Source organism: Desmodus rotundus, chromosome 3 (genome assembly GCF_022682495.2).
Source record: "Desmodus rotundus isolate HL8 chromosome 3, HLdesRot8A.1, whole genome shotgun sequence".
Classification (NCBI taxonomy): Eukaryota; Metazoa; Chordata; class Mammalia; order Chiroptera; family Phyllostomidae; genus Desmodus; species Desmodus rotundus.
The window spans coordinates 7,176,545-7,246,432 of record NC_071389.1 but is presented as its reverse complement, the minus strand read 5'-3'; the positions used below and the strand labels follow the sequence as shown (position 1 = coordinate 7,246,432).

The window sequence follows — 69,888 nt, the reverse complement described above, 5'->3', positions numbered from 1 at the left end:
AACTTGTGTTTTCGTGGGACATGTAGACCTAAGAAACATTGAGTTTTATATGTGTCCTGGTCCAGAGATTCTAGCCAAGAGCTGGGAACTGTCCAAGGATAGGCTCCTCCCCACCCCTTACCCTCATCTTCCTCTTCCTGTAGCATCGGATCAGCCCAAGAACACCTGCTCTCCTCTTGGTCAACACTCTACTGCCATGGTTGTAAGTGCTGCCCACACTCACAGTACCCTCACCTCTAAGTCACTCTAGGGTTTCAGATTCAAATAACCAACTGCCCCCATGACCTGCCTTGTTCTGTCCCATTTTACTCCCCTCTCAGCATTGCACCACCATGCTTTCTGCCAGAATCCCTGCAGTTCTCCACCACTCTTCTCTTCCTGGCCCTCCCTAAGCTGTTGGGTCCTGGCTAGATCCCAATCACGTCCATATTCATCTTAGTAAGTATTCTCAGTCCTTCCCTTCCAATGAATATAGAATTTGCAACGGTGTTTGTGTGGTTTTCCTGCTTATTTCCTGTCTCCCCAAGGAAATCACCATTCCAGCAAGGAGCCATGTCTGCTTCCCTCACTGGGGCATCCCGGGTGTCCAGCGCACACTGTAGGTGTTCAACAAATAATCGTTGATGGAGGAACGAATGATGTCACGTGACCTGGGGAAATGGTACCAGGGAAAACACGTCCTCTCCCTGTTTGGTTGTTTCCTGTAGGGGCTGGTGGAAGTGAGAGAGGGTGAGATTACAAAAACCCTGAAGTCAGCACCCATGAAATCTGAGTGAAGTTTCTGTCTGGAAACCCTCTTTGACTCTAATCTCTTCAGATACTGCATTCTCTGCATTCTCCCTCTCCTCTGTTAACCCAGGTCCCAAAGGGGCCTTGACTGCTGGGTAGGGAGAGTTCCAGAACCCAAAACACCATCACTTCCATTTCTATGGATGAGGCAAAGAGACTGTTTTTCATGGAAGTGTTGTCCACAATGGGTGGCAGACAGAGCTGGGATTCAAACCGAAGAAAATTCAAATCTGACTTCAAAGCCAAGTTCATCTTTTCCCAACAATGCACCACAATCCACATACCACAAAGCTTGTGGCAACCACCAACGAGAGGGCCTTCCCTTCGACCCACTCACATTTTCATGACTTCCTGTCACACGGATACTGAAAATACCTGGAACATCCTTCCTGTGAGACACATTAGGTGAAAATTCTCACTCATTGTAAAGGTATAAACACAGAAGCTTCTTCTTTAAGAAATTCAATTCCTCTGAAAAAGAAAAGCAGGATGAATGAAACTCACAGTAAGTGTTGGGTGTGGGTGAAAGGAAGCTGGTCCCACGAGGCTCAGAGAAAACACACGGCACAGGGAGTGTTAAGCACACACTGTCAGTAAACGGGGCTTAGAGACACGGGAAGAAATGGCATCAAGTGTTCAAGACACACAGTGAGCAAGACAGTAACAGCAGAAGATATTGAAAATAGCGTGTATAAACAGAATGTTTGGAAAGGAGAGAAAGATCAAGTGGTAAGTCACGAGAATGCAATGTCTGCATTGACAGCCACATCATCCTAAAGTGGTCACCCATTGGTGACACCCAATGTGGCCCCACTCTGGTCACTCACGTCCTTCCCAAAGAATGCAGCTAAAACTCACATTTAGTCTGCAAACTGTACAAGGAGCTAGTGCCGGGCCCAAGTGTGCCTGCTCTTGGTTCTCACCAATGGAGGGTGTATGTTGGCTCCAGGCCCTGTCCAGCTGTTGGAACCCCTCCAGTCCCCTAGCTACTCCAGCAGAGGGGAAGGTGCATGTGGCAGAGAGAGGCGGCCTGTGAATATTGCACAATCCAGGGAGGAGCAGGTCTGATTCTTCCACCCACTGCCCTGGCACCTTACTCAGAGTGGGGTGACTTATAATATCATAGAGCTGGCCAGTGTGCCAAGATCAGCCTGGGTGAAAAAGAAAAAAATCCTAGGTGAGAGGCATTGCCCCCACCCCATTCTCTTCCCTCCTGTCTCTATTTGTTGGCCTGACCCTCTCAGGTTAAGAAATCTGCTTCATAAATACTCTTTGCATTAACCATGTTTTGTTTGTTGGTTGGTGTGTGTGTGTATTCTGATGCTTTGACATCTTTGGTCCTGCTGACCCAGAAGGCACTGTCACTGCCTGCGTTACTCAATGCCTGGACAGAGACAGCCAACAGTGCACCTGTAAGCGTGGTTTCCAAAGGCGAACCAGCTGACCCAGAGCCCACACCTCCAAACACCCCCTCTATCCATCTGTCCTGCTCTGGGCCACTACCCCCTGCCCTCATCACCCAGGGCCAGGTGCCAAGCCACTAGGGACAGCACCTGTGTCCCAAGCCATAAATTCACCCAGACTGTGCACCCTGCCTCGTCTGTCCCTTCCATGGAGACCGTCTCCCCTGACTGACCCTGGTGTCTCCCATGTGGACTGGTGGCCACACACCAGTCAGAGATCTGTGGCTTCTCTCCCAGGTTCCAAACCTAAATCGGCTCACAGATCTGGAGCCCCTGGACTGAAGAGGAGACCAGGCCTCCTGGAGGAAGGCATCTGCATTTTCTCTCCAAGTTATGCCACCCTTCCTACTGCAAGTCCTCCCTGAAGGGATCTGCCACCACTGCCCACAGGCACTCCCTGCACACCGGCCCTCATAACTAAAGTTTGCTGGGTATTTGTAATTTATTCGTGCATTTAAAAAGCTTTCTTAATTGCACTTGACAGCCAATATTCCATTAGTTTCAAGCATACAACACAGTGATGACACATTTATATGGCTTGCAAGTGATCGCCCTGAGAAGTCAGCCCCCGTCTGACAACATGCAGTTATGTCAATATTATTAACTATATTTCCTTGTTTTACTTTTTTAATATGTTTTATTAATTATGCTATTACAGTTGTCCCATTTTTTTCTCCCCTTTATTTCCCTCTGCCCTGTACCCTCCTCCCACCCTCATTCCCCCACCTTAGTTCATGTCCATGTGTCATTCATATAAGTGCTTTGGCTTCTCCATTTCCCACACTATTCTTAACAACCACCCCCCCTATCTTGTACCTACCATTTATGCTTCTTATTCCCTGTACCTTTTCCCCCTTCTCCCCCTCCTCCTCCCCACTGATAACCCTCCACGTGATCTCTATTTCTGTGCATCTGTTTCTGCTCTAGTTGTTTGCTTAGTTCTCTTGTGTTTTTGTTTTTTTAGCTTCCATCCTTGATAGCTGTGAATTCATTGTCATTTTACTGTTCATATTTTTGATCTTCTTCTTTTTCTTACATAATTCCCTTGAACTTCTCATATAAGGGCTGGGTGTTGATGAACTCCTTTAACTTTGCCTTATCTGGGAAGCACTTTTTCTGCCCTTCCATTCTAAATGATAGCTTTGCTGATAGAGTCATCTTGGATGTAGGTCCTTGCCTTTCATGACTTCGAATACTTCTTTCCAGCCCCTTCTTGCCTGCGAATTTGTTTTCAGAATTCAGCTGACAGTCTTCTGGGAACTCCTTTGTAGGTGATTGTCTCCTTTTCTCTAGCTGCCTTTAAGATTCTTCATTATCCTTAACCTTGGGTAGTGTAATTATGATGTGCCTTGGTGTGTGCTTCCTTGGGTCCAACTTCTTTGGGACTCTCTGAGCTTCCTAGACTTCCTGGAAGTCTATTTCCTTTGACAAATTGGGGAAGTTCTCCTTACTGTGTTTTCAAATAAGTTTTCCATTTCTTGCTCTTCCTGTTCACCTCTGGCACCCCTATGATTTGGATATTGGAGTGTTTAAAGTTCTCCAGGAGGTTCCTCATTTTTATGAATTCTTGTTTCTTCATTCTGTTCTGGTTGAATATTTATTTCTTCCTTCTGGTCCAAACTGTTGATCTGAGTCCCAGTATCCTTCCCGTCACTGTTGGTTCCCTGTACATTTTCCTCTATTTCACTTTTCATAGCCTTCACTTTTTCCTCTATTTTGTGACCACACTCAACCATTTCTGTGAGATTCCTGATTGCCAGTGTTTTGAACTGTGCATCTGATAGGTTGGCTATGCCTTCATGGCTTAGGTTTAGTTCTTCTGGAGGTATGACGTGTTTTTTCATTTGGGTGATATTTTTTGTGTCAGCATGCCTGTTAGCTTCTTACAGAGTAAGGGGCGGAGCCTTAGGTATTCACCAGGGTGTGGCAATTCATCTTGCTGCTCTGTGGCACTCTGGTGGGGGAGGGTTCAGAGAGGGAACAATGCCACTTGCTCAGCTCTCGGTGGGCTTTCAGTTACTTCCTCCACTATCCACAAGCAAATTGGGCCCTTCTGGTGCTAATATCTAGGTGGGTGGTTTTGTGTAAGTTCAAGCACCCTGTGGGTCTCTCCAAGGAACTCTCCTGTGAGGCTTGGAATTCCTCCCTCTGCTGCAACCCCCACAGGTGTTTCAGTCACGGGTTTTGAGGCTTTATTTCATCTCACTGGAACCCTGGGCTGCATGGCCTGTCTCGCTCCCCAGGTGTTCTTCCCAGTTTATCTGCATGCAAATGTGTGACTGCCCACTCCGCCAGCCACCACCTTGCCCATTCCCCCAGCCAGCACCTTGCCCCACTTCCTCTCCACCCCAGCTGCCCGTCTCTGCCCCTCCAACCAATCTGGATGAATGTTTCTTCTTAAACTCATTGGTTATTGGACTTTCATACAGTTTGATTTTTTGGCAGTTTTGGTTATTTTTAGGTTTCTTTTAATTTGTTTGTTGTCCTTCTTTTGTTTGAGCAAGGAGGCAAAGTATATCTACCTATGCCTCCATCTTGGCCAGAAGTCGAAAATAATTTATTGACTATATTTCCTATGCTATTCCTCACTTTCCGTGACTGTTTTTATAACTGAAAACTTGCAGATCTTAATTCCTTCCCCTTTTTCACTCAAACCCCTCCCATCTGGCAACCATCAGAATGTTCTCTGTATCTATGAGTTTCTTTCTGTTTTGTTTATTCATTTGTGTTTTTTTTAATTCCACATATAAGTGAAATCAAGTGATATTTGTCTTTCCCTGTCTGACTTGCTTCACTTAGCGTAATACCCTCTAGGTCTACCCATGTTGTTGCAAAAGGCGAGATTTCATTTTCCTTATATGGCTGAGTAATAACATTCTGTTGTATGCATGTACCATATCTTCTTCATCCATTTCTCTCTCAGTGAATACTTAGGTCTCTTCCACACCTCCCCTATTGTAAATAATGTTACTGTGAACATAGGGGTACCTATGTATTGCTGAATTAGTCTTGGATTTCCTCAGATAAATACCCAAACGTGGGTTTGCTGGGTCATATGGCAGATCTACGTTCAATTTTCTGAAGAACCTCCATAGTGTTCCCCACAGTGGCTGCCCCAACTAAAAATCCCAACAGTGCATGAGGGTTCCCTTTTCTCCACATCTTTGCTGATACTTGTTTGTTGATTTGTAGTCCGCCTGCTATGAATAGACCCCAAGTTACCCAGTGGATTACAGTCTATGCCAAGTTTCAGCACAACATTCAACTGAAAGCGGGTTAAAGACATTCAAGGAGTCTGTGTGCAGTAAACTTGGACCTTGGTGTAGAAAGGCCACTGGCCAACCAGGAACAGAGTCTCCTGAAGACCAGCTAGGGCCAGAATTGGAACCTGTGTCAGGCAAATAAAGGAATTTTTACTCCTAAGTGGCTGGTATTCAGCTTGCCCAGGGGTCCTTGACATCTCTTGCCACTTCCATGCACCTTCACTCAGGATGCAGTTTGGCTTCTGTAGCAGAGTGAGTGTTGGCACCCACCCAGTAGAGTAAGTGTTGATGTGAGGGAAGTAGTCCCACCCTTCCCCATCACCAGTTCAAGGGCCAGGGGGAGCTGACCCCACCTTCCACTCCAGGGATGGCATGGGACCTGCATCTGGTCAGTCGGATCATTCCATTCCCTTGGTGGTAGCACCTGGCTCCACCATTCAGAAAGCCCCTCAGAGAGCCACAGAGTTGTAATGCAATTTCTGCTGGGACCACTGAGAATGAGGCAAATCCATAGTAATGACCCTGGGACAATGTAAGTATGGAGTTGGTCAGGGCCGCCCTGTGCACAAGGGAAAGGAAACAGAGAGAAGCACAGAAGAGGAAAGACGACAAGGTAGCTGATGGCATTGTCTGAGTGCCTGCATCACACCAATTCTCATTGATCCCACTGGCCAAAACGTTCTCTCTCATTTAGGTCACTTTGAGTTGGTTCTGTGTCTGAGAACAGAAATAGTCCTTGCTACTCATCTTTGATTTCTCTTGGCCCTCCCTCAATTTCTCACTGTAGACATGGTGGAGTTGGGTCAGACTCTGTCTTCATGGGTCTCGGACTCAGGACACACACCTTTCCAACCCCCTCTTCTGACACTTTGACTCCAAGAGCCCCAGAGCTCCCCCAATCAGGTGGCTCTGGCTGTCTTCATCTGTTGCTAGTGGCCCACCACCAAGGAAACTTGTCTGTTCAGTGCTAAATCTCCCAGCTCATTCAGGTGAGACTCTGAACTGCAGAGGAACAGCAGGGAAAGTGTCACCCTGTACCGGGAATAGGAGAGTGGGGCCAGTTGCTCCACCTCCACCCAGCAGTCTAGAGCATCAGAGCCACACCCTCCTGGCCAGATTGGAGAGGGCTCATGAGACTGCACATGGTGCCCCTGGGTGTGTCCAAGGCCAGCCAAGTGGATGCTCCTGTTGCCCACAGCCTGGATCAGCCAGGGCTGTCTGAACTCCACCTCAGGGAGGCTGAGAAGAATCCTTACATGCTCACTCTTTTTTTTTAACTATATTTTATTGATATTTCAATTATATTTGTCTTGATTTTCCCCACTTTTCTCCCCTCCACCTAGTGTCCCCTACCCCTTCAGGAAATCCCCCCACTATTGTTCATGTCCATGGGTCATGCATATAACTTCTTTGGCTACTCTGTTTCCTATACTGTACTTTACATCCCCATGGCTATTCTGTAATTATCTATTTGTACTTCTTAATCCCTTCACCTCTTCACCCATTTGCCCCTCTCCCCTCCCCTCTTGCAATCTTCCACTAACTCACTTTTTTCTCTTGCTTTTAAGATTCTCTCTGTATCTTTAATCTTCGGCCTTTTAATAATGATGTGTCTTGGAGTGGGCCTCTTTGCATCCATCATAATTCGTTCTCTGTGCTTCCTGGATTTGCATGTCTTTCCTTCACTAAATTAGGGACGTTTTCCTTCACTGTTTTGTTCAGATAGATCTCCAATTTCTTGCTATTTCTCTTTTCCATCTAGCAACCACATGAGGCAAATGTTGGATCACTTAAAGTTGTCGCACAGGCTATTTATGCTATCCTCAGTGTTTTTATTCTGTTTTCTTCTTGTTCTGCCTAATTGCTTTTTGGTTCCTTATGTTTCAAATCATTGATTTGAATCTCAGCTTCATCCATTCTACTGTTGGTTCCCTGTAAAGTCTTCTTTATTTCAATTAGTGCATCTTTCATTTCTGACTGGGTCTGTACTATGCTGCTGAGGTCCTCACTAAGTACCTTGAGCATCCTTACAAACAGTGCTTTGAACTCTTCATTTGACAGATTGTTTATCTCCATTTTGTTTAGCTCTTTTTCTGGAGTTCTGATCTATTCTTTCATTTGGACTGTGTTCCTTTCTCTCCCCATTTTGGCACCTCTCTGTGTTTGTTTCTGTGTATTAGGTAGAGCTGCTTTGACTCTGTGTTGGTAGTGTGGTCTAATGTAGTAGGTGTCCTGCAGGGTCCAGTGGCACAGCCTCCCCTATCACCCAATCTAGGTACCTGAGATGTGCCCTTTGTGTGGGGTGAGTACAACCTGATCTTGTATTTGAACCTTGGTTGCTGTTGGCCTATCAATGAAAGATTTTCCCAGGCCAGCCAGCTGTAAGGATTGACTGGCTCCACTGACTACCAACCTCTGCCCTCATGCAGGATCAGCTATGCAGTGGTATGGTGGTGGTGCTCCAACATGGTCTGTAGCTGTCCACTGGGTGGGCTGGCCTTTGGTTTTCTCAGATGGTGTAAGCCAAAGTCAGCCCCTACCTGTGTTTTTGCCCAGAGCTGAACTTCCTGAGCTATAAAGCAATCTGAGAAGGCTGCTACTTGTGGGGAGCTTGGAGATTCCCAGGTGAAGCCAAGCTGTGAAACAAACCTGGCTGCTGCTAGTACCCAGCCTGGTGCTCACTGAGGTCACCTGTTGCTTGTTTGATAGGATTTACGAAGCTGTGAAGCAGGCAAAGCATCTTGGGTGGACCTCTAAGTTGGGTGGGGTGGAGTCTCTGGGGATCTCCAAGGCGGGTCAAACAGTGTTAGACAGGTTGATGGAGTCTCAGATTTAGCACCAGCCTGCCAGATCTGCAGGGGGAGGGCTCAGAAAAGGGACAGCAGCCTCTGCTTACCCTGTTGCCAGACACTTCAGCCACTCCCAGTATGCCACTCATTCCTTTCAAGCTGCTACCCCAGCACTGGACCTCAGAGAGAGTGAGTCTGAGTAGGTGAGTCTGTGTGTGGGTTTTTAAAGAGGAACTGCTTGGGGCTCCAGTAGTTTCTTTCACCAACTCAATATCCACTGGTTTTTGCAGCCAGAAGTTGAGAGGACTTATCTTCCTGGCACTGGAACCCTGGGCTGGGGGCCCTGGTGTGGGTCTGGGCCTGCTCTCTCCTGAGATAACCCTCCCAAATTTTCATCCACCACACATGGGTGAGAGATCAGCCCATTCCGTGTCTGCACCCCTCCTACCAGTCTCGATGGATGTGGTTTCTTTAACTCTGTAGTTGTCAGACTTCCATTCAACTCGATTTCTAACGGTTCTGAGTGATGGTTGTTCTCTATTTCAGTTGTAACTTTGATGTGGTTGTGTGAGGAGGCGAGCCGTGTGTGTCTGTGCTTCCATCTTGACCGGACCCACCCCTTCTTTATCTGTTTATCTCTTGGTGAACACTTAGGTAGCTTCCATGCCTCTCCTATTGTAAATGATGTTACAAGGAACCTGGGGGCGCATGTGTATTTTTGAATTAATGTTTTGGATTTCTTCAGATAAATATCCAAAAGTGGGACTGCTGGGTCATAAGGCACTTCTGTGTTTAATTTTTTGAGGAAACTGTAATTGTTTTCCACAGTGGCTGTCCCAATTTATAATCCAAACAATGCACCAGGGTTCCCTTTTCCCCACATCTTCACTAGCACTTGTTGTTTGTTGATTTATTGATGACAGCCACTCTGACAAGTGTGTACACACCAGTTGGGAATTGACACTGATTCTGGGATCAGTAACAATTCTGTGGCTTCCCCCAGCCACCGTGGGGACCAACGGAGCCTTGCCTCAAGTCCAGCTCACCCCGTTGGCCCATAGACTTGGACACTTGTTGTAGCCCTGGTCCCTGAATGTATAACTGGAACAGACATCCTTAGAAACCGGCAGAGTTCCCACACTGGCTCTCTGACCTCAGAGATGAAGGCCATGGGACAGGAAGGACTGGACAGAAGGCCCTGGGCCATTCCCTCCCTCCCAAGAGAGTAAACCAGAAGCAGAGCACGCATCCCCCAGGGAACAGCAGAGATTAATGCTACCATAAAAGACGTAAAAGAAGCACCCATTGCACCCCAATTTAACTCACCGGTTTGGAATGTGCGGAAGTTATCGATCTTGCAGAGTGACTGTGAACTCTCCTAAACGTATGCGGTGACTCCGACTGCAGCTGCTGCCCCAGCTGTAGCATCTCTGTCAGAGCACGTGAACACAGCCCCTGGCGCTGGGGACGCAGCCACCGAGCTGGCCGAGGTGCCTGCCTCCCCTCCGATGTGTCGGGAATTCCAGAGCTGTTTGCCTCTGGCTGGCAGGGCCCACGGTACACCTTTACAGTCTTGCCTCAGGCCTAGGCCCATCATGCTTTTGCAGGAAGTAGATAGTGTGCTACCTAACACACAAAGTTTGTGGAAGTCAATAGTGTACAGAGATCACGATCATGATATTCCACCAACCATCACACTGAGGACCAGTGTGACGCTGGGCTGATTGGGTCAGATAAGCAGAAAGCAGCAGATTCTGTGGAGGCTGTATCAGCCAAGGTCCAATCAGGGTACAGAAACAAGGGGTCAAAGATATAATGAACAGCCACTTCTCCCAGGGCAAGACCTTATCGTAGAGGGCCTGGCCATAGCTAACTGGAAGGGGCGCCAAGGGAGCCCTGCTGCAAAACTGCCTGAATGGTACCAAGGGAAGCGGCTGGCCACTGGGTGTGCAGGCCATAGTGTGCAGCCAGGGCCGGGCACTGGGGATGCCACTCCCTGCAGGACCCACAGGCTGGAGAAGTTTCATGCTGCAGGCACCTGGTCCTACTTCGGAGTTCGGCCAGAGGAGCACACCAGAGCCAGGAAGAGAACCCTGTCCTTTGTCACTGCCCCTCCGGCAGTCTTTATTGACGAACCTTATCACTGTTCCAGGTGGTGAAGGGGAGACGTGTAAAGAGTGTGTCAAGAACTATAAACTAGCCCTGGCTGATGTGGCTCAGTGGATTGAGGGCAAGTCTGCGAACCAAAGGGTCACCGGTTCAACTCCCAGTCAGGGCACATGCCTAGGTGGCAGGCCATGTCCCCAGTCAGGGCACGTGAGAGGCAAACACAGACTGATGTTCCTCTCCCTCTCTTTCTCCTTCCCTTCCCCTCTCTCTAAAAATAAGTAAGTGAAATCTTTAAAAGAAGAAGAAGAACTATGAACTAGGTCTGAGGTTATCCTGACTTGCAAACTAACACGTTACCCTGCCCCAGTTCCATGGGTACATGTCGGAAAGCATGAGCTACTTTGCCTAGAGTCAGAGATGAAGCAAATAGAATGAACCTCGTGTGAGCGTTGATTCCCCTTGCTTCTGACATCCCGTGGGAAGGGCACAGAAAATGGAGTGCACGCAGTAAGTTTGCATCTCAGCTGACGAACCTTGACATTGGAAAACTCAAATCTTTTAAAGGAAGCACACCTGCCTGGCCTTTCCTCTTACATTTTTTCTTTTTAATTAATAAACTTTATTTTTAGAGCAGTTTTAGGTTCACAGCGAAGTTGAGCGGAAAGTACAGAGCGTTCCCATGGACCCCTGCCCCCCACACATGCAGCGTTCCCCCACTCTCAACATCCTGCACCAGCTGGTACCTTTGTTACAATTAACCACCCTATACATCTTATCACCCAATGTTTGCACTAGTTTCTGCCCTTGCTGGTGAGCGTTCTCTGGGTTTTGACAAATGTATAATGACATATATCCACCTTTGTATTATCCTACAGAATAGTACCACTGCCTCAAGACTCCTGTGCTCTGCCTCCTCCTAAGCCCTCCCTCCTGCCTAAGCCCTGGCACCCACTAGTCCTTTACTGTCTCCATAGCACCACCCTTTCCAGAATGTCCTACAGTTGAAGTCGTATAGGATGCAGCATTTGTACACTGGCTTCTTTCACTAGCAATACGCCCTGAAGGTTCCTTTTCGTGGCTTGATAGTTCATTTATTTTTAACACTGAATAGTATTCCTTTGGCTGGCTGGACCACTGTTCATTTGATCTGTTCACTTACCAAGGAACACCTTGGTTGCTTCCAAGTTTGGCAATTATGAATAAAGCTGCTATAGACATCTGTGTGTTGGTGTTTGTGCGGACGTGTTTTCCATTTATTCAGGTAAATACTAAGGAGCACAATTACGGCATCATATGGTAAGGGTATATTTCATAAGAAACTGCCAAGCGGTCTTCCAAGGTGGCTGCATTCCCACGAGCAATGAATGAGACTCCTGCTGCCCCACGTCCCCGCCAGCATGGGGTGTTTCACTGGTTTGGATTGGGGCCATTCCAGCAGGTGTCTCATTGTTGTTTTAACGTGCTGCTCCCTGACGACATGCCGTGTCCAACGTCTCTTCACAGGCTCATCTACTAGTATTTATCTTCTTTGGTGAGGTGTATGTTCAGGCCTTTTAAAAAACAGATTGTTCTATTTTTGTTGTTGAGTTTTAAGACTTTGTATGTTTTGGACTCCTTTATCAGATGTGTCCATTGCCAATGTTTCTCCAAGTCCATGGCTCGTCTTCTCAGTGTTTGAACATTGTCTTTCAGAGAGCAGAAATGTTGACTTTTAATGAAGTCCAGCCCAGCTCGACAGTTCTCTCTCTCACGGATCCTGCCTTCGGTGTTGTACCTAAAAAGTCATCCCTGTACCCAAGGTCACCTAGGTTTTCTCCTACACTATCTCCTAGGAGGTTTGTAGTATTGCATTTTATATTTAGGTCTATGGTCCATTTTGAGTTAATTCTGGTGAAGAATATCAGGTCTCTGTGTAGATTTTTTTTTTTTTTGCATGTGTTCCGGCACCATTTGTTGAAGAGACTATCTTTTCTCCATTGTGTTGCCTTTGCTCCTTTGCCAAAGATCAGTTGGCCGTATGTATCTGGCTCTACCTCTCTATTCCATTCCTTGACCTATTTTCCCTTCTGTTACTCACACCACACCGTGTTGGCTACCGTAGCCCTCTCCCACTTAGGAACACTAGACAGCGCTTCTGCCCTACCCGTGGGGTTCATTTTAAACAGTGAAATCATCAAGAAAAAACACAAAACTGCAGAGACTGGGGCGCCAAAGAGACCTGTTTCCAGTAGGAGAGAGAAAACAAGAAGGCAGAGCACGGCCTAGTTCAGCCTCAGATGGGAACACGAGTGTCAGGCAACCCACGTATTTTGCCGACCCGTGCGTGTGCACACCTGCAAACGACTTCGAAAGCCCCAGGAATGTTAGCGCTGGGGTGACAAACCCAATTCAGCAAGTGAGCGCGTTCGCAAGTACTGGTTTTGCGAATGAGGAGGGTTGCCCATACCACTTTTGAGCAGGGAACTTCAACCTATCTGCAAAGCCAAGTCTAAGGCTTCCAGTCTCCTTTGTGGGCCGGAGCAAGAGAAGGTCCTGAAGCGCATCTGTTGCTCAGCTCCACGTTAGCTTCTGTTCGGCAATGCCTCACTTCTCTGCTGTCTTTCCCCTTGGCCTTCAATCTGTTCAGGCGGGCAGCTGGTGAATTCGCATTGTCGTTGGTGGACGTGGTTATGAGACAAAGGGAGATGGCTAGACAGCCGGCTTAGTCTTTTTATGGGAGACAGTGCGAGGCAGACAGGCTGCAGTTGGTTGCTCTGAAAACGCCGGACACTGACCTGGTGGCCCTTTAAATATGGATCCTGGGGCAAGTGCCTCCCCTGCCTCACCCTATTCCTGTCAGCTTAGAATGACCTATCCCGGCCTCTGTAGGGCCGGGGCCTTCTCATCTGTTGGATGGGCCTGGGCTCAGGTTTTACCTTCTTAGGGAGGTTTTCTCTGATTAGGAAAATGTAAGAAGCCCCCTGAGTCATTCCCTGGCCCTGTGCTCTGTCCCTGCGAAATCACCCTGTCTGTTTGGTTTCCTCTCATTTACCCTTGTTAGAGTCGGCTCCATGGAGACCCTTCTTATTCTCCCCTGGGTCCCTTGTACCTGGGGGACGATCTGACACAAAGTAGGTGCTCAGGAAATGTTTACCAAACAAGCCCTGGGTTTACTTTTAGAAATAACATCATCACTCTGCAGAGGAAAGGTACCAGTCCCAGCCAACTCTTGGGGTGCTCCTGGGAGCCTCGGAAAGGGAAGAGTGAGCTCAGACAAGGGTGAGACTAGTAGATGGGAGATAGTTAACTTCTAAAAAAGGGAGAGCATGGTGCCTCAAATTCAGATGTTATCTCCACCACCAGGTGGCAGTACATCCTAATCTCGTGGACATAGGTAATGGAAGAAGCCTTCCTCTTTACAATGGGTAAATTTTCCATCCATCCGTCATCCCTCTGTTTGTTTGTGAACACATCCTTTCATCCAATCATTCACCCATCCATCCGTCTACGTAGGGTCAGGCCTCCGGGATATGGCAGCAAACAGATCAGAGTCTCCAGGGGACTCCACGCCCAGCAGGTGGTTTGGTGACTTAGAATTCCACCCTGTTCTGGGGGGTGATATTTTGAACCCCGTTTTACTGTTGAGGACACTGGAGTTCAGGGAAGCTGAAACCCACACAGATCTCATGTAAGTGGGCAGCGGTCCAGGGACTCCCTGCCCCTCTGCAGGGCCCTGAGTCCCTCCCTCCCTCCCTGGGGCAGGTCCGGAGCTGCCTTCCTGGGGTGCACCGGGGCTGTGTGGTAGCACCTGCCCTCTCCACCACCACCCCACAGGGAGAAATTCTGGGGTACCAACTCCTGAGGAAAATGAAGTGGGGACTGAGCCCCACCAGGATGCTCTGGCCTCACAGGACGGTAGGAATCCTTGACCTGGCTTGCCCTCCCCACCCCATCCCACTCCCTGGGCTGCAGCGGGAGCCCCCTGTGGTGTAAGTCAGCCCTTGCAGCCTGCTGACCCAGCCCTGCAACAGACCCCTTGGGGACATTCCCTTTAGCCAAGAATTCCAAGAATTCAGGGGGCAGGGCCCTTGAGAAAACAGGCCTGTGGCTTACTGTTTGGGCCAAAGCAGTATTTCCATCCTGGCCTGGGAGGGCTCCCACCTTGAAGCCGGTTCAACCAGGCCCACAGGGGCAGGGCCAAGGCCCTCCTCTACCTCTCCCTGCCTTCCACTCTCTAGCCAGAAAACCCTGAGCAACAAGCTGCCCTTTGGAGGCAAGCAGTGAAGAGGCGGTCTTGCCTCAAGTGGAAACTTGGTTAGGTTTCAAACTCAAAGGAATGTCTTCCTTATTGAGTCTGACATTTACTGAGCAACTGCACAAGGCTTTTCTAGCACCCATCTAAGCGTTTACAGCCACTGAGGGGTAGTAGCATAATGGATATTGTGCCCATTTGACAGGTCAGAAAACTGAGGCACAGAGAGGTAAATTAACTTGCCCAAGGTCACACAGCAAGTGAACCACAGAGCAGGAATCTAAACCCAGGGAACCTGACCTCAGAGTCTGTGGTCTGACCATGGGGTGTTAAAGATGACATGGGGGAGGGTCATTACCTTCAATCTCTCTACTCTGCCCACAGTGAGATCCTGCCACCCCTTTTCACGGGGTTACAAAGGACATCACAAGGGGTCATTGGCACCATTTCCTACAGCACAGCGTTGATAGCCCCTGGAGAGCCAGGGCCCTGTCTCGGGTGTGACGAACCATAGAGGCTGGTGTGGGAGCACCTAAAGTTCCTCGGTGCCCCTGCAGGAAGACAGAACTGCTCAGGCCCCGGATTCTTTGGTAATGTAACCTCAAATGCTCCCTATCAGGTGAGGGGACCTGAGGGGGGCCGGGCCTTCCTCTGAGAGCTTCACCTGCGACATTTCATCAATACTCACGCAGCCCCTGAGTGTCCCCGGTTCACAGATGTGGAAGCCAAGGCTCAGGAGCCATAAGAAATGTGCTCCAGGTGAGGCAGCTGGCAAATGGAGAAGGAGGGTGTACTTACTTCCTGCGGCTACTGTAACCAATTACCACCAATTTGGCTTAGAGCAACAGAAATTTATTCTCTCACAATTCTAGAGGCCAGAAGTCCAAAGGTCAAGGTGCAGGCCCACCACACTCCCCCCTGAAGGCTCTAAAGGGGAGTCACTCCCCCAGCTTCTGGTGGCCCCAGGAGCTCTCGGCCTGGGATGGCGGCACTCCTACCTCTGACTCTGTCGTCACGTGGCTTTGGCTCCATCTCTGTCATCTCTGCAGGTCTGTCTCCTTTTATAAAGGCACATGTCCTTGGGTTGGAAGTCTACTGGGATAGCCTAAGATGATCCAGATTTTTAACTTAATCACACCTGCCAAATCCTCTTTCCACATTCGATCACATTCTAGAGATTAGGATACAGACATATCTTTTGGAGGAGGGGGCAGTGTGACTGCCACCCAGGCTTTTAAAAAGCATAGGGCTGGGAAGGGGTACCAGTGCCTAGGATGCCAGCCCCTAGGAGGGGCTCCTGCCCACCCCAGGTGGAGCTTAAGACACATAAGACCCATATCTTCAAGGTGCCTGGTCACATGGGGACAATATGCACATAGCTTGGGACTTGTGGGTGCTGGGGACAGGGAGCCTAGGTGGTCTTCTCGCCTCCTGTAGTTTCCTCAACCCCTCTTCCCTGCCCTGAGCAATGCCCCCGATTGCACGCTGCACCTGCCTTCGCCTTGGGGACCTCCCCACGGCAGGAATCTGCTTGTGTGACCAATGACTTGTCAGGGGGGCGGGCAGGATCTACACCAACATCCCATGGGGGCCCCTGTGGCTCTGCGTTGTGTTGTTTTGTTTTTGAATAACAGCTTTATCAGGATGTAACTCACAGGCCATGCAATTCACCTCCTTAGCGTGGGCAGTTCAGTGGTGTTCAGTGAATTCACAGTTTAACACTCATCGCCACAATCAGCCTGGGAACATTGGCATCACCCCAAAAGAGCCCGGTACCTATGAGCAGCCTCTCCCAACCTCCTCCGCCTCTCAGGCCGCTGACAGTCTACGTTCTGTCTGGTAGACGTGCCTGTTTTGGACATTTTATACGTATCATATGTGGTCCTTAGTGTCTAGCTTCTTCCATGTGGCACGATGTGTACCAGGTTCATCCATGTTGTAGGTCAGGCTCATTTCTCCTTACGGCTGACCGTTCCACCATATAGATGGGCCACTTTCGTCTTATCCACTCACCGGTTGCTGGAACATTTGGGTTGTTTGTGCTTTGGGGGGCTATAATGAGTAATACCGCTGTACACATTCACGTAAAAGGCATTGTGTGAACATGTTTTCACTTCTCTTGGGTAGATTCCTAGGAGTGGAATCGCTGGGCCAGATGGAAACTCCATGTTTAACCCTTTGAGGTCCTCACAGATGTTTCATGAAAGACTGCGCGCCCCTCGCCAGCCATGTGACTTTGGCCCCGGTGACTCGACCTTCCCAGGCCTTAGCTCCCTCACCTGTATAGTGGGAATGGACTCGGTAAGTATCTATGGAACATCTGCTATGGGCCAGCCCTGTTTTGGGTTCTGGAACACAACAGTGCCCTCGGCAGACAAGCTCCTGCCCTCAGGAGCTGACTGCCAATGGAGGGCCCCAAATAATGAATAGAGAACAATTTAAATACAGTAAGTCAGATGACAAGTGCTACCTACAAAAAAAAAAAAAAAAAAAAAAGGCAGAGAGGGAGAGGGTGTGGAGGTGCAGAAGGAGGGCCAGGTGGTGACACAGGGATAACAGGGCTGCCAGGAGGGTCTCACTGAGGAGGTGACATTGAGCAAAGAACCGATGGAGGGGAGGGAACAAGGCCTGTAGAGATGGTGGGTTACCATCATCCCTACTTGTGGGATCTTTTTGCCAGAATCAAATGCACATGTTGATTATCTATGTCCTCACCATCTTGGGAACCAATTCCAGTGACGGGAGCCCAAAACCATCATTTAAATTCATTAGGAACCCAGAGTCGTGAACACACACAGGAGGGGATGAACCACTCTGCCTTGGGGAAATCTGGGAGGATCCTAGGAGGAAGTGACATTCATCAGGGCCTTGAAGGATGAGTAGAAATGAGGAGGGACCAGCTGACTGCAGCCCATGACTATCAAGGGCCCTGTGGGTGGCTTCTGCACTTTCTCAAAGGCCTGGCTGCCTCTGGGGAGTGCCAGGCCTGGTGAGCGGAGGGCGGCTCCTGTGTTTCTTCCCTGCTCTGCACCCTCCCCAGTTCACAACAGCAGCCTTTGTTTCCTTCCCAGTGCAGCCTCCCTTTGCAGATCACTCCTGCCCTCCTCCCCAGGATGCCACACCCATGGACCAGGAGCTAACTTGAATCTGTGAATCCAGGGGCAGGAGAGAGACGGAAGGTGGCAGGTGGCTGCTTTGCTTCCCGGGCAAAACTGTCTTGGCGCCTGGCCCTTCTTGGTCTCGGGTGAATTCATAGTCATTTCATTCACTAGTTAATCCGTTCACCAGCGATTTCCTGCCCATCTCCTCCACGCCAGGCTCTGTGCTGGGTCCTGAGGACTCCAGGTGACTCAGACACCGCTGCAGCCCTCTCGCTGGGGAGGGAGGCCAACGTGGAAGTAAACGTGTACTAAAATGCTCCTAGCACTCCAATAGCGCCTTCCTCGGGGGCAGAGCCGAAATCGTGCTAGGCCTTGGGAGCCAGACGCAGGGCTGGGTGCTGCCCTGCAGCCCTGTGCAACGAAAAATGCATTCCCCTGGTTTGCAGGTCATGAAGAACTTCAAGTGGCAAGAGTAGAGCATTAACGCAGCGTGGAGACTTCGAAGGTGGGGCCCGTGTGTCCATGTGGGTCGCACACTCGTGAAGCCCGCCCAGCCCACGCCCTGTAGAAGCTCCCAGTCTGATGCAAGATTCAGACCGGCTGCTCCAGCTCTGTCTCCAGTTTCTTTATCTGTGAATTGGGTTTGTACCTGCCTCTTACATCGGGTTGTCGTGGGCATTAGGTGAACTATACTGATAAATCTGTCAGAACAGAAACTAGCATATAATGAATCCCCAATAAATAATAACTATAATTATTCCAACAGGTTTAAAAAGGGGGAGAAGGGCCAATGGGTGAGGGAGGGGAGCAGTTCCAAGAGTAGCTTCATTGGAAGTGGTAAGTCAGCTGAGCCTTGAAATGCAAGCGTGCGCTCACCACCACAGAGAAACTATCCAACGTGTCCTGATCTGTTGGACTGTTACGGTAACGGACCCCGCTCTGTGCTGTGCATTATGTATTTGTTCACGCTGATTTATCTTTCCTGGACGCACATGCTCTGGCCCACAGACTCTGGGGCCGAACCGCCTGGCTGCCCCTCCTCCTAGCTACGTGACCTTTGCCCCTCCGTGCTCAGTGTTCCCCATCTGTAAAATGGGTGTGATAACGGTATACACCTCAGTGTGTGGTTCTGAGGGTCATACAGAGAATGCCCTGAGCGCAGGCTGACCCATAGGCAGAGCTTTTTATTTTAGTTGGAGGAAGGAAGCATCTAGAAGTACCTGGGATGGCAAGAATGAGCTAAGATCAAGTGGAGGGAAGACCTACAAAATCTCCAACTGGTGTGTTATTCTACTCGGGCTGCCATAGCAACACTCCACAGCCCTGGCTGCTGAAACAACAGGTTTTGCTCTCGCAGTCTGGACGCTGGAAGTTCTAGATAATGGTTTGGCGTCTCCGGAGGCCTCCCTCCTTGGCCTGCAGATGGCCGCCTTCTCCCTGTGTCCTCGCTCGGGCCCTGCCCGGTGCACGCACATCCCTGGGGTGTCTTTGGGGCCAAATTTCCTCTTCTTGTAATGACACCAGTCAGGGTGCAGTAGAAGCACCCAAAGAGCCTCATTTTAACTTGATCACCTTTTCAAAGGTCCCGTCACCAAACAGAATCAGATTCCGAGGTACTCAGGATGAGGGTGCCAACATACAGATTTAAGGGAACACAACTGGACCTGTAATGACCGGTGCTCTTCGGAAATGTCAAGGTCGTGGAAGACGAAGAAAGGTAGAAGACCAGATGGAAGGAGTCAAAAGAGGCGTGACGACTAAGTCCCCATGTATTCCTCAGGACTGGAGCCCGGACCAGAAAAACATGGTTTGTCTTCTGTTGTAACGGATGTTAGTGGCCCAATCGGCAAAACCCGAACAGGCCTGTGGATGACGACGTCAACTTCCTGGTTTCGATAGTTGAAGAAGTGCCGCTGGTATGTAACCCTTCTTGTTTGTAAGACATACGCGCTGAAGTGTTGGGTCTGCAATGTTCTCTCAAGACAAAAAATAGATGATAGACGGTGGATGGATGGATGGAGAGAGAAAACAAACGTAACATGTTAACCGACACATGAGTGAAGAGTCCGTGGAAATTCTTGGTTCCGTTTTTGCAACTTCTCTGCAAATCTCTTCAGACCTGCAGTTTAAATACTTTTAAACACCGAGCTATGAACACCAAGGCTGCAGGTAACCAGCCAGGGACAGACCACATGGTGGGGACAGGGGAGGAAGAGAAAGACACCTGTGGAGTGTCAGGCGGCCTCCCTCTCAGGTCTTACAATAACCCTGCGAGGTCGTTAACAGACGCTGATTTTCAACCTTAGGAGAGGGAAGCCCAGAGGATGCCACTTCCCCAGAGTCGTCTCAGGTTTCATTGGGCAGCACCCACGCCCACTCCCCGGTGGGGCAGCCAACATGACAGTCACTCTGTCCCCCTTTTGCCACTACCCCCCAAAGCAGCCTCACAGAAGGTCCAGCCCCTAGGGGAGGGGCATAAAATCATTGCCGGATTTACAAACCTGTGGTTTCCTCTGGGTCCCCAAACTTCAGGGGCAGTCTCGGCCCCTTCCGGCCCCCCAGACAGGCAGTGCTCAAGGGAGATGAAATAAAGACCCAATATGATCCAAACAAAGTGTTTTTATAAACTCATGAAAAGAGTCCTTATTAGAAAGGCTTAGGCAGGAGGCAGGCGTGGGGGCTGTGACGTGTCTGATCACTTCTGCAGACTCCTGGCAAGCGGCGATCGTTAGCAGGTCTTGTTCTGGGCCGGCTCAGAGTCAGCTCCACAACATGGGATTTTATGGGATTTGCTCACAGAACTTTCCTACAAAGCAAGGTATTATAGGGCAGATTAAGCAGTTCCAAAAAGCAGAGGTTCTGGCTCCCCTGTCTGATTTTTTTAGAGGATTTTTTAAGAGGCCCGTAGTTGGGGGCCCTGTGGCCTCACACCAGAACTCCTGGCTCCTGCTGACTCGAAAGCAAGCGTGCTTGTGCAAACAGATCATTGAGCGGACTTTTCCTTGGGACTCCGCGGAAAGGCATTTAAAATGATGGAAATCACGTCTACTACCCTATCGCTACACCACAACCACCCAGAGACAGCCACTGTTAACATTCTGATGTGCTTTCTGCTGTCCTTCTGTGTGTGCACGTGTGTGTGTGTGTACCTGTGCGTGTGGCTCGGGTAGGGAGTGCCAGAGAGAGAGAGACCAAGCGCCAGAGCAGGGAGACAAAGCAGCAGAGAAAGGGGCGTTGAAGTGAAGCGTAGCTAACTTTGCATTCCACACCTGCCACTCACTGACTCCGTGACCTTGGCCAAGCTGCTTGACCTTCGATTCCACAGATCTAAACGGGGAATACAGACTCCCTCGAGGGAACCATGTGGATTAAATGAGATTAAATTAAACTAATCGAAGCATTTCGGGTACTGCCTGACACTCGGTAAATCTTGGCTAAACAGCAGCAAAGGAAATGCGAACCTGCCCCTTAGACTTGCCCCCTCCCAAAGCGGCATTGTGCCAGCCGCACAAATTCGTGGCCTAGCGCTTTCAGGGTCTCACTGCTGTGACCGTGGGAAAACAGACTTCTATTCCCAGGAGCTAAAATTAAAAAAAACCAAAAAACAAAAACCTACACCCTGCTCTTTAGACTAAATTTTTAACGATGTGTATAGTGTCGATATTGTGCGCGTGGCGGTGGGGGTGCGGGGGTTGTTTGTGGTCTTTTCTTCTGTAATCGACCACCGCAGTGTGAGCCCAGCAAGCACCTGACAGGCTCCGCCACACCGCCCAGAATGTGTCGCCCGGTTTCCCAGCACTGCCACTGCCAATGGCACCATTTGGACAGGCGACTCGGCCTCTCTGGACCTCCGTTTCCTTGCCCATTGAACTCGGGTGGCCCTGGTTCTCCCTCGGCCAGTGGCTGCAATGGCTCCCGAGCTCACCCGCGTGCAGCAGCATGTGCCGTGAATGCTCAGTAACAGATACGATGATAACTGTGATTGTTCAGCTCCCTACACTTATGAGACCTGATCTCCATGTGAGGAAGAGAGGCAGTTCCGTTTGTTTCCTACATGTTTTTATAAACGGATGAGTGCAGTATGCAACGAGATACTGCAATAGTTGCCCCGATGGGGTTTTTCGACAGTGGAGCCAGAGCTGGCAGGCTCCAGGAGACAGGAAGCCAGATGTGGCCAAGGAGACCGACTCTGGAGTATTGGGGGTGCATGCGTGAAGCTGAGGGCCTCATGTCTGTCTCCCCCCTGACCCTGAAGGCATGGACGGGGCCTTCTTGGGCAGCTCGGAGAGCCTTCTAGTAAATGGCAGAGATGTAACCGGTTTAGGAGTGTCCACTGCTGAGAGGCAACGGAGGAGAGACACCAGGGTCCCGAGTTGGACCCTGAGAGTTCTACCTCCTGCTTGAATGTGCACAAGCCCGTGTCCCCAGGAAAGTGACTCAACCCCCAGGGGTCTCAGCATCCCCACCTGTTAGGACTGACGAAGATACTACATCTGAGGAGCTGGAATTGCACCCGGGGTGCAGTGAGCTCTCAGTGAATGTTAGCTCATCCTAATGACCGAAACCCATGATCAGGCTCTCACATCTCATCGCGCTTCTTTGTCAGCTTCTTAGGGAAATCGGTCTCCCCAGCGACCGTCTGTTTCTCACCGTGGACATGAACTTGGTCAGTCCCCACAAACACATTTCGAGAAAACAGATGCTGCTTTTCTGAGGCTCATGCTTCCCTGATTCCTTAGGTCTTCATAGACTGATGTCTGGCAGGCTTGATGGCGGTGGGCGAGGGCAGGAATTGGCAGACCGCAGCCCACAGGCCGAGGCTGGCCCCCGCCCTGCTGCCCCAGCTGAGGATTGGGGACGGTAATGGGAAGGGAACCTGCCTGTGTGCTGCCCGTGGCCACAGGGGATGGGAGACATAATCCCACGGAAAATACTCTCCTGTGTGCGGGAGGTTTCATGGTCTGAAAGGAGCCTTCTACCTGCTTTTGGTCTTTGGGGGTTGTTGTTTCTTTTTTTTAATGGGTCCAGTCCTATTAGCCAGGCCTCACCAAGGCAAAAAGGGGCCCTTCTGAAAAATGTTCTGTATTAAAAGGAAAGGTGTTTTATGAGATTTTTAAATGTCTCTGACTATTGCCGACCAGTGTCCCCTCCCCACAGGGATTTTCCCACTTGTCTGAAGCCTCTGGTGCCCTCTCTGTGTCTCAGACAACTCATCCCCACGAAGACCCTTCAAGGCAGCCCTTCTTCAAGTTCACGCAATACTGGTTTCTGCTGGACCAGGAGGTTCTGCAAATCCAACCCACTCACTCAATGTTGCCAGCTGGTTCTGCTCAGAGCAAAGTGGCCAGTCATCCAGCAAAGCCATGTGTGCACGTGTGCACATGTATGAGCATCTGTGTGCGTGTATGTGCACATGTGAGCATGTGTGTGCACGCGGGTATAGTGTGCCAAGTCATCGATACTAAAATCTTGGCGACAGAAGTGCCCCTTTGAGGAAAGGTCCCCCCCCGGGGGGTCCCTGAGCTCGTGCTCATGGCAGCAGGGCCTCCAGGGGTCCCTGCCCACCTGCTGATTACCTGGTCGCCATGGCCGACTCTCCTGGATATCCCACGCCACCTCCTCATCTCTGGCCCTGTGCTCGCCCTTGGCTCCCCCCCAGGTTGCTCTGGAGCCAGCAGCTGAGCGCTGCTTCCAGAACATGGATCCACCTCCTCTGCTCCTTTCACAGGGAAAATGACACCGAAGTTGCCCTGTGGCCTGCGGGGCCCTCCCCGGCACTTCCCAAACTTCGGTGCAAGCCCTACGTACCTGCAGGCGGCAGTAAAGAAAATGCAGAAGCTGGCTCAGGGGGCCTGGGCTGGGGCCTGGGGTTCAGCATGTCTCACCATGTGCCAGGTGCCCCCGATGAGCCCTGAGGCCCCAAGGGCAGTCCCACCCACCCATCTCCTCCCACTGCCAGCCAAGCATCCTCCTGCCTCCTACTTCCTGTCCCTCCATTTGGGGTTCTTTACCCAGATTTCCTCAGGTTTCTCTCCCCTCTCTGTTCAGGTCTCTGCCCAATGTCACCTCAAGGAGGCCTCCCCTGGTCACCCTACATAAACAGCTGCCCAGCCCCCCCACCCCCATCACTCTGCCCCTGCAGAGACCCATTTCTCTCTGCCCCAACTCTGCTTGTATTCTTCCTGGCCATCTTTTCCTCCTGCCCACAGGGCAGGGACTTTGCTGTCCTTCCCACAGCTGTCTCTCCAACATCCAGGATAGGGCCAGGCACAGAGCAACTGCTCTTCAGGTATGTGGCGAATGCATGAGTGAGTGAGTGAGTGAGTGAGTGAATGAGTGAGTGAATGAATGAATGAGTGAATTAGTGAGTGGGCGAGTGAATTAGTGAATGAGTGAGTGAATGAGTGAGTGAGTGAATGGGTGAGTGAATGAGTGAGTGAGTGAATGAGTGAGTGAATGAATGGCCAGGAAGAATACAAGCAGGAGATACACATTTGAAGGATTTCACTACCTTTGCTCCCCAGGCTTTGCGTCAGTGACTCAGGGTCTTCACTGGGTGGACCACAGGTTCTGACTTCACTTATGAAACACAAGTTAAAGACAAAATCGCCAATCACAAGATGGCGACCTCAGAGCACTCACCCAAATGCAGAGCCCTTCTGACCATGGGGCCCTGGGCCACCACATGGTCACACGCCCTCCAAGCCACCACCCACCCCCAGGCCAGCCCCCACCCTTGAAAAGCTCCCAGTCGGAAAACCAGAGATTACAGTGCAGTGTGATTGTGCTGGGAAGGAAGGAACTGTGGGGGCCTAGAGGAGGGACCCCCAGGCCATTGGGGACTGAGGGAAGAACTGGGAAGAACTTCCAAGACTAAATACCACTTTGCAAAAGGAATAGGGGTTTACTTGCCCAGGGAGAAAAGGTCCCAGAGAAAAGGCTGCTGGTGGGTGTGGTGGAAGGTGCCGGGCCACATGGGGAGCGCCCAGCCCAGCTGGTCAGCCCAGGAACACCACCGAATGGCAGCCCTGCCCCTCCGGCTCCTCGGCAAGACTAAGAGGCCCTGGCCAGCCGGGGCCACCCTAAGAGCTGGCATTTCTAGAGCTCTGGTATCTAATCCTATAGTTGTTACTACCCTCCCTCTCCCAACGAGGAAGCTGGAAACGAGGGCTGGGAAGTGGCAGAGCCGGGATTGGAACCAAAGCTGCCAGAACCCCAAGCCCGAACTGTCTGTGGTCAACTGGCACCAGGTGTCTGTTAGACAGGTCGAGTCAGACGGGACCTCCGTTCAGCGACCTTGGTACTTGAGTTCTGGCTGAGAAAGAATTCAGAGCGAAGACTCAAAGTAGAAAAGAAAGTGTATTTAGAAGGTCACAGAGGTAGAAGAAGTAAGTCGCAGAAGAAATGGGCCCAGGAAACAAGTTACAGAGGGAGAAGAGGGGCCCTCGGAGCTCAGCGGGGAGAGAGGCAGGGAAACCCCGCCAAGGAGTTATGGGGAAGGGTGGGCAAAGGCTGCACAGGCCTCCTCTGGAGGGCATTTATCTGGAGGTCTCAGCGGCACTCCCATACAGAACTCATCAGCTTCCCAGGTGTGTCCTTTCAGGGCCGAGGTCTCTACTGATTGGTCCACACCAAGGCCTAGGGTCACTGGTCACTGTAACATCCTGATGTCTGTCAGCCGTGGTTTTGCTGCTTTTCTGGGCCTGGAGCTGACACAGCCGAGGCCTAGCCATCATCCCTAGGGGCTGACGCTTAAGGGAGTGGTCACACAGGGGCCCGCATGGCCGTCCCACGAGGCCACTCTTCGGCCCCTTGTTCCTCCTCCAAGGAGGGTTGCCACAGGGCTGGCGACAAGCCAGGGGAGGAAAGGTCAGGGAGGGTCTGAACCGCATGACCAGTGATATTTATGAAAGGTCAGGGGCCTAAACCACATAACCAGCGATAACTGGGGGAGGAAAGGTCACCGGGCAGTGAGGTCCTTGTTTTCCTGGTTTTGCCCATTGCTAGGCGCCTGGGGCTTTCCACCCTGGTGACCTTCTGTACCTGGCCCATCGTCCTGGCGCTGCTCGTGCCTGGCTGACTGCTGACCACACAATCACCCCACAGCGCTCTGCTCCCCTCTGACCCCCCTCACCGCAGCGGCGGTGGCCTCTCCGCTGCCCAGGTTGAGGGCTGAATGCTGGCCGGCTGGCTGACGGATGGGTTGAAGGGTGAGTGAGCAAAGGGCACCCATGCTCCTCCAGCTTCCGCTTTCTTCCCCATTAGGTGACTGTGGAGCTGATGAGAGCCACTGGCCAAGACCCTGAGGACTCAGTGCAAAGGAGGGACAGACTCGTGTGGGGGTCAGAGGGGCAAAGAAGCCTGTGTGCAGGGCTGGAGATGAGGAGGGGCCACGGACAGGCGGCACTGGGAGGTTCTGGCACAATCACCTCCACTTGGATTCCTGCTTCCCCACTGCCCCCCACCCCAGGATGCTGGTTCCAGAAGTCTAGGCTGGGAGCCCAGGAACCTGCATGTTTGACGGGCTCCCTGGGTGATTGATCCTACATGTTCTGGGAGAAACCCAAGGATAAAGCAGACGGAGCTGAGCATTTGGCTGCGGTTCAAAGCCCACCTCCATTTCTGAGCTGTGTGATCTTGAGTGACTTTCATATCTCCAGGCCTCAGATAAGTAGAAGGCAGAAGGCAAGGCTTGAGACCCATTTATTTTTCCAGCTCTCAGTTGATATGGTAATAAGGAAAGAGCCTGGTTAAAAGACCACATGTGAGCATTCGTGTTTGGCACCGGGGTTGCAATAGTAAGTTAAAAAAAAAAAAAAGATGGGTCTTGGCCCTGGGGATGGGGGTTGGGGGAGGACTGGTGACAGCCTGGTGGCCCATCCAGCAAGGGTGGCTCTCTTGGGGGCCCACCTGTAATCCTGGAACTGGATAACCAGGCCAGGAGGCAGCTCCCGCCTGCCCGCCCTGTGGAGTCCCCCCACCTCCAGCGCCCACCCTGGGCTGGGAGAGCTGAGTCATGGAAAAAGTTAGCTCTTCAGGCTGTACCCTACCTCCCTCCTCCATCAAGCCCACAAAGGCTCCTTTCACATTTTGGGGGGTGGGGAGGACAGACTGTGGGGCCCTCTCCCCAGGCTGGGATGTGAAATTTCAAACTTCGCCCTGGAGTTAAATTCCCCACCCCCTGCTCCAAAAGAAACTAAGGGAGGAGGGGGTACCAAGAGCAAAGGACCTGGGATGGGAGGAGGGGGAAGGGCAGGAGGGTCGTGTCCCCTACAGTTCTTCAGGCCATGGGGTCCCTCCTGACTGGCCTGCCAGCCGAACTGTGCACCCGTCCCCCCTTATCCCTCCCGCCCCCCTCAGTGCCCCTTGCCCTCATCTTCCTGGAGAGCTTGAAGGGGGGCTCAGAGGACATGACAGCCCCTCTCCAAGCATCTGGAGACAGAGAGGCCTGGGGCTCACAGGGATGCCAGACCCACAAACCCACATCCCGAAGGTGGAACATGTAGAAAAAAAGGTGTCTGCTTCCGGGCCACAGTCCAACCCCACCTCCTGTTAGCATTGCCTGCCACGTTCCTTTTCACTCTGATTTCAGCCCAAACCTAGGTGGTTGGGAGAAGCAAGAGGAAGCCCCTGTGTGGCCTTGCATGAATTACTTAGATTTGCGGAGCCTCTTCGTCCTCCTGAGAAACGGGCACAGGGACACCCACCTCCCTGGGCTGTGAAGGAGACTGAGAATGTGTGCGAGGGCTGTGATGCGGCCAAGCGCAGGTGGGGTTCCAAAGTCCTTCCCACTCGAGCGGAAATAGGGAGGACCTAGTAGTCACCGGGTTGGTCTGGCAGCTGAGCAGGGTGGGGGCAGCTGGTTGGGGATCAGGGGACTCAGAGAAACACACTGCTGTGCACATGAGCTACTTAACATCTCTGTGCCTCAGTCTCCCCATAAAGCAGAGGCTGTGTGGGGAGGGGGCGCTATGTGATCTTCAGGAGCCTTCTGAGTCCAGGAAGGAAGGTTTGCTGGAGGCTGGGGCAGCTTGGAGGCGCGTTGTCACATCCAGGCCACTAGGCGGCCTCGAGGATAACAGATGAGATCAGCCTGAGCGCACCCCTTCCAGCTCTAGACTTTGCGAGTTGTCTTCTTGGCAGGCCTTGGCAGACACCAGCCACCGCGGGGTGGGAAAGGCCTATCTCTCCAGAGTTAGGATCTCTTTTCCCTTTTCACAGACCTGCAAGAGAGGAGGCGACAGTCACTCCGACAGTCTTGACTTTACCGGTGGCCTGGGGAGTCTGGAGCAGGCAATGGCTGGCCTGCCCGCCTTCGGGTACTATTCTGGGGGTTGGATGGAGGCAGGAGGGAGCCTCATCCTGCGCCTCTCTGCTCCCTCCTGCCTGAATGGAGTGGTTAGGAAGAGGAATCAGGTCCGGATTCGGATCCCTCTCTCCTGCACTTCCTGGCAGGATCACCTGGCAAATGGGGGTAATGGGACCCCACTGCCAGGTCCCATTCAAAGTCAAAACAGAAGCTTTCAGTGCAGGACAGACAGTCTCCCATCAAGCCCACGCTCCCAAACCATCCTCGCTCTCCCAGCTGCTCTCGGGATAACGAGTTTCTCTCCCAATTCATCTGGAGGGAGGTCCTCCCCTGCAGAGCGTCTCCCCAGAGCGAGAGGGTCTTTGCTGTGGAGGAGGGGTAATCCCCAGCCTCACCTCCCCAAATGAGAGTTTCGCAAAAAGATTTCTTCTGAGGATCCTAGCAGAGTTACCAGGCAGAGCATCGGACAAGCCGAATCCGGTGCACCCAGCGCCGCTGAATAAGAACCCAGGGGGTGAGGCCTGAACACGTCTCCCAGCAGAACCGCTGCCCCAGATTACAGGGCAGCTCCCTGGCTCACCCTCTCTCCTCCTGGCCTGGGCCCATCAGGGGCAGCAGGAAGCAAGTCCCATCAGCACTTTTAACTGGGGCTTCTTCTTAGTGAGTCACCTCCCAGACTTCCTGCAACAGACAGCTCTAAATAGCTGGGTCCCACCCTCCAGCAGGGGAGGCGTTCTTCGTGGGGGAAGACAGGACGTTGCAAGGTGGGCGCCCAGCTAGGGCAGCCCAAGGAGACCCAGAGAGAGGCACTGCTGCCAGCACAGCACAGGGGCCACTGGTGTAGGACGTTTTGTTTACAGGCTTTTGTTATTAAGGAAATTGCTGTCAGTCAAGGTAATTCTAGCCCAGATGAGCAATAAATATGCTCCCACCTAATCTTATGGGGATTTTATTGGCACCTTGGGGGCAGAGGTTCCTCTACCCTGCCCACCCTTTCCCCTCACAGCAAAACCCTGCCTGCTCCCCAGCTGTTTCCCCCATCAACGTGAGAAACTCAGAGGAGCTTTAGAAAGTGCACTCCAAGTGAAGACAGAAGACGGTCGGGCAAAGGTCGGGAGTGGCTTCCTGGTCCTACCTGCAGGCAGGGGGGTGAAACAAATAACCTGAAAAAAAACCCTGGGCGACCTGGTTCGATCAAGGCATGCGCGAGCTCCCCCAGGCCTGCCTGGAACGCAGGGGCAAGTCATCTGGTCCCCCAGGCGCCCTAGCTCGGAGAGACAGCGTCCTGGACAAGGAGGAATGTCTCGGGGAGGGAGCTGGTTCGCAGGAGTCGATTCCAGCGTGTTCGAGTTACCGCTGCGAGCCCTGAGAGGCACCGCCGGCAAGTCCCGGCTTGCAAAAAGGGGAGCCAGCCCCGGGAGAGCTTGAGTCGGAGCGAGCCCGTGTGCGCGCCCGCGCGCGCGCCCCCGCGACAGCGCAGGGGGAGGGGAAGCAGCGGCAGCCACTCAGAGGAACGGGAGTGAAGCCTCCGACCAACTTTAACTGTCAATCAGAGTTAATGGGGTATTAAAAAAAATGGGGGGAAAAAAAGGCCGTCCTCTAGCTCCGCGCCGCTGCCGCCTCGGGAGCGAATGAATAAGGCGGCGCAGACCCGGGCGTCCGATCCACGCGCGCTCCGTACCCAGGCCCTCTCCAAGTTGGAAAGGACAAAAAGAAGGCAATAAATGCTAACGAGGGAGAGAGAGGGAGCCGGATCGAGCGGCAACTCCCAGACTCTGCTGGAAGAGAGAGGGAGGGAGCCGGAGAGAGCGAGCGCGCGCGAGGGCGAGCCATGCACGTAAAGAAACTGACACCCGGACCCCCCACTTCTGCTGCACGTTGCTGGCAATCAGAGCGCGTTTAAGCAATTTCCTGAGCCCAAGAATAGCAATGAGTCGGGAGACTTTCGCGGGCTGAAATTGGGAGCTCCAAGCACTTTTCCCCCACTTTTTTTTTTCCTGGAGAAGGGGTGGGGGTGCCGCTACAATTTGGAAACTGCTTTTTTTTTTTTTTTTTTAATCTTGCACTTTGAAACCGCGGGACTGTAGCGGGGTGCGCGCGTGTGGTTGGTGCCCTTTTTTTTTTTTTTTTTTTCTCCCTTCCCCTGCCTAAACTCCTCTGTCAGCCTGTAAACATTACCTGCGAATTCCCCAGCCGAAACGGCGGCTGGGGCAAGAAACTTCTTGTTAGAACTTCCCACCTCCGGCTTCCCCTCCACCCGCCTTACTGTCCCAACCTTCTGAGACGCTTTTTCTCCTCTCCAGGAGGATATATCTTTTTTTTCTTCTTCTTCTTCTTTTTCTCACTCAGTGCTTTGCATTTGAGAAGAAGTGATTTAAAGAGTAGCCAGGTGGGACGCCTCTCTCCCCCTCATTCAGTTTATTTATTATTTTTGAGGTGTTTTATTTTTTTTCCATTCCTGTTCGGTCCGGGGAGTTTCGCCCCCCGCCCTGCCCGGCTCCGCGGCGCGGAGGATGGTGTGGAAATGGCTGGGCGCGTTGGTGGTGTTCCCTCTGCAGATGATCTATCTGGTGGCGAAAGCAGCCGTCGGACTGGTGCTGCCCGCCAAGCTGCGGGACCTGTCTCGGGAGAACGTCCTCATCACCGGCGGCGGCAGAGGCATCGGGCGCCAGCTCGCTCGCGAGTTCGCAGAACGCGGCGCCAGAAAGGTACGTGGGCAGTGCGAGTCCACGGGGTGGGAGCCCGAAGGTGAGAGGGGCCTCGGGGGCCGGGGGGCGCCCACCTGCTGCCGCGGCTGGAGCCCGTGCCCGGGCGCCGAGATCGCCAGCCGCGCGACCTCTCTGCGCCACCAGCGAATGCTGAGCTAGTCAGTTTCACCTTGTAAATTTCCCGGGCGCCGGGACTGTCTTTTTTGGCAAGTCGCGAGCTGATCCGCTCCTGGAGGATCGGTGGCTGGCGGGCCGCTCACCCCCACCTCGAAACTTAGGAGACCCACCCATGTCCCACATTCCGCCCTCCCGGAGGAAGGTGCCGCGTTCCCCCTCCTCACTTCTCCTCTTAGCCACCATCCTGGGGAGTGCAGGGTGTGTGCGCTCCTGGGGAGAGCAGGGAGCCAGCGCCTGCTAGCTGGCTCTTGGTATTTTCCTTGGCAACCCGCTTCCCAGCCCCAACCTGGGCGGCTGGAGCTCTGGCGGAGGCGCGTAGAGAGGGGGCACTTGGTTTGGATTTGAAGAGGGGGAAGAGGTCTTGGATGGTCTTGTGGGGCCTGACAGGCACTCGCAGGCCCAGGTGTTTGGAAATCTGGAGAGAGGGACCCGGGAACCGGCAGCTGATAAAGAGCCCTTGTTCTTACCTTCAACCCTGCTCCCCCACCCCCACCCGCCGCCCTCCTCAGAGGGGGATCCCTTTCTCCAAGCTCTGCCTTTAACTTTTTGGTAGTCCCAGCACCTCTTCCTCCAGTCCCCCCAGACCTGGTGCGGGAGAGCGGGGAGGGTGAGCCGGCTGTCACCCAATTCCAACCCGAGCCAGGCTGACTCACCCAGCCCTGTGAAGAGGAAGAGCAAAAACAGGGAATTCGTTTGAAACTTAAACTGTTGAGAGCTGGGGGTGGGGTGGGGGGTGAAAGGGCCAGCAGAGCCAGCTGATCTGACAGGGGGCCACATACCTAGGAGATTAAGTAAATATGTACTGTAGAGAACCAAACCTGCATGTAATTCCAGGTTGCTTTTGTTTTGTTAAATACTGCCCTGAGATTTACAATTCCTCCGGGGTGGCTGGGACTGGGACTGAACTTTGGAGCCTGAGCTATCAGCCAAAGCTGATTGCCATTAACTCTTCCCTCACCAGCCAGCAGGCCAGCGGGGGCCTCTCCTGGCCCAGCAAGTGGGGGTCAGCTGTCCGGGGCTTCTGCCTCTCCTTGGGTGGTTTGGACAGCTGCTTGACCTTGCAGTTGGAAGGGGAGTTCGGAAGTGGTTTTAACCCTTGGACACACGGAAAAAGGAGAAGTAAAGTTTGTTCTCAGCGGTTTCGTTTCCTTGCAATGATGCCCCTGGGGAAGGGCTCCCAAGCCCTTTGTGGAGGGGGGTCAGGAGGGCAGACGAGGGTGCCCTTGCAGGGGGACGTGGGTTCGGGACAGTCGCGTGTGATTGTCATTCCTTAGCTGTCTGCACCCCACAGAAACTTTTCTTCTGACGCTTCCAGCTGGCCCAAGTCCTGGATCTCTTTTACTGCGCTTGTACTGGCTGCAGTGGGCATAGGAAGGACTCTTTCAGTCGGTCTGGAAAAACTTGACTGACTATAAACAAGCCTAAATTGAAAGAAGGATGTGACAGTGGGGGAGGAGGGCAGAAGAGTGCAGAGAGCCCTGGGAACCGCGCCCACCTCTCTTGGAATGGCTCTGCTCTTCCAGGGAATAAGCCCAGGGCCACTTAGAAGTACGCCTTAAATTGGCTTCCGGGCGCCAGAAGCAGGATCCATGGGTCCTATGAAACTCCCAGTGCCAGTCACTCTCGCGTCTGTCCTCGGAGCAGTCAGGATGACCAGGAGCGAGCGCTCCCTATCACTCATAATTGTCTGACCAATTACTGGAGCTGCTTTTTAATGAGCCGTCCTCTTGCTGCCACCGTGGGAAATTTGGAGTGGAGGCTTCTTGCCTGAGTCCATCTGGGGCCAGGGAGAGGAGCTTGGGACAATCTCCAGACCTAGGAGTGTTCGTTGTGCACCGAGGGGCAAGTGCCGTGGAGTGGGGAATTTCTGGGAGACTGCTCAGTGGGTTGTGTGAACAGTGTAGGCTTCGGGGCAGCCCTGGAGCGGCTGGAGAGAGCTGGGGAGGGCTGTGCCCAACCCTGCAGCCTGCAGTGAGGTTAGACAGTGGTGCGTCAAACTAAGGATGACTCTCCTTCCTCCGGTGGACGTAGAGGCTGCACCTGGGAGTGCTTCCGGCGTGGATCTGGGTGGGATTGGACTTGGAGGGGAAAGGCCCCCCCAGAGAGAGAGAGAGAAAGAAAGAAGAGCCCGTCTCTGCAAAGAGCTGGCACCGTTCAGGAGAGGTCTGTTTACTTTTCGAGGGGGGTGGTGACAATCCAGTTTCACATAATGACCTTGAGTCAAACGGGATTTGGCAATATTTGTGGGCAGTAACGCGCCCTAGGCTGTAAAGGTGACCCAAATAAAGGTTTTTCTTAAAGGGACACAAAGGCTCCGGGAATTGGGAAGTCCCCCACCTGGAGACAGGTCTCCCTCCCCACCAGGTACCAGGGTTACCAAGGCAGGGCCAGGTCATGGCTAGGGCCTCCAAGGGGAGGGCTCTTCCTTTTTATTTTCCATGTCCTCCTGGAATTCCTCCCACGAAAGCATTTATAGAACTTGGGCCTATCCCTCTACCCCCATCCCCCCCAAAGGCTCCTGGCTAGTCAGCTGGCCCAGCTTCCAAAGTCTTTGACCTTGACAGGGTTTTAGCAGAAGGAGGGGAAGGAGGAGTGCACTGTTTGTTTGGAAGTATTTGCAGTGGCTGTTCCAGCCTTCAGTCCAGTATGAGGAAGTGGCTGGACTAGAGCCCTGGGCGCCGACTGCAGGCCTGCAGAGGCAGGGGCCACATACCAGGGCCTGACCCCTCGGTCGGCAAGGGGTAGAGCATTTCAGGGAGGTGGTGTGAGAACTGGCCTGAAGTGGCCTCTGCCTTGCTATGCTTGAATTTCTAGCACATGGGTCTATAACCCTGTTCCTAACGCAGCCAGCCAGAAACTAACCTCTTGTATGGATTTGTGAATCCTGTTCCCCATCGCATCCATTCAGCGAATCCCATGTTCTTCCCATTCCGGACCCGGGGGTGGCCCAGGCCCAGCTGTCCCAGGACAGCCATCTCTGTGAGACCTCAGCAAGCCTGCCAAGTACCTGTCAGGTGTTGACGCAGCTCTGGGTCCAGGTTGGGGGTGGGGGTGGAGTTGCTGGTGAATGCAACAAAGATGAATAAAGACATACAGTATGCGTTAGTGTCCTGTGGCTGCCATAGCACATTGACGCTTACCACAATAGAGATGCATTCTTTCCCAGTTCTGGAGGCCAGAAATCTGACATCAAGGTGTCAGCAGGGCCCCACTGCCTCCAGGGACTCTAGGGGACTCCTAGTGGCTCCAGGCATTCCTTGGCTGAGGCAGCCTCACTCCAGGGTCTGCCTCCTTCTCTGTGTCTCTGTGTCCCCTCCTCTTCTGCTAAGGATGCACTCATTGGGTTCAGGGCACATGCCAAGTTCACTATGACCTCATCTTGACATCCTTAGCCAATTACATCCCCAAAGACCCTCGTGGACAAAAAAGGGGCCCCTACGCAACCTGACAAGCTCAGGGGAGGCCAGCACAGCAAGCCCTACCAACTCACACAGAAAGGAACCACAGAGGAAGGTCTGACCGTAAAATTCCTAACTAAGAGCAAGCTGGGGGTGGTGGTCGCATCCTGGACTCTGTTCAGTGAGCCTGTCCTTTGTCTCGTTGCATCTAGGGGAACAAACCTTTGAAATGGCAGAGTCATCTCCTTTCCCAGGCCCTCAGGGCACACCCTCCGCACAGAGCAGGGACAGCAGAACCCTCGCTGTTCCCTTGTTGCGGGAACACCGTCTCTGTGTATTGTACCTGTCCGTCTAAACTGTCCTGTACCCACCTGTGTGAAAGAGGCAGGTGTTACTCTACTTTGCTTTTTATTCAACCCCAAAGATTTCCCCACTTTGCTTTCTCCAGCCCCCTTAGTCTATCACCAATGAATTTCATGTAACCCTCCTTATTCTTCTCCTTTTTATTTTATTTTACTTATTTACTTTTAGAGGGAGGGGGAGGGAGGGAGAGAAACATCAATTGGTTGCCTGTCACACGTCCCCAACTGAGGACCTGGCCCGCAATCCAGGCATGTACCCTGACCGGGAATCGAACCTGCGACCTTTTGGTTCACAGGCCAGTGCTCAATCCACTGAGTCACACCAGCTAGGCCATCTTCTTTGATTCTGATGTAAAATAAGCTGCAAAACTGCCATTCTACCTGAGCCATTTTCTCCATCCATTGAGACTTTGCTTCCCAGCAATTGTTCTCAGTTTGGCTCAAATAAACTCATAAAAATTTCTCTACAGACTTGGATGTCTCTTCCATCAACACCCTATTTCCAAATAAGGTCACTTTCTTAGGCTCCAGGTAGACATGACTTTGGGAGGGACACTACACAAAGGAAGCCCAGTGGAGCTGCTCATCTACCCAGGGAAGGCTTCATGAGGGAGGCGGCATTTGAGTGAGCCTTGAAGAAGGTCAAGGGTTTCAGCCAGAAGGAATGTGAGAAGGGAGGTGCAAGAAACCACCCAATCAAAGGCCGCTTACCTGGCTGGAGTTGGGGGAGGGAGGTGGAAGGCAAAGAAAGAAAATTTCGCAGCACTTGGGAGGTAAGCGGGGAGTATGTATCTCAGACCCAGCATTAGGCCAGTCCTGATGAGAACAGGGAAAAGGAGGAGAGGAGAAGGGTTCGAGCAGTCATCTCGTGGGACCCAGAGTCATCAGGGCCAGGGCCCTGCATGAAACAATTGATACATAATGAAGATCAGGGAGGCTGGGGTGGCTTGGGAGACATCCTCTCCCTGAACGCAGCCTTTGCTGGGAATTTCTGGGGAAAGCACCAGGCTCCTATTTGGGAGCAGGAGGATAGGCTACCTGGCCTACCTGTGGCATCTAAGGAAAGCCTTTTAGCCTGTAGGAACCATTCCCAGGGTTTCAGACAATGGGCCTTACAATTTGGCCTGTCTCTGGGAATAGACAAGCACCTCCCTCTTACTGCCCCGCCTCCTTCCCCTCGGAACAAAATCAGCCACGTCCAGGGTCATGCCCCTGTGGCCTGGCTCACCTGGGCTGGGAGGACAGAGGCTGGGCTCTCGGAGGGGCTCTGCTGAGACCCTGGAAAAGTCCATACCTGCTCCAGGCTGCAGGTAAAAAGCACACCTGTGTGGTGATCAGAGAAGACACAATATGATTGCTGAGATCCCAGCCTGCTCTAAAATGTAGCCATCCCAAGAAAGAAACCTATTGCCAAGCTCCCTGAGGTGCAAAGAGACTTTGGCAAAAAAAAAGAAAAAGGAAAAAAGTTTGTCCTCATTGCGGGTGATCTCAGCCTTGTTTTGCTAGTCATCAGATTCCACTTAATGAAAAATAAGCAGCTCGGTTAGAAAATGCCCCCTCGGTGGGTAGGACCCACCCCCGCCTGTTTCTAAACTACCTCTGCGGCCACCAGCAGCCGTCTGCCACGCAGTCGTTCCTTCTCCTGTGGGAGATGTGAATATTTTCAACCCGTAGGTTTTAAGCGAATGAGGAGTCCGAGTTTTCCAACTAGCACGTCAACCAGAACTTCCTGTGTGTTATCCTAGAATCCCCAAATTGAGTATTTGGGCTTCAGAGAATGCTTGCTAGGTCCAGACCACGGACCCGGAGTCGCCGAGTCCAGCTTTGGTCTGCCTGGCCCAGCTGGTGGTTCTCGTTCAGACTCCAGGTGCTTCGGAAGGTCCAGCTCTTTGGAGCCCAGGGCATTTGCTGACCCCTGTGCAGAGGCCTGCCCGTCTGCTTAGCATGAGGGCTCCTTTCCGGATTCTCTGGTCCATTTCCACCTTCTCATTGTCTGAGGTGTGTGGGAGAAAAAAATCACCTGGGCCACATTAATGAGCACTTAGCTCTCAGACTCCTTCTCTGTCCCGGAAAGAGATCTACGTGTTGCGATCACTGCCCCTGGTCCTGGAAGGCCTGGCCCCAGCCTGCCGCCATCCAAATCCAGCAGAGTTCTGGCCGTGGGCACAGGAGGGTTCAGACCCAAATGCCCGCCTTCGTCTTTGAGCAAACACAGGACCACGCTTAGAACGTTGTAAGATGTTCTCCTTGGTGGCTTTAGAAGACACAATCTAAAAAATATGCCAAGTATATAAGGCATTTGAAAGGGAATGCTGGAAACATTCCGATGAGCCACACGGGTCAGGAAAGAGGTGAAGCCAAATGAACAGCAGAGACGCGGCATTCTCAAACGTGCGTGTCGGCTGCGGGCCGGTGGGCGCCCTTAACACGAGGCATGGAAATGAGCGCACGTCTGGAATCTCGGAAAGAGGGGCCAAGTACCAGCACCGGGTAGGCCACAGGTGGCTGACGGGCCTCCTTCAGTCATTCAACAAACCTGTCACACCCCTTCTGGGCACCAGGCACCGTTCTAGCTGCTGGGGACAGAGCGTTGCAGACAAGCATCCCCCCTGGAGCTGACCGGTTAGTGAGGGGCAGACAGATGATAAACGAGAGACATGAGATAATACGTTAGGCCGCAGCAAGTGCCAAGGGGAAAGCAAAGGAGGCAAGGCCCATGATGAGACCTTGGTGGGAGAGGGGGGCACAAAATTCCAGGCAGAGAGAAGAGGAGGGGCTCTGAGGAGAGAACAAGCCCCGCTCCCCCACCCCTCCCATGCCGCTCCGATCTTGCCCTGCTCCCTCACCTACCGCACTTTTCCCCTTCACTCACGGGGTTCTGGCCGCACCGGGCTCCTCATAGTTCTCCGAAGATCCTTGGGCTCCAGTACTCTCCATGGCTGCAGTACTGTGTGGCTGTGGTGCCGTGCGTGGCTGTGGTACCATGCATGGCTGTGATGCTGTGCGTGGCTGTGGTACTGTGCGTGGCTGTGGTACTGTGTGTGGCTGTGGTGCCGTGTGTGGCTGTGGTGCCGTGTGTGGCTGTAGTACCGTGCGTGGCTGTGGTCCTGTGTGTGGCTGTGGTGCTGTGTGTGGCTGTGGTGCTGTGCGTGGCTGTGGTGCTGTGCGTGACTGTGCTTCTGTACAGGCATGCACAGTGCTTTTTCACAGTCAGTGTTTTGCCCAAGCCCAGAAGCAGGTGTGATCAGCCATCCATTTCTAAGATGCTGGTGAAGTGAGGTGCCGAGGACGCTGGGCCTGAGTTAGACTTTGAACCCAGGATTCCCAGCTTAAAAACTAGGGCCCTTCCTGCTGGAAAAAGAACTCAGCCTGGGCTGCTACCCTGGTCAGGGTTATGGAGAGGTCAAGAGACACGCTGTGAAATAATGAGGCCTGGTACACCGAAGGTTCTGGAGAGAGGTTGATAAGCAGTACAGGAGTCAACAGGATGGGGCCAGGATGTAGTTAAAAGTACTTTGGCAAAAACATTTTTTTAAATCACTGAGTAGCGTTATTTGCACACAATGCCTGGGCCCCTTGCCAGAGGGTTAAGGTAGCTAGTCAGTGGATATCAGGCTCTGCTCCAAACAGCTAACTGGTGGGCAGGAAAACTGCACAGCCACACTTCATTCATTTCACCGCGGTCCAGTCCCTCACATGTGCGAGGAGCGCGCTGACTCCTTCCCGCTAAACCTGACGGCACCACGCTGGATCTTTTGAAGTGATCTGAGAGTTCGTTAAAACAGAGAAGCGAGAGATCATTGTGAATTAAGAGAAATCTTAGAAGACTTCTTGAAGGAGGTGGCAACTGAGGGGGTTGCAGTACGTCTTACTCTTTTGCTGGTTATAGAACCCTTTGAGGATCTGAGGGAAGTACAAATAGTGCACAAAGACACACATTTGTATACTGTTAAGGATCCCCCACTGCCACCCCCGTGCTTATCTCAGACACCAGGTTAAACAGGCCTGGACTAGATCTGATCAAAACCTGTCTAACTCCTTCCGCCTTGGGTTTAGGTCCAGGACGGGAGCTCAAGTCAGTGGCAGGGGACCTTCTAGTGGTGTCCTGTGATGCAGAAGCCAGGACCAAGCCCAGGGTGGACAGTACGGATTTGGGGCCTGGTGGTGCTTAATGCCCGCAAAGGCCACCCAGCCCAAGCCTTTCCGACTCCACTGGCCATCCCCTGCTCTGGGGAATGTGACCTTGAATTCCCTGTCAGTGGCCTTTCGGGGGCTAGAAAAGCATCCACATCACTGAGCCACACAGTCACTTTGTCCACACTGAAAACGGACTCCTGGGGGGTGTCCGTGGATAGCTCTCTCCCGTCTGCACATCCTGCTTCTTCACCCCTCGGGCCATCCGAGCCCCAGCAGCCCCCAAGGCAGACCCCAGCACCAGCTGAGGTTCTAGAACCACATTAACAAACTGTGTTCCAGAGCACCTGGGGGGCCCCAGGAAGGTGGGACCGTGGGGAGGTGCAGCAGAATGGGTTCCAGGGGCCCCCACTCCATTTAACTAAATGGGCTTCCGTTCTGTTCTGTAGCTCAGAATTCCAAGTAAGATTTGGGTGTGTGTTTGTGAATACCACAGATTTTAAAGAGAAGGAAGAATAGGCTTGAAAATAACTGTGCTGGGCCCTGGCAGGTGTGGCTCAGTGGATTGAGTGCTGGCCTGTGACCAAAGGGTCACCGGTTCGATTCTCAGAGGGCACACAAGGCCCCTCTGTCATCACTAGGAAGCCCTTATTACTCACCCAGGACTGAGAGAGCCTCCCCGGGGAGACCCAGCCCAAATTCAGCTCCCAGCCATAGGAAAAGGTGACATGACCACCTCAGCCCCAAAGCCAAAGGCTGGCCCACAGGTCGTGTCAGAGCCACTGGGATCTCTTGAGTGGTAGAGGCCAGGGTGCCCATGTCATCTGTGGTGCGGGCCAGGGCTGCTGAGAACCAGCTCCTGCCCCACAAATCCCCGGGGACCTCCCAATGACCTGCTGTGTGACCCTGGACAAGTAACTGCATCTCTCTGGGCTTCATGTCCCCACCTGAAAAAAGGGGATATGAAGATTCGGTGAAATAACATGTAAAACTCCTAGTTCGGTGCGGGAACATTTACACAAAATGGTGGCTCTGTCCAGTGGGGCTTGGGGGGCACCATGGACACCCCCAGCCCCGGCTCTGCACCTTTTGTTTATTGGACCAGGTGCTCTGCTGGGCAGGAGGAGCGAAAGGCAAACAACCGCCAGCCGGACTCGCCCCGGGTCTGGGATTCCCCCAGGAGGAAAGGGGGAGTTCTGCCTGGACCACAGAGGCCCTCAGGAATTTCAGCTCTTGACCCTTTCTAGAAATCAGTGGGAGGGAGTCACCTCCCCACAGGGAGGGCTCAGAGCCTGGCGAGAGGACTGGTGACAACAGCCCCTTTCTTCACAGGCAGGGGCTGGTCCAGCGAAGGCCCTCTGCGGCCATGGGGTGGAGGCCGGCCCAGGGTGGGGCCTCAGCTCTGTCCCAGCTGCCCACCCCCCGACAGCCACCCAGCTCCCCCTACGTGGGCATTAGTCATTTTCATCTCTGCAGCCAAGTAGCTCAACTGGTCAGGGTTGGGCTCTGGTGAGGTCAAAGTCGTGGGTTACCGTGGCAACTCACCACGCTTTGTGGCTGCTTGTTGCCGTGTGTCTTCGCCAAAAGACTGTAAGATCCTCAGGGACAGGGGACATGTCCTCTTAACTCACTGAGTGTCCTAACCACCTGACACAGTATCTGGCACACAGTAAGTGCTTAATAAATGTTTGTTTCCTGAGCAAATGCATGAGCAATCCATCACAGCTAGTGGAGGCCGTGTTTAGTGAGCACCTACTATGGGCCGGGGACCCTTCTGTCCCTTTACAGACATTTCCTCCCCACAGTGAGTTCTGTTATCTTTTCACTGGTCAAGTTCTGAAGGTCACTAACTTGAGATCACACAGCTTGTAAGTGACCAAGTAGGGCTTGAACCCAGGGTATCTGCTCTTGAACCAGTGAGTTTTAAGGTCGTTCTATGAGACAGAATAGCCCCTAGCAGTCTGTGCTGTGCATGCCTTTAGCAGCCAGGGAGTCTAAATGGGTCAAACGATGTTAACTCCAGCTTTCCTGACGGTGGGTCTGGAGGGTCCCCTTGGATTGGTTTGTCAGCTCACATGACTGGAGGCCCCTGGTGGGTCCAGCTCTGGGCAGGGCTCCAGGGGCTCACACGATGTTGTTGCGGCCCAGCCTCTCTCTATGCAGGCCCTCTCTGCCATGCAGTGGGTCACATCTGTCCCTTGCCGCCTCAAACCCCCCAGCTCCCATTCAAGTGGACAGACTGGTGTCTTCCGCCCAGCAGTCCCAGAAGGGTCAAGGACTTGGGTCTCCCTGGCTGTGACTGGGTCGAGCCCGGAGGAGTCACTTGTCATGGTTTAGTGACTGATTAGCCAGCTGTGGCTCACAGGCTTGTCTCTGAGCCAGGGGTGCTCTAGCCCCAGCCAAGTCATGGCGCTTGCCTCTGTGTGGGGGAATTGGGGCGCCGTTACTAGGAGCGGGGTGATCCGGAGCAGGCGTTCAGATCTTGTTGTGGGAGGACCCATCAAGTTTTCAGTCATCCTAAGAGAGAACTTCCAGGAGACTCGGGCCTCCCTGTCAGCCAGTCCTCGGGGTCTAGTCCTGCCCACCCCGTCAGGCCACTCACTGGCTCTCACAAGTCAGAAGAGGAGATGAACTCTTCAGAGTGGAGCCGGAACTGCCCGGCCCTGGGGCAGGATGCGCAGCTGCTCAGAGCGGCCCGGCATGCTGCCAACAAACCTCCTTTGTCATTTCCTTCTAGATTTAGGGCCACTGTGATAGGACAGGAAAAAGAAAGCCCCTCTGCTAGGTCGCCTCCTTTCCCGCTGCAGGCAGGTGAGCCGAGGGAGCTGATACTGGATCCTTCCAAGGTGGGGTCCTTGAAAGCTCCCAGGACCCAGGGGACACAGTCAAGCCATGCCCCAGAGCAGGTCATGGAGAGCTGGGGCCAGCGTGACCACAGAGATCAGTCTGACCTTCCTGCAGACGGGCAGTCCTGCCAGGCACACCCATGTGAGGTCAGGCCACCCTTGGCCCCCGCATCCCATGTCCTCCCATCTCACTGGGCAAAGAGGGGGAGTGTCACCTCTCCTCTCCAGGCCACTTCCCTCTGAACCACAGCAGAGGGGGCAGGGTCTTCCAGGCCCGCTAGGGGCACGGGGCAGTGCGGGCTGGGCACGTTGCGTGCCCTCCCAGGGCTCGTGCCTCCTCGGCTGGCAGCTCCCTTACCTTGGTTTGGGGGCCACCCCTAGAGTCTTCGTGTTGACAGGTGTGCGTATATGCAGGTGCTCGTGTTTTTCTTCCTCAAGGAGTCAGAGTAGAATAATGACGCAGATTTTGAGCTCAGGAGTCAACAAACCAAAGTTCATAGGCTGGCTTTTCCACTAGACTGCTGAGTGGCTCAGGGCGAGTTACTAGGCCTCTCTGAGCCTGTTTCTTCATCTGTAAAATGAGGGTTCGAAGAGACAATGTATGAAAAGTTTTGAGCACAAAGTGTGTACACAGTGCACGTTGGCCTTGACGGTGAGGCTGTGGGTCGTGTGTGACTGTCCACTCCCGCTCCCTTGTGCACTTTCCACAACAGTCTTTTCTTCACCACAGGAAGGGTTCGGTTTTCATGGTGCTGATGGGTTAACATGGAGACCGGCTCTGCCTTTGAGAGCCCAGGCTTTGGAGCAGACCCGAATCTCACTCCCAGCTCCTCTGGCTGGCGGCCTGGGACCCATCCCCCAGCCTCTCCGCATAAGCTTCCTGCGGCCACTCCAACACATGACCACCGGCGCAGGGGCTAAAAACAGCACACATTTATTTTCTTACCGTTCTGGAGGTCAGAAATACGACGCAGGTCTCAGGAGCTAAAACCAAGGTGTCAGGGCTGCGTTCCTTCCAGACGCTCTAGGGGAAAATCCGTTTCCTGGCCTTTTCCAGCGTCTAGTGCTGCCTGCAATCCTTGGCTTGTGGCCCCTTCCTCGATCCCAAGGCCAGCAAGCTTGCATTGCTCTGACCCAGCCTCCATGGCCACACCTCCCTCTAACGCCCTCTTGTCTCCTCCATCCACTGCTAAGGCCTGTTGTGATTGCACTGGCCCATCTGGATAATCTGGGGTAATTTTCCATTTTAAAGTCGATTGGTAGGCCATTTAATTCTACCTGCAAGCTTAATTCCCCTTTCCCATGTAAAGTAATTATTCCCAGGTTCTGGGGATGTGTGGGCATGTGGGCATCCTTGCGGGAGGCCATATTCTGCCAGCCACACCCTCTGGGCCTGGTTCTGAAATGACAGTGCTAGTCCCAACCTCCCAAGGCCAGTGGGAAGATTCCAGGAGACTTCTGACCATGCAGGCCAGGGGCTCAGAAAATGCTGCTTGGATCTGCCCTGAGTACCAGCTGAGTACAAAGCTCTGTTCCAAGTGTCACCCAGAGTCATCAGGGATGGAAGATGTCACCGTCCCTGCTACAGAGCAGTTGGCAATGTGACTAGGGCAGTAGAACGTCATCAGGGAGGGTTCGCCCTTGGACGGCAGCGCAGAAACAGGAGACTTTAATTGACCCCGAACTGGGTGGGCAGCTGCTCCACTGAAGAGAAGACTCTGGGTCAGCTGGGAGACTTCCTCGTGGGATGAGAGGGAAGGAGGGAAGGGCGTGCAGGGGGCTTTCCTAGGTCACAGGGACCAGGAGGGCATTGCAGAGAAAAACCAGGGTTCCAGGTCCCATCCCCAGTCTAGCTGGGAAGATGGATCGGTGATGGTTGGTGACACTTCAGTGTGACAGGCACTTTGATGGAGCAAACCGAGGCAAACTATGAGCCCAGGGCGTGGCTTCCAACCAGTCCCTGAATGGTTAGTAAAGTTCTTCTTGCACACTAAGTAACTTACAGGGATGATCTGATTTGCTCCTCAGAGCCACCCTATGAGGTCGGAACTATTACTGACCCCACTCTAAAAAGGAGGAGCTTAAGGCTCAGAGAGGTTAATATTTGCCTAATGTCACACAGCACACCCATGGTTATGCAGTTTGAGTCCAGGCAGTCCAGCTTCTGGGGAAGAAAGGCTGGTGATGGCTAGGACTGGGGTCTCAGGTGAGGCATCAAGGACAAGGTGTTTGGAAAGTGGGAGATGGGAGAGTTTGGCCCCTTCGAGGAATCCCAAAGAGACTGGGCTGGCCAGAACTGGAGTATGAGTGGGCAGTAGGGGAGATGGGTTGGGCCAGGCCTCGCAGAGCTTGGTGGCCATGGGCTAGAGTTTGGACTTGATTGGGAAAGCACTAGGAAGCCCAAGCAGGCTTCCCACTGGATGATGCAGGACCGGACAGGCTGAAAGGAAGTGGAGGGCAGCCCGATTCTCCGAAGGTGGAATCTCTGTGGACCAAGAGCCGTGTTCCGCAGGGCTGGCGCTGAGGGGAAACCCCACCCCGCCTGGCTTCCTGGGCTGAGGCCCTTTCGGGTTTGTTCCCAACATCCTGGCCTTTGCAGGATGTGCTGACCAGGCCATTTCCCATTGCAGTGTCCCCTCACTTCCCCTGAAGCCCCCCACCCCCAGCCCTCTGGACCCAGATCCCCAGACTGATAGTGGGGTGCCAGCCACCAGCCAGGCAAAAGGGTCAACTCAGTGGTGTTTGACCTTCATCCAGCAGAGATAAAACTGATTCCGAATTAATAGCCGTAGGATAGTAACCCCGGCACAGCTTACAAGTAATTTAAAGCTTGTCTTCAGGAGGCCAGTCCGTAAATTATGCTTAATGAGTTGGAGGTCTCCCTGGGACACACCAGCTCAGGGACCTCCGGAGTTCAGGTTCAGGTAGGAGGGGGATGCTGCAAGACACCCTGAAAAAAGTTTGCCTTTCCTTTCCCAAAACAACAGCTGTGTTCCCACCTCTGCCGGGTCCCGGCTCAGCTGCTCGGCCATGCCCTTCACAGTTCCAGGACCTCAGCGCCCCCTCTCTAAAAAGGACACGAGCTCAGGTCCACAGCCCCTTAAGGACTTGCCTAAGTATGTGGATCAAATAAAGAAGAAAAGGATCTTAGAATCTTTTGGATTGTGGGACCCACCTCAAGGGGCTGTGGGTTCGCTGTCGCACTTGGAGAAGCCTCCAGATAAATGCTAACGGCGGCGACCGCTGTTCTGCGATTCCCCTTGCCCCTGACTTGAACATGCTTCTGTGTGGACTGCTTTCGCTTGTGGGCATGCAGGCGCCTCCTAGGCAGCCAGCCGTCTGTCTGGGATGTGGGTCTGTCTGGGATGCAGCGGGCAATGCTGCATCACACAGTGGCCCGGCTGCCCAGGGGAGGGGCGGGAGCCCAGCCGGCATTCCCTCCCGCAGGGTATTGCTGTTGAGCGGCCTCTGCGTCACTGCCTGGGCCGGCTTCCTGGCTCTGCGACCTGACCTGTGCAGTCTCACAGGACCCCCACGCCCAGAAGGGCCCTGCTGGTTCATGCCCTGCTGTTTTGCCGTCTCGAAAATCTCAATCATTCTGGAACTAGGGGTCTGAGTCTTCATTTTGCATGGGGCCTTGCCCATGATGTGGCTGGTCCTCGGCATGGCCCTGCCACTTGGGTGGTCAACATTTTCCCTCCCGAGGTGCCCTCGAGGGGCACTATTACCCGTTTCACAGGGGAGGCAAAATGATTTCATTTATTCGTTCACACACCAAGCCAGCTGCTGGGCTTGACGGCTTTGGTTCTGGGGGGGGGGGGTATTTGGGGGGAGGACGATGGACAATAAACAAGCACATGACTATGAATATTTCTGGGACAGAATGCTCCAAAGACAATAAAGCAGGGTGACAGGAGGGAGAGGGATTTAAATAGTAACTTTAGCGAAAAGAAAGCTGGTATTGGCTCTGGTGTTAAGCTGTGCCTGCTACATTTTGGGGGTGCTTTTCAAAGAATTGGGGTCATTTCTAGATGTCTCCAACCCCCAAGGACCTGAGTTGGTGGGGTCTGAGTAGGGCAGCCAGTGTGGGGGAGCCTTGCCCAGGAGACTATTTACCCAAGTGCCTCCACAGCTGGGGCTTTTCACCCTGAACCGGGAAGGCCCAGTATGGAGGGGCAGGTGGGTGAGCGGAAGGCCTGTCTTCTCTTCTCTGAGCGTCTCCACGTTCTAGGGGCCAGGCCTTGCGTGAGAGGCTTCTAAGGCTTCTAACTAACCCTCACAGCCTGGTGAGGGTTCCTTGGACTTGTGACCTTCCCCACTTTCAATTCTCCCCACTTCCCCAGTGGGAGGTGGTGAAGCCCAGAGATGCCAAGTGACTCATCCAAAAGTCACACAGCAAATCAACTCCAGAGCAGAGCCCTGGCCTGCCTGGCCCCAGCCAGGCTGCTTTCCATTCCCAAGGGCAGTTCAGACTCCAGGGCTGCCAAGGGCGTGCGGTCCAGGACCGCCCTGGGAGATCCCTGGAATAGAGGGTGGCCCCCTGCTTGGTGGAGTGGGGAGTGGTTGGCAGGGACACTTTGGCATCTGCTTATACCTGGAGGAAGGACCTCCAGCATCTACTTCACTGAAGAGAAGTGAACTTCCCAGAAAGCTGAGTAGGGAAAGGCAGGCACTTCCCCAATCTGGCGGGCAGAAAGCCCAAAGCTGACCCCGGATGCCCAGCCCCGGGTTTGGAGGGCACCCCCCCACAGGACGGGTCCCTGCTGCGGAGGCTGATTCCCGCTGGATGGAAGCTGCCAGCCCCCAGGGATGCTCTGGAGGGAGGACCGAGGCTGTGCTCCAGCTGGGCCAATGCCCACCAGGGGGGCGGCGGCGGAGGGCTTCGGGACGGTTCACGCTGCGGCCAGCAGACTGGCTGCGTGTTGCAATGTCTGGTGGCGTTTGCAGCATCCTGTCCGCGTGTGCAGCTGGGGTAACCTCAGGCCGGCGCGGAGGAGCGTGTGTGGCTCGCAGGCCAGAGGCTGCTGGCACCTTGCATCTCATTTACAGCTCTGGGTTCAGCGGCAGGTCAGCAGCGCCTGACATCACCGCGTTTGTTTACCGCTCTGCAGGAGGGAGGAAGCGAGGGCGGTCCCTGCAGCCCGAGGGGGACCTCCCCCCCATCCGCTCCCTGCCCCCAGTCCTCCCTTCCTCCACACCCCAACCCCCCTCCCCATCCACGATCCAACGCGCCCCTCCCCCTTCCCTGTCCGCACCCCTAACCCCAGCTCCAACCTCCCCATCAGCGCCCCAACCCTGACCCGGCGCCCCTCCAAAATCCCTTCCCGCACTTTTATCTCACCCCTCCCCCTTGCACCCTACCAGACACCCCGCCCCACCTCCGCCCCATCTACCTACTCTTTCCATCCCTTTCCCATCCGCCAAATGGGATCCCGGTCCAATCCCCACCCAGGACTCCAGCCCAGCCCCGCCCCATCCCCTCCTGACCCCGGGCGCCCCCACCCTCTGCCCGCCCCTGGTTCCACTTTCAGAAAGACTTCCTGGAGCCGCCTGCCAGACCCGTTGAGGTTTCGCCCAGCGGCTCCTCCTGCCACCCCCCTCACCCAGTCCTCGGAGCGCAGGCTGGTCTCCCCGCGCGGCGCAGGCCGCGGCTCCAGACTGTCAGGGCCTGGGTTGGGATGGCCGGCCCCTTTGTTATTGGAAACTGGTGTGTTTACCAGCGGCGCTAGGTGGGTAGCTGGCAGGCTGGGCGGGCATCCAGGCACCTTGGCCTGGGGAGGCTGCCCCGGCCACCTGGAACCATTTCCTCAGCCACGGCCACCCCGCCCCCTCCCTCTGCGTAAGCCTAGGGCTCTGGAAGATGGAGGGACCTGGGGGTGGAAGGCAGGGTCTTCCTCTTTTTCCACACCTGGAACTCAGTCCACAGCAACCTCCTGCTTCCCTGTTCTCAGGCCACACCCTGCGGGGTCCTCTTCCTCTGGCAGCCCAACCCTGCAGCCAGGCACAATCTCTTTTCCATCACCTCCACCCCAGGGCCCTTGCCTGGGCCCCCGGCCTTCTACCACATCTGCCACCTGCCACAGAGCAGCTCCTCAGGGCCCCTTGCACTGCCCTGGTTCCCACCCCCTTTCCGCACCTCCAATTCTGCAGTCAGAGTTTGTCCCAAACTCGAGTCAGAGGCGGTCAGTCGCTGCTCTGTTCTCGACCCTCCCCAGGGCTTCCCACCACTGGGAGCAGAAGTCCAAGCCCCCTATGGTAACAGCCCCCTACCTCCTGTCTGTCTCCCATTGGGCTTGGCCAGTTGGCCTCCTTGCTGTCGCCCAACGTGCGAAACCTGCACCCGCCCCAGGGCCTTTGCCCTAGCTGTTTCCTCTGCCTGGAATGGCCTGGAATGTGGGCATTGCTGCCTCCTTCCCTTCCCTCAAGTCTCTGCCCAGATGTGACCTTCCCAACCCCCGCCCCCATCTAAATGCCCTTTGCACCCCTTACCAAACTTCCTGTTTTCTTCCCTGCACTTCTGGCCCCTTTTACATGTCATACAGTCCATTGTCCGTGTGTTTATTGTCACCCAGCTTCCGCATACACATGTGAAAGCAAACTCCGGGAGGGTGGGATGGATTCCTGTATTTTCCCAGTGAATTCCGAGGCCTCTTGCAGAGCCGTGAGTGAAGGCATGAGTGAGGCAGGACAGGGAGCAGTGAAGGAGCTTGGCTTTGGAGTCCAGGTTCAAGGGCTGCTGGGAAACTTCTGGCAGTGCAGCTGGCCTGATTTTCCTAGCCTGGATGAGCCTCATCCCTGGGCCGGACTCCCAACCCCATTGCTTAGGTGGTAATACTGAAGTGCGCCATGCTGGGGAATGGTTTGTAAGTGCTGGCTCTCGTTCCTGGTGGGGCACCCCTGCCTCCAGGCCACCTGGGTTCTCCAAAGGGCAGCTCAGATGGAGGAACTGGGACAGACAGAGGTCATGGGGCTTCAGCCAGTAGCTCTGACCTGAGCTTCTCCAGCCCCGTGTTTTGCCCACTTCGGTCTGCAGGGGGCGCAGCCCTGGAGCCAGTCCAGTAGGGTGGTAGCGTTTGTGAAAAGAACCATCAGCCCCGGGGTTTCCTGCTGGAAGTGAGAAGCTGCTCTGGTCTCCCTGGATCAGCCTTTGAGACAGTTTCCCTGGAGGGTCTTCCCAGGGGGCACAGAACCAAAAAGGTACACAGGAGTCACACACAGGGATGACATGGGGACTTAACCAGTTGTCACACTTGGCTTCTGAGCACCTGCTCTTGGCTGGTGGCGATACTGTTAGGTTTTGAGGCGGGTGCCCTCTCTCCTTGGGGACATGTCCATCTCCTCGGCCCCTGGAGGAGACCTAAGGAGGCACGGATATGCATACGGAGGTTGACAGCAGCTGTATTCACAATGGCCAACACTTGCAACCAGGCGTCGTTCCGCAGGAGACAGGTAAATAAACAGTGGTCCATCCGCACGATGGGATGTTACTCGGCACTACAAAGAAGGGAGCTCTCAAACCGTGAACAGGCGTGGAGGAAATGTTCGTGGGAATGACTACGCGAGAGATCCCAGTTTGAAGAGGCTGCCTGCTGTGTGATTCCAATTCTGGGACATTTTGGAAAGGGCCAAACTGGAGACAGTAAAAAGATCGGTGATTGCCAGGGGCTGTGGGGAGCTGGGGTGAACGGGCGGAGCCTAGAGGATTGCTGGGGCGACAGCACAGCTCTGTGTGTCGCTGCGCTGTGGGGAGACGTCATTACTCAGCGTCCAAACCCCCAGAATGCCCAACACCAAGAGTGACCCATGTGAAGCCTGGACTCTGGGTGACAGCGTGTCAGTGCAGGTTCATCGGGTGTACCCGACGTTCCACCCAGGGCTGATGTGGATCGAAGGGTGTGCGTGTGGGGGGCATCTCTGTACCTTCCACTCTGTCTTGCTGTGAACTTAAAACCGCTGTAAAAAATAAAGTCTATTAATAAAAAGTTATTTTTAAAAAGCAGGCCTAGGGCTGGGAAGCAAGTGTCTGCGGGGGTGGGAAGGTCTCTCGGGTAAAGGCACTTGAGCAGAACCCATGAGAAAAGAGGGCGTGGGAAGAGGGCCGCCTGGGGGAGGACAGAGAAGAGCTGGTGCAAAGGCCCTGAGGGAAGTGGCCCAGGAGGCTTGGGAGCCAGGCAGCCAGGGGGCGTGGGGTGGGAGGGGCTGGGAGGAGAGCTGACCCCAGGACAGATGGCAGGAGGCTGTCATCTTCCAGATTCCAGAGGTTCGGGCCGGGGTGGGGTGTAGGACGGGGGGATGGTTGACTCCGGACCTAAGAGTGGTCTGGGGGAGAAGAGAGCTGGGCGTCTGCTGTCCTCACCAGTCTGACCCTCAGCCTGTGGAGCCCCCTGGGCACCTTACAATGGGGTGAGGGCTATGCCTGTCACCTGCTCAACAAACACTTGGCCAGGAGGCCATGCGCCACCCCAGAGCCGGGCGGTGATATTCCCTCTGACCCTGGGAGGGGGAACCTTGCCGTCCAGTTCTTGTCCTTGGCTTGTGCTCTATGACACCTGTGCAGTGAACGGATGTGTCTTCTTACAGGGCCACCTGGCTCCTACAGGTGGGGTACAGTGGCCAAGGGCACAAGCTGGGCATCAGACCAGGCAGGCTGGAGTCCGGCTCCCCCAGGTACTGACTGAGTGACCGTGGGTGTATCATAAGGCCCCTCCATGCCTCGGTTCTTCATGTGCAAATGGGCGTGACACCGCCTTCCCGGGGCTGCCAGAGGACTGGGTGAGATACAGCCGTGGGTGCAGGTGCCAGCTAGGGGCAGGCAGGGGTGAGTGCTGGAGGTTATTCCTGCGGCCCTCAAGGGGCCAGCTCCAGGCTGGATGTCGCCCAGGAGGATGTCTTGGTCCCACTCAGGCTGTGGTCCGGGGACTGTGGGGGAGAACCCCGCCGGCTGAGAGACAAGGACGGGGCCAGGGCGAGTCTACCACTCACAGCCGAGTGGGAAAGCCTTGCCTGCCACGTGGGCAGCTCAGCTGTGCAGGGGCAGGAAGGCGAGGAGGCACTGCAGTCTATCAGAGAGGCGGGGCAGTTTGTGTCACCTCTGATTCCCTGGGGTAACATGGGTCATCTCCCCCGAGGCCGAGGCAGGAGCAGGGTGCATGCAGGGGCAGGGAGGGTTTGGCTCCTGGAGGAGAGGCACAAATGTCTCAGGGTGACAGTACCCAAGCACTGTCGCCGACCCTGAAGGGCTGTCTTTGGAAGAGGGGCTGGTAGGCTTGCTGGGTGTGCATGCCGGGGCAGCCGGCACTCCCAGTGGGTGAGAGCTAGAGGCGTTCTGGTAAAAAATAGCTTCGGGGGAGAACAAAACAAAACAAAACGAGCGTCTGCCCTGGAGAGCAACGGAACCTTTGTAGAATGATTGTTCTAGAGATCTAATAAAACTACCAGTGCACTGGATGTCCTGGGACCCGTGTACCATGCTCCCAGCCCTCGGCACCCCCTAAGGGTCCTCACTGGAACCCCCAGGACGCCCCAGAGCTCGGTTAGAAAACCTCTCCTACTGTGAAGTGTTCTCACTGGTCTGCAGCGCGCTGCCGGATTCCGCCTTCCTGGGCTGGGGGTGTATCTGGAGAAGGGTGTGCCGAGTCAGGCAGAAGGATAGGAGTGGAGAGGTCTCTAGGACTGTGTGGTTCTGCCCCGGTCAAGGCTGTGTCTAGAAGCAGAGATGCCCCGGTGGGGTCACCCAGGCACCCGGCAGCCCAGTGACTCCAGTTTTGTGGGGGGTGGGGGATCTTCTGGGAGCAAGGTTTATTCCTGGGGTTAATAATAGCAATAATAATAGCTAACTTTTATCACGTCCTTTTTCATCCTCCCAACCACCCTTCAAAGTGGATGCTTTAATAACTTGAATTTATAGAGCGGCTAAGGAGGTTTTCCAAGTCCGGGTAACTCGTTAGGGGCAGATCAGAGAGCCGAGCCCAGGCGGTCCGGCTCCGGGCCCATGTTCTGGGCCACTCCACTTGAGACGGGGCTCTCTTTTGGGAAATGGACAGGGATGGGGAAGGGGGGAAAGCCCAAAATTCAACTTGCACTGCACGTGTGTCTGAAACAGCACCTGCCCACACCTGCACATCCACTCACCCGCGTCTCCCTGGCACCTGCTCCAACTCCTGATGTTGACACTCCGATGTGGTTGCTTGTTTGTTCTCATCTGGCCACAGGGATAGATTTTTTATTAACATCGCCTGCTGGAGGCGCTGGGCAGATGAGAGCTGTGCTCCCTCCAAATTGTGACCGTCCACCCTCCGCCCACACTGCCGTGGTTTGGGGTCTCTGGTGGGTGTTTTCTTCTGAGAAGCCAGCGCAGCACTACTGTGGCCCATAGCACGGGGCCCAGGGGACATGAGCTGGCCTGCCAAAGCCCTGCCCAGGGGCTTGGGTCTTTCCAGAGCTGCCGATTATAAACAGATGCTCCTCGGGGGACCAGGCGGCTCATGTCGCTGGTGGGGCTGTGCTCTGCAGCTGAGCTCCAGCCGTGAACGTCAAGTCCAGGCCTTCGCGTGGGCCCCTCTGGGCGAGGAAGGCGAGGCCGGGTGGGGAAGAGTCCGCTCTCTGGTCAGCAGATGTTCCCAGAGGCCTCCGGGGGCCAGTGCCACGTGACAGTGTTAGCTGGCTGCTACTCTGTGCCTGGCCCGTGCTGAGTGCGGAGGTCACGAGGTGAGCAGCACTCCCTGACAGACTTCGTGAACTCGTGGGGGAGGCAGGGGACTCACCCACAGCCCCAGCACCCCCCGCATCCGTGCTCAGTGGAGGTCCAAACGAGAGTTAGGGTTGGCGGTAGGGAACATGAATTCTGAGCCATGCTGCTCTGCTCATGCTGAGCAGTATGACCTTGGGCGAGTCATTCTACCTGTCTGAGCCTCCACCATGAAAGGGAGAGAGTAACCATCACCACGTGGGATTGTGAGGATGAGAGAAGAACACACGTGGATGTACTCAGCACCACACCTGACCTACAGCACGTGATCGGCAGATGTTAGCCACGGTAGAGTGTTGTATGTATCGAGGATGGAAGGAGCAGCCTGAAAAGCTTAAGAACTGAAGGGACCTTTAAGCAGGGTTTTGCAGGATGAGTAGGAGTCTGCAAGCATACTTGGCATTTAGCACAGAGACAGATAGCTTGTGCTGAGCACGAGATGGGGTCACAGGGAGCCCACAGTCGGCGAGATTTAGTCCCTGCCTTCCAAGAGACAGGACGTAGACCCAACAGGGCATTGACGGCACACACAGGGCCAGGTGCACTGTGGGAGTGCGCACGCACCGGGAGCTCCCCCATCCTTCACTCAGCAATGGGGAGAGAGATGCCAATGGGCACTGGATGGCAGCCCCGAAAAGGTGCTGCGGGGGGCAGGGGCAGCAGGGGCTGGGCCTGCAGTGCCAAGGCTCCTGTGTGTGAAGGGTGGGCCTATGCGGGACTGATCTGCCGGGAAAGCGTGGCTCTGCCTTCCCGTCTTAGGATCATAAGTGATGGCACTTGTCCTTTAGAGTCCTCGCTGCTCATACGGAGAGCATAAGGAAACAAACAACAGTCAGCCACGATCCCACCCCGAGACATCCCCTGTTCCTGTGCAGCATGGTGGCCCCCCTCAGCCTGTCGAGTTTGTAGGGGTGAGATTATCCTGTGTAGGTAATGCTGCGCCTTCTTTTTTTTCCGGAACATTAGATCTCCAAGCATATTTCCGTGCCGTGAACACTCATCATTCTAATGGCTGCAGAGGAGGGCAGGCTGAGAGGCTGTGCTGTGCTTTTCCCGGCTCTTCCTCCCTGTGGGAAATCACGAGGAGAGCACTTACCGAACACTTAGTGGGTGCCAGCTTCAGTGCACGCAATTCCCACGAGACCGAGTGAAGGGAGGAAATGGCTTCTCCCCTGCTGGCAGAGGGAATGATGGTGTCAAATCTGGGTTCAAATCCCAGCTGTCACTCAGCTGCTGTGTGACCTCAGACTAGCTGCTTAGCCTCTCTGAGCTGCAGTTTCCTTATACAAGGATGTAATATAGCAACCCCATAAATCCCCTAATTTAAATGAAGTTCCCTGTTTAGTCTTTGTGCGCCTCATGGTCATTCGTGTCCGACAGTTTTCTCTTTCCTTTGGGTCTTCCTCCCCTGGGACGTGGCACCCGGAGGCAGGACCGTGTCTGCTCTGCGTTGTTCTCTGTTGGCTCCCTAGCACCAGGCACAGCGCCCAGGCCACAGCGGGCCTTCTGCGCTGTTCTGGTGAGCAAATGGACGCGTCTCCTGCTCGGGGCGCGGCATGAAGCTTAAGGAAGACTGGGTGGGGTCGCGTGACACAGGCGCAGAACTCTTAAAGCTCAGAATATCCCACGGTGCCTCAGGGTTCAGGGTGCTTCTGTGGAAGACAAAGACTCTGGGTTTGAATCCTGCTTCCACCCCCCAGTGACTATGGGCCTTCATATGCTACAAAAGTGGACAATAACAGCCTTCAACTTGGGAGCCGTGCAGGGGTTCCAGCTGGCTGTCACCTCTGTCAGGATGGCTCTGGGGGGCAGGAGGGGGGGCAGGGAGGGCTGGAGCCACACCTCTGCTAGGAGGCCCTGGCTGGGCAGGGCGGCTGTGGCCATGTGTGGGCCCACCGCCCCCAGAGGTCACAGGTCGGGGCTCACTTCCCTGGGAGGCCACAGGCCTTTGTCCTCCCTCTTACCTCCTCCGCACCAGTCACAAGGCTCAGGAGGACAGAAGCTAACCATTTGCCCCAGAGGGGAGGGCAGGCCAGGAGGTGCTGAGCTACCCTGAGCCCTTATTTTATAAACCCAGCTTAAGAGTAAATCCTGGGCCGCTGACCCGCCCCAGCTGCTACCTGCCATGGGAGTTAATTAAGAGGAGGCCACATTGGGTTCCCAGGGCTAATAAATCTGCCCCCTCCCCGGCCTGTCCGCCCCACGTTCCTCTCAGACCCCTGCCTGCCTCCTGCTGCCTGGGGCTCACCTGCGTTCTGGCACTGGGTGGGCCTCCTCTGTCAGCTGTCCAGGGGCGGCAGCAGGCGATTCTGGGCAGGAGCCACCTGGTGGACCTGCTGAGCTCTACCAGCCAGTGTCCTGGTCCCCAGAGGGGCCTGGGTGGCGGACTTGAGGAATAAGAGAGGCCCAGGAAGAGACAGCAGCCACAGTGGCCCCAGCCGTTCCCATTCCCTCCACTTAGCTGCCTCACCGTCCACCTGCCACGGACCAGCCCTGGCCGCCACCACAGATATGCACCTGGGTCCGAAGCGGGGAACACGCCCAGCCTGGAGGGACTCTGCACCTCCACCAAGGGCCTGGGCACGTGTGAGGCAGTGCCGCACACAGAGACACAGTGAGGCCCACACGCGCCCCCCACCCCGAGCCTCCTTTTTATCTGAGACTAAAACCCCTCGCCCTGTGTCCAGGGCAGTCTGAAGCTCTGGGGAGCCCCAGGTCTTGTGGGCCATCGGTCTCAGTAGACTCTGTGTTGAGGGTCCCGAGACCCTGAACACCTCTGTCAGGGAAGATGGAACGGCCTCAGCCTTAGAGAGGCCATTTGACCGCCTCCCACGCCGCCCCCTGCCTGTGCTCCCGAACTTCCATTCATCCACCCAACAAAGAGCACAGGCTGGCTGGTCACGGGGTGAGAAATGAACAAGCGAGAGTCAAGGGCCTCGGGGTCCCCAGCCCAATGGGTTTGGGTCAGAGAGTGGGGCTCTGAGCAGAGGGAGGTCTGAGGTGGCCAGTCCCCCAGCCACCGGGGGCGTCCTCCACAGAGCCTCTAAAGGAAATGGCCAAACCTCAGGATCCCACCTGGATGCAGGCCCCACCCATGGGAATCAAGGGGCGCGGCTTCACTTCACCTTCCTCACCCCAGCCCTTTGTCCCTCTTCGGCTTGTCCTTCCAGCCACGTAGGTGAGGCTGGCCTCTCAGGTCCCCTGACTGCCCATTTCCTGGGCAAACCACACTGGGGCTTGAGACCCCTGCCCTCCTTGCTGTACCTGGGAACTTGGGGGTCTGGGAAAAATTACTCTGGCCCCACAGCCCCTGGACCGTAAGTGCTGCCTTTGCTGGAACCCCACGCACACCTGTTTGTGCCAAGAAGAACCCAACATGCCCAGAATGAAGGGCACCCATCTGGGCTGCTGCCCCAGACCCTCTGAGGTGACATTTGTGCTCCCAGGCCTCTGGGCCCATGCACCTTCCAACAAGCCCCCTACTGTAAGCTTCGCCCCTCTGTCAACTTGCCCGAAAACTCTCAGAGTCCCCAGAGTCCCCTTCCTCACCAGACCCAAGGGAGCTGTACAAGCCCCAGGGTCCTGCTTCCCTTCTGAGTTGAAGGTGGGATGGGGTTAGGCAGGGACCAGAGCAGGAGAAAGGAGGCCAAAGATTACCTTCAGCTCACTCAGATATACTCAGAGGATAAGGTGGATATGGGTGGATGTGGATGGATGGGTGATGGATGGATACAGATGGATGGATGATGGATATAGATCGATATGGATGGATGTGGATGGATATGGATGGATGTGGATGGATGGATGATGGGGTGGGGTGGGTAGAAGAAAGGAATGAGGGATGAAGGATGGACAGATGGAAGAAAGGATGGATGGACAGACAGATGGGGTGACAAGGAAAGATGGAAGGAAACCGGGGTGCAGAGGAGCAGGCTGACACTGAACCGCCTTCCTAGAACAGATGCTGTGTCTAATCTTCCCCATGAGGTGCCTCCCCAGCCGCTCCTGGAGGAGCATGTCCTAGGTCTGTTTTCAGTTCCACAGACAAGAAAGGGTCTCTCGGAGCCTGTCTAATTGCAGTTCGTTTGCCCTGGATGGGCTTCTGGGTCAAGGAGAGGCCCTGAGGGCGTCCTCTCCATAACCCGTCCTGTGGGTCAAGACTGTAATTAAAATGAACCAAGTGGCTGGACCAGGTGGGTTTTCCAACTGCACTTTCCCAGAGTTGTCTCAGCGGCTGAGAAAACGCTTTTACTTTCTTTTTGAAACTACTTCAAAAAGAAGCCATGTGTAAGACTTCTAATAAAAAACTGAAATTCACTGGAGACCACAGCACCTTTGTGTGACTCTACGAGCCCCACCCATTGGGGCCCCGGGATGCTTGAGGGAAACTTCTGAGATTTCGAGGTCAACAGTGGGTAAACTCTTACTACCAACGACTGCTAATCAGTGTGATTTCGCTCTACCTTTGTCACAGAGCAAAATACAGAAACCAGCTGCATTCTGGCCCAATGTCATTGGCCCTCCATCTTAACGCCCACTCGAAGGGGCCTGCCTCCCCAACACAGCCTTTCCGTTCTTTCTAGTTGCTTTCAAAGTAAGAGAATACGGACTTGGACCGGTAATTTATTCCTTGTGTCGCTTCCATACGTCGGGGTTTCCATGTCGGGTTTTATTTTTAAAGGAGGTGTTTCACTGATAATTTTAAAGAGCAACAGAAGGAACAAAAACAGAGACCCAAGGAGCCTCTCCTCTCTTCCCTCTCTGCTTGTCTCCAGCCCTGGCCTTCCCTCCCTCTGCACCCATGAAGCTGAGTCTCAGTTGGGGTTCTTAGTCCCACTGCCTTCAACCCTTTTACCAACAGGGGCCTCTCTGGACCCCAGGCCACGTCAGGAGCTGTGTCATTCTCGTGTAGGTCAAGGTTGAGAAATAGCTGGGCTTCTCTGCTGAGCCTTTGTGGCCGGCCATTCACAAATTTGTCCAACCCTTTTAAGAACCCATTTTTGGGTCCTACCAGGGTCACCTCCTGGTGTAATGAGTCCTGGGTTTATTAACTGAGGGGTGAGGCAGTTTCCTCCTCAGTGGGAGCCTGGCTGCCTGTCTTCCTGGCCCTCCTTCCGCGTGTGACTGAGTGTGACCGAGTGTGACAGAGTGTAATCACGGCTGGGTGAAGGCTGGGCTTACCCTCTGCGCGCCTCATGGCCCGAGCCTCCCAGTGCCATCTCACGGCTGGCATCCTAAACCCGGCTCTAGACCTAATTGGTGAGAAAGCCAGGTTGTTCCTAACTGAGAACCTTCTGGAACATCCTACGGAAAGAGCCCGGCTATTGCCTCTAACTATGCAAGATAACTGGAACTGGGCTGGGAGGAGGCGTCCTGCTGGAAGGAACGTGTAAGACTTGTAAATAACCCTCAGTGGATCGGTCAGAAATGGGCTCAGAAACTGTGGGTTCACTTCAGAGTAGGCTGGATCCCTTTAAGAAATCATATTGTTCATTTGCTTTGAGTACTCTCTCTGGATGGAATCGGCTTGCTCAGTGCTGCTATTCCTTCCTTCCAGATCGTTCTCTGGGGCCGGACCGAGAAATGCCTGAAGGAGACGACAGAGGAGATTCGGCAGATGGGCACCGAGTGCCACTACTTTATCTGTGACGTGGGCAACCGGGAGGAGGTATACCAGACGGCCAAAGCTGTCCGGGAGAAGGTAAGCAGCCTGGGAGGGTCTATCCTCAGCTCAGCGGGACCCAGAGAATGCCAGCCCAAGAGAACCTTCTCGTGTGGCCTGGGACACAGCGTTGCTGGTGGCAGGGCGGCTGTTTCCAGAGTGTCTCCAGGGGCCCTCCCGTGAAGCTGGCCCACGCTGTGTGTGTGCATGTGTGTGTGCGATGCGGGGCGGCAGGGGCAGGGGTTGGGTGTGTGGGTTGATTTCATGACAGAAGTGATCATCTCTTGTCCCCTTTGGAATTTAGACCTTGTGAGTCTCTCTCCTGGGCCCTGGGGCCGGTGTGGGGGTGGGCGATGTCCCGTGTCCGTCTGGGAAACCCTGCCGCTGACTCCAGCCATCTGTGTAGACTGAGTGTGTCGGTGAGCTCCAGGAGAGCAGAAACCGCCTTGATAAGCACATGGCGAATGTCAACAGTTTTTACGTGACAATAACCTCATTTATTACAAATGTGCCCTGTGCCAGGTGCAGTATGTGCCATAAATGATTTCTGATCCTCAGAACAACGCTGGTACGCTCATTAGCTCCACCTTACAAACCACGGCTGCTGCTCAGAAGGGTGATGTGGCCCCAGGTCACATGACAGGGTCCCACCCCTGTAGGGCGCAGGCCCCTGGGGCTGCCCTAATGGAGCCTGCGGCCCGTGTCCCCTGCAGGTGGGCGACATCACCATCCTGGTGAACAACGCTGCCGTGGTCCACGGGAAGAGCTTGATGGACAGCGACGACGACGCCCTCCTCAAGTCCCAGCACATCAACACCCTGGGCCAGTTCTGGGTGAGGACTCCTCCAGGCAGACCCAACCCTGGGCTGGGAACATTGACGTGTTCCTTCCTTCCAGGTGGCCTGGGTGCCGTAAGGGAGCGAGGAGAGGCTCACCAGGGCTTGGGGTCAGGCCGGGAGGGATGTCCAAGGACAAGAGGAGTGACTGGGTGGACTTCCTGCAGCAGGCAGCCCTCAGCCCCCGCCTGACCCAGAAAGGCTCCATCGTCTGGGGTTGTGCGTGTGTGCAGAGTGGTCTGTTCTCCCTGAGACGCGGGGGCGAGGGGTTTTAGGGGCACGGCTGCTCCCCACTGACCTCCCCACCCACCCTCAGACCACCAAGGCCTTCCTGCCTCGCATGCTGGAGCTGCAGAACGGCCACATCGTGTGTCTCAACTCCGTGCTGGCCCTGTCCGCCATCCCTGGCGCCATCGACTACTGCACGTCCAAGGCCTCGGCCTTCGCCTTCATGGAGAGCCTGACCCTGGGGCTGCTGGACTGTCCGGGCGTCAGCGCCACCACCGTGCTGCCCTTCCACACCAGCACCGAGATGTTCCAGGGCATGAGGGTCAGGTCAGTGAGCCGGGGACCGCCTTCCCGAGCCACTCCCACCAGCAGACTGGACGAGGTGGGAAGTTCAGTGCACACAGAGAGAGCACAGACAGACGGGTAACCTGGAGCCCTTTCTCTTTGGCTTTGAGGTCTGGCACCTGATTCTGCACCTGCAAGATGGTGGGATGCTACAGAGGTCTAGGGCCCCACGTCCAGGGCAGAGAGCATTTCCAAAGCACCATTGCGTGCAGTGGAATACCACCCGCTGTCAGAAGACAGCAGAGTGCTGATCCGTGTGTGAGTCTCAGAAGCACTACATTGAGCAACAGAAGCCAGAGACAATAGGGTCCATTCTGTGCGATTCCATTTGTATGAAGTTCTAGAACAGACAGAACGGGGCCCTGGCGACAGAAGTGGGAACCCGGCCGCCCCTGGAGGGGTGGGGTAAGCCCGCAAGGGAGCGCAAGAGAACTTTCCAGGCTTTTAGAAACGTCCTCTCTTCCTGGTACTGGTTACTTGGGTAAAAATTAGCCCCACTGTACACTCAAGGTTTATGCCCTTTGTTGTAGCAAGTTACAGGCACTCGGCGCGTGCGTGCCGTGGGGGAGTCACGCAGCCCAGCGTTGCGGTGGTGGCCGGGTGTGGTTTTGGTGATCGAGAATCAGAACACCTGGTTTTGGTCACCCCTCACCTGTGTGCAGCCGGGAAATCCTGTGCCAGTTTTGTTACCTCTCTGAGCTTTACTCCGCTCATCTGCAAAACGGCGGAAACACGATGCTCTTCATGGGGGCATTGGGAGAATGAAAAACAACACGGGCAACACCTAGAGCAAAGCCCGGGGCACACTCGGGGCTCAGTAACGAGCCCCTGCCTTTGTTATTCTTACTAATGAGAAACATCTTCATAAATGCGTCTGTTATTAATCTTGCTGGCAGACTGTCCCTTCCGTTTGTCACAGAACTGCACGTCTCCACCCGACTTGCATGCAAATTATCATAGATTCTGAATTTAGAGGAGGCTGGATTAATGACTGGTAATGTTTTGAGTTGGCTCCCCCTGCCCAGGAGGTCTTGGGTTGGTTTCTTTTCGTCGGGGCATACAGCAAGTGCTCAGTGAGTGCACATGGGATGGAAATGCAGCAGTGGCAATCTTGGTTTTAATAGGGTGCCTGGGCACAGAAGTGGGCGGGACACTGGCAGATCCTGCCTCCCAGAACTTTAAGGAGGAAATTCGAGATTTTCCTCAAGTCATTTTTCCACGGTTGTGAGTGTGGGCCCAAACTGTCCCTGTCACCTTGGGCAAGTCACTTTTCTGTGCCTCGGTTTCCTCATCTCTGAGAAGGGGTTGATAAGAGTGCCCCCTTCTTCTCAGGTTCGATGCCCCTGTGAGTGAATAATTAGCCTGCCTGGCCAGCAGTAAGTTCCAGTAGGGGTGTCCAACCTTTTGGCATCTCTGCGCCATACTAGAAGAAGACGAGTTGTCTTGGGCCACACGTCATCACAAAAAAAATCTCGTAACTACATTGCAACACATCATCACAAAAAAAAATCTAGTAATATTTTAAGTAAATTTACGATTTTGTGTTGGGTCGCATTCACGGCCGTCCTGGGCTGCACGTGGCCCGAGGGCTGCAGGTTGGACACCCCTGCGAGAGGAAGGTTGCTCACCTGTCGAGCAGGAAGCCCCGAGGGCTTGGGAGAAGACTAGTAAAAGGGTGCTTGGTGTTGACTAGTGCCTAACCAACTCCCACTTCCCAAAAAAAAGAGAAAAAGGAGAAAAGCATTGGCTTCCTCCCCAGCCAGGCTTAGCAGCTTCCCAGGGTGGAGGGCAGGAGACAGATGTTTAGGGCAAAATTGACGGGTTTCCCGGCAACAGTGGCCGTACAGTTGGGTGCTGTTATTCATTCATGGCTGTTATTCTGACCTTCGTGTTCCACCCTCACCAGACGCTCTACAAACTCTGCGGCATTTGGCCCCAGCACCCCCGTGAAAGAGCTCGTGTCCCCATTTCACAGACGGGGAGCTGAGGCTCAGAGACTCAAAGTGACTGGCCCAAGGCCACACAGATGGAAGTTGGCTGAGTGTGCTTTCCCCAGAGTCTGCGCCGCCTCCTGGGAGTGAATATTCCCAGATAGCCCTCCCACCCACCGTGGAGAGAAAGGAGAATGGGGCCCCTTGCTCAGGTTCTCCTGCAGTCTTGCCCCCGGCCCTTGCCTTCCCTCCCCCAGTAGCAGGACTGGAAAAGCAGCCTGTCTGCGGGTCTGTAGGGTTCCCACACCAGTGAGCTGCCTCAACACGCTCAGGCCCATGGGACCCTGGAGGCTGGCCTTCCTTCTGGACTGCAGGCTCCTGGGACCTCAGCGGCATGTTGTGACAGCAAAGGAAGCCCAGGGCGGGGGCTGAGGTCCGTAGACTCTCTGAGGCCAACTCCGTGGGCGTAGGGGGCAGGAGAGTTGTCCTTCGCTCAGGGTGGCTCCAGACCCAGGCGACTCACCACCCTTAATCCTTCTGGTGCCAGAGCAGCTCACAAGCTCTTTGTGGGAAGGAGGTCAGAGCCAGCAGCCTCTGAGCTGTGCCTACAGGCCCCAGAGGGGTGGGACAGGCAGCGCGTGAGGGTGGGGCCAGAGCCTAGGGCTCTGCGCAGGCCTGGTTTGAATCTCTCATCCCCCACCCACACCCTAGAGCCTCAGTTTCCTCTTCTGTAAACTGGAGTGAGTGATACCCGGTGCACACTTAGCAGAGGCTGGGCACTCGGGGAGCGGCATCATTCTATGGGTCTCAGGTGAGATGCCTGTGAACAGACATGAGAAGCCCCTGATGCTGCTTATTCCGTCCTGTGTTCGTCTGCCGACCCCAGGGAAAGCACTCTGTAAAAGTCTCAGTGAACCAGTGAGCGAGTGAATAGCAGGCTGGGCAGAGAAGGGCGATCGTTCTCCGCAGAGGCCCCGCTTCCAGACGGGATGAGCAGGGGCACAGCCACTCATTCAGCAAGCATTTTTTTTTAAGAATTTATTTATTTATTTTTAGAGAGTGGGGAAAGGAGGGAAACAGAAAGGGAGAGAAAACCTCGACCACTTGCCTCTTGTATGCGCCCCAGGGACTGAATCCAAAACCCAGGCATGTGCCCTGACCGGGAATTGAACTGGTAACCTTTTACTTTGTGGGATAATACCCAATCCACTGAGCCACAGTGGTCAGGGCTCAGCGAGCTTTTTTGGAGCTCCTGTTATGTGCCAGACCCAGCCCACGGGGAATACGCCACAGCAAACCCACCGGGCCTCTGCCCTTGTGGAGCTCAGTCTGAGGAGCAGAGAGACCACTGACAAGGACACAGGCAAACAGGCAAGGCCATTCTGGACGTAAGTGCAGTGAAGCAAATTAGCAGGGGGACGAGACTAGAGGCCCATGTGAGTGGACGAGCTGAGACGCCTCCCTGAGCAGGAGCTGGGAGGGAGGAGCCAGGCCGGTGGGCCAGCTGGTAAAAGACCCCGAGACAGGAAAGAGCTTAAGTGGCAGGAACCAAAGGGTTGGCTGCAGCAGCTGGAGCAGAGTGAGAAGGGGAAAGGGAGGGGCCAGGCGGCAGGCATTGCCACTCCCCCCTCCCCAGGCAACACAGGTGAGCGGGGCTCTAGAGCACAGGGAGCGTGGGAAGCGATGGAGCCCTGGAGGCTCAGTGGGCAGAGTGAGGGAGTGAGGGTATCCTGACACACCTGTGGGCGGAGGGAGGAAGAGGGCGAAGATCCCAGACAGGTCTCAAGTCTCCCAGTCTCAGGGAGACGCCAAAGGGATGGCCCAGACCTGTCAGCCGTGGAGGCTTGTGGCAGAAGCACCTGCGTCTCCCGGAGAAACCCACGGAGTCTCTTCCTGCCTTCAGGTTCCCCAACCTCTTCCCGCCTCTGAAGCCTGAGACGGTGGCCCGGAGGACAGTGGAGGCTGTACAGCTCAATCAGGCGCTCCTCCTGCTCCCCTGGACCATGCACGCCCTCATTATCTTGAAAAGGTATGGGGCCAGGGAGAGCTCCCAGGGCAAGGCCCCAGCCAGCCACTGCCCCTTCTCCCGCAGAAGACGCCTCGCACACACGCCATCAATTAGTCGTGTCTGCTGTGGTCGTGAAGGCGACAGTGGTGGCTTGCGTGCCAAGGGTTTCTGACCTTAATTTGGGGCAGCGGTTCTCAAATGTGCTGATCTCAGGACCCCTTTACAACCTTAAAAATTATCGAGGTACCCAAAGAGCTTTAGTTCACTGAATTAGACATGAACACGGAGAAGAAATTTTACAAGATTTAGACATGTGTTTATATTTACACTATTATTTATTTATAAATAACAATAAAAACCTGTCAACATAAATGATTTTTTATGGAGAGTCAGCAAATTTTCAAAAAAGAGAAAAGACTGTAGTGAGAAGAATGGCATTGTTTTACTTTTTTTTTTTTTTTTGGCAAAGCTCTGAATTGTCTAACATAATTGAAGACAACTGGATTCTTATGCCTGCTTCTGATTTTAATCTGTTGTGACGTGACACATCCTTTAATCCGTGTAGCCTCTGGAACACTCAAGCGCATACTCGTGAGAGAAGGAGAAGGCAAATGACATCTTAGTGTTGTTATAAAAGTAGTTGGACCTTGCAGGCCAGTGAAGGGATCGTAGGCATCCCACGGGGTCCTGGGCCACACTTTGAGAACCACTGCTCCAGACCAACAGTCGGCCCCAGGGTCCAGGAGATTTCACCCAATGGGGAAGGCAGCGCTGTTGATGCCAAAGGCTCAGGATTCACGGACAGGTCCCAGTGCTGGTCGGGTGGGATCCACCAGGACAGAGCCCCGGGGGAGTAGGCTTATGGGAGGAGGTGGTCTTCCTCCAGAAGTTGCCCAGAATCACATTATTTAGAACTTTCCCGACCTGGGACAGCAAACCCTTTCCATCGGAGTCCCATACCAAAGGGAGCACTCCATCCCACCCACGCACAGTTGGACTGCTGGCTCCTTTGGATCCCCAGCCATCTCCAGCCCCACCCCCGGCTGGCTGAACCCCTCTGATCCGGAAGGCCTTTTCAGGGAGTGAACACCCCAGTGCCTTTACCAGATATCAACTCCCAGGAAGCCAGCTTCCCCTCTGGTGCATGTCACCAGGGCTCCAACTGTGGACACAGAAACCTCCTAAGGGAGGGGACACACTAACCAGTCTTTTCTCCAAACTCAAAGCCCTTTCAGAGACACAGAGCAGGGCACGGTGAGTGGGGCGGGGTGGGGGGCGTCTGAGGGTACAGTGCGGCCTCCCCCGGTCCATACTTACGGGTGCTCTGAGGTGCTCCTCGGCTACCTCCATGAGTCCCCAGGAGAGCAGGAACTCGGGCTCTCACCAAAGCCAGGCCACCACCTCCACCTCATGGAGCTGGTTAGAAGACTTTCCGACATTCTAGAAAAAAGCTGGTTTGTCTGGAACATCTCAGCACTCTTACAGGAAGCTTCCAGCTGACATTTTCTGTTCTATCCCCTGCAACTTTCCCACAGGGAGCAGAGGCCACCCTCCTCCCCAATCCCTACATCACACCCTCTCTTCACCTACCCCAAGAGAAAGCTTTACAGTCTCAACACCATTGCCACCACCTCCAGGAAGCCTTCCAGATTGCCCTCACTGGAAGGAGGCCTTTCCCATCTTGCACCTAGTGTGGACCAGGGCCCTTCAATTTGATTCAACAAATGGACTGAGTCCCTCTCATGCCGGGCCCTGTGCTAGGGACCAGAATCAGAGGTGACATATCTGCCACAAGGTCCCGCATGGGCTTGACAATAAACAGTGAGGACAACACCGGGGCTTGGTGGGGAGGCAGTGGACTATGGGGAGCCCAAGGAGAGGCCTGGGCGTGAGTGTGGGAAGTGTCTCTGGAGGAGGTGACGCCCAGAACCTAAGTGCTCAGCCCCACACAGTAAATATTTGTTGAATAAGTGGCATTTGGAGTTCACTGATCTCTGAGCTACCTGTGGGCCCTAAAATGCAAAGAATGTGGCTTTGACAGTTTATTTTTCCCGCCCACCCTTTGCCTTGTCAACAGTCATTTATCCACTTACTCGAAAGCACTTCCTCCACGGAGGGGTGGGCAGGGGTGGCATGTGGGCATCCCTCTACTACGCCCTCTGGGCAGCCACTAGTGACCCAGAGGCTGGTCCCCCACCCCACTGACCATCTTTTCTTTCTTCCCTCCTCCCCGCCCCCAGCATCCTCCCGCAGGCTGCCCTGGAGGAGATCCACAAATTCTCAGGAACCTACACCTGCATGAACACTTTCAAAGGGCGGACATAAAGGCGGGACAGGCACGCTCGAAAGCCACGGAGCCCACAGGGACCGTGGCCCCCTGGGCCCACTTCCGCGGGGTGAGCGGGACTGCCCCCTCCCAGGGAAGAATCCGCCTGCCCCTAAGCCAGCCACAGGGTCTTTGCACAGGACTGACAGGCGTAACTCTGACCCCTGTGGGGAGGCAGGAAACCAGCCAGCAGCCGCCTTGACACTTCTGTACATTTCTAATTCTGTAGAGTTTATTGTTAAATTGCTTCTCAAGTCTAATCAGCCTCAGCAGTGTGCAAAGACTATTTTCTGGGAGGGTCTGGGCGCAGATGTTCCCCCTTTCCCTCCAGAACCCACTCATCCTCAGCTTCTGCAAACTGATGGAACGGCAGGAATGAAAAATAAAGAGAGATGGCTTTTGCGAGTTCCTTTGTTGAAATCCTTGGCCCCCTAGTCCTTGGTGGGCAGAGGGAAGGGGACCCATCCCAACCACAAAACCCCATTCTTTGAGAGAGAATTGGTCTGTGTGTGGTCCCAGCTACCAGGAGTGAAATGGGCAAGAAAGAGCTCAGGAGAGATGTCGGAGCCCGGACCTGGGTACCCATGGTCCTTGCTGACTCGGTCAGGCCCCTCCCAACAGCCGTGGGTTGGGGGACACTTTGCTCCCCACCCACTTCCCTGAATAGCCCCCTCTCCACCCTGCCACAGCCCCACCAGCCACGAAGCCGTCGGCTTGGGAGGGCAGACCCAGTCTTTACCGAGCGCCCACTATCCACCTAGCATGTGCTGGGTGCTGGGAGGGAATGTTATCAAGAAGCCAAAACTCCGAAGACCACCAGCACCACAAGGCCAGCGCTAAGGGGGTGCTCTGGGCCCCCCTGCTGGATTTAAGTGCAAGGGATAGAAGGGAAACAACAAAGGAGGAGGGACGGGCCTGGAGTGGCCGAGGAGACTGACACGGGCTCGGCCACTAGGAGAAGTGGGGAGAGAGGCCCCTGGCTTCTCTAGGATGCATTCTCCACTCCTGCAGCAGGTAATGAACCTGACCTTGGGCACAGGGCACAGGTAGACCATGGAATCTCATCCAAGTAGCCTCTGTCTTGTGGGAGGAAGAGGGGTTCGGGGAGGGGAGCAGGCAGCAAGAAGGCCACAGATTCAATGGAGGAACTTCCTTCCCCGAGCGTTGCTTAAAGCCTGCAGATACGTGCCACCCACATTCGAGGAGGATCAGCCTCACAGCCTGGATGATGGTCAGCCTGGTCCGCGTGCAGGAATGCCAAGTCCTGATTATGTCCCCTGTTTACTGCGCACCTCCCGAGGACCGCCACGTCCCGAGGCGTATCACTTCCCTGTGATTGCCCACAGTCCCCAGCAGCCGCTGAAGACTGAAAAACGGCTCTTGGGAACCCCTTTGAGGGCTTTCAAAAGCCACAAGGTGTCTTCAGCCAGGTTATGACCCCCAGGTCTCATGCCTCCTGCCCTGGGAGGGTGGCTGCCACTCTGCTCTGTGTCATCTCCACCCTGGGACCCCGGCTGACAGAGAGGCCTCCGCGGGGGTGGACGATGTCCTCCCGTGGCAGAGGTGGACTCACCTGGCCACCCACACATGGACTCTGAGAGTTTCTGCCTGGAAACAAGGAGTCACTTCTCTTGCATTTCATTGACCAGAGCAGGTGGTGCGGTCAAGGCCGCCGTGGATGCAGCTGGGCACGCGGTCCCCCAGGAGGAGTGCTCAGCAGTTCGGAACTCCAGTACAGTCTGTCGCACAGCAGGAGACGTCCGCAGCAGAAGAGCAGAAGAAAAAACCGAAATGCAGGCAGCAGGTCGAGGAGGCAGATGAGGCTGCCCTGGGGTGACATGGCGGCCTCCCAGGGGCCCACACCAGGTGTGAGCAGAGGGCCAACGAGGCACTGACCTTTTTTTTTTTAAGGGGGTGTTAGAAAGACCATTTTGCAGGTGAGAAAAGGCTCATGGCAGGGAAGTTGCATGCCCGGGCCTATGGGGCTGGTGAGAGCCAGGGCCAGAATTTGAACCCGGCTCCACCTGACCCACAAGCCCCCTTGCCTACTGCATCACCTTCATTTTGGTCCTTGAGGACAAGTGCCACCAAACTGTGGGAGAGCAGGGGAGAAAGGCACTAAAGGGGTCTTCCTGGCACCCTTGCCAGCCTGCTGAGGTCAGGCCCGGAGTGTCCACGCATCACCTTGCTTGGGCACATCAGGCCACCAGGGTGGGCCCCTGGGCTCGGTGCTGCCCGGCCCACAGGCGGGGCCTGTCACTGTCGCTCCCAGGAGATCTGCTGGGGGCAGACTCAACTCAGGGAGCAGGGATAGAGGAGGAAGAAAGGGTGGGGGTCACATTTGTGGAGCCCCGACTTTATTGAGCATTCCTGAGTGACAGAGATCTCTGTGCTCACGGCCTGACTACAGGGCAACCCTCTGGAGAGGACTCGACGCCTGAGGTCTCCATGAAGTTGCGTCTGGCCTGCAGGCCCGGAATGCAGAGAGGACCCTGGGGGTCTGAGAGGGCGCAGGCCCCACCAGACCTCCCCAGGGCCCACGGGGAACAAAGTCGCGGTCTTGGCCTCGGTGGGGCCTTGGGGCTGCTCAGAGCCCCAGGGCTTGGTCCCACCCTACCCCCTCCCTCTCTGATTGGACACTTTTCGTCTTTTTCTGGATCTTTTCCCAGAGGAACCAGGGAGAAAGCCTTGGGCAGGTTCCCAGGAGGCCCATCCTGGTTCCTCCCCGAGATGGTTTGGCTGCTTGGAGAGCTTGGAGAGTGAGAGTGGAGAGCTAATTCTGCCCCTCGGGCACAGCCGAGCACAGCCCTCTGGCTCCCCGAACCCCAGGGGCCAGGACAGGGTGTACCCACCCTGGGAAGGAGACCTGGGCCCTGGGCAATGACCCGGTTGTGTGCCTGGGGCTCCTCCCCATCACCAAAGAGAACCATATTGGAGGTGGGCACCCAGCCCCATTGTGACTTGGTTCCGGGTGACCAAGCTCTCTGGCCTGACTCGGGTCAGGACTAGAGTCTTGTGGCCACAGGCCTGCTCCCTGGGCCAGGACGTTCTGAGAGGTGGACTCTCCTCAGACCAAAATGATGGCCAGATGCGACCAGAGTGACAGAAGGTTTCTGGACTGACCGCAGCACCCCTACTCCCAGCCCTTCTGATGGGCACACAGTGCATGCCCCTGGGGATGCCCCAGCCTGATGGGAGACCAAAAACAGAAGCCAGGTCCCAAACAGACCAACCCTGCTGCCCAGGTGCTGAGCAGCACAGAGGGGAAAAAGCAATTATAGGTGGGTGGACTCTGGAGTTCCACCCGCTCTACGACCCCCTCCTATGAGTGACGTCACCTCTCCCACCTGCAGGGTGGACAACATGTCCTTGCCCTCCTGTGTCCAGCATGAAGCCTCTAGAAACTCGAGGGGACGGTGTGATGCTAGCAGTCCCCACCGCTCACTCCCAGGACCCCGCTGCCCACAGGACACCTCTTGCTGCAGGAAAGCCAGGAGGTGACCCCCGCTCATTCACCCGCCTGTAATTGTTTTCTCCCCTCCATGCTGCTCAGCACCTGGGCAGCGGGGTTTGTTCCTTTGGAACTTGGCTTCTCTTTTCTGTCCCCTGTCAGACTGGACACCCCACCTTGGCCCGACCTGGGAGAACAGGGTCCTTGGAGGCCTGGCGGGCTCCTGTTGGTTGGCGTGGGCATAGGCCGGGCTGAGGGACGCCCCTGAGGAGGGCTGAGGAAAGGGGCTGCGTGGGGAGGCGCTTCATCGGCAATGGGGCCGCTGACCTCAAGCACTCATGGGGCAGGGTGGGACACTTCTCTGGCACCTCCGCCGTTGCTAGCCACGGGCAGGCCCTTTGCGCCCAAGTCTCTCTGTGACTCAGGGTGAAAATAAATGCAGAAGTCCCATGAGAAGTCACTGCTGGGAGTGGCAGGATGGCCACTGCCCCGCTGGGAAGTTGCTCTGGGTACAGCGATCCCTCAGGTGCGTGGCCGGGTTCAGAGGCAGGGCCCTGTGAGAGCCACCCATGGGAGCTGTCAGGAAAAGCCCCATGGGGTGGCTCGACCTGCTCTCCCCTCCTCTGGGTCCTGGCCAAGCGCACAGCTGTGCGACCCAGGGTCAGGGCTTCTCTG

General features: G+C 54.6%; 1 protein-coding gene across 1 annotated transcript; it reads left to right on the top strand.

Annotated features, from left to right (window-relative positions):
- The first annotated feature begins 29,610 nt into the window (after positions 1–29,610).
- Positions 29,611–66,167, top strand: DHRS3 (dehydrogenase/reductase 3). The gene is made up of 6 exons (XM_024554241.4): positions 29,611–30,762; positions 57,984–58,127; positions 58,802–58,921; positions 59,241–59,479; positions 63,332–63,457; positions 65,677–66,167. Exons 1-6 carry the CDS (start codon positions 30,568–30,570, stop codon positions 65,759–65,761), a joined length of 909 nt encoding a protein of 302 aa, XP_024410009.1. The 5' UTR covers positions 29,611–30,567; the 3' UTR covers positions 65,762–66,167.
- Positions 66,168–69,888: the final 3,721 nt, after the last annotated feature.

Excerpts from the sequence above, each read along its gene's own strand:
- DHRS3 (XM_024554241.4), top strand. The coding sequence starts at position 30,568 with ATGGTGTGGAAATGGCTGGGCGCGTTGGTGGTGTTCCCTCTGCAGATG. Across the intron at positions 58,922-59,240 it reads ACACCCTGGGCCAGTTCTGG|ACCACCAAGGCCTTCCTGCC; the intron begins GTGAGGACTCCT and ends ACCCACCCTCAG. Across the intron at positions 59,480-63,331 it reads TTCCAGGGCATGAGGGTCAG|GTTCCCCAACCTCTTCCCGC; the intron begins GTCAGTGAGCCG and ends TCCTGCCTTCAG.